Source organism: Uloborus diversus, chromosome 10 (assembly GCF_026930045.1).
Source record: "Uloborus diversus isolate 005 chromosome 10, Udiv.v.3.1, whole genome shotgun sequence".
In the NCBI taxonomy this organism is placed as follows: Eukaryota; Metazoa; Arthropoda; class Arachnida; order Araneae; family Uloboridae; genus Uloborus; species Uloborus diversus.
In genome coordinates, this window is record NC_072740.1 from 17,184,889 (window position 1) to 17,256,977 (window position 72,089).

The 72,089-nt window shown below is 33.8% G+C and overlaps 1 protein-coding gene across 1 annotated transcript; it reads right to left on the minus strand.

Moving 5' to 3' along the window:
* Nucleotides 1-2,738: 2,738 nt before the first annotated feature.
* Nucleotides 2,739-33,998, minus strand: LOC129231551 (protein tyrosine phosphatase domain-containing protein 1-like). Its single transcript, XM_054865905.1, has 13 exons — nt 33,913-33,998; nt 31,182-31,325; nt 30,243-30,323; nt 29,443-29,558; nt 27,489-27,510; nt 23,365-23,443; nt 20,427-20,542; nt 20,247-20,336; nt 18,331-18,430; nt 12,027-12,752; nt 10,435-10,536; nt 5,901-5,984; nt 2,739-3,895 (listed from the first exon to the last, which is right to left on the minus strand). The coding sequence occupies exons 1-13, from the start codon at nt 33,996-33,998 to the stop codon at nt 3,500-3,502; spliced, it is 2,142 nt and encodes a 713-aa protein (XP_054721880.1). The 3' UTR covers nt 2,739-3,499.
* Nucleotides 33,999-72,089: the final 38,091 nt, after the last annotated feature.

The window sequence follows — 72,089 nt, forward strand, 5'->3', positions numbered from 1 at the left end:
GCAGCGTGAAGTTTTTTTACCGGGTATTTGAGGTTAGTAGGGGCGAGGCCGAAACTCTGGTTTTACCCAAAAAGTAAGTGTAAAGATTACGAAATAAACCTTAGTAAAAAACAGTTTTTTTTATGTTTCAAAATGTTTTTGGGGGAGGGAATAGCCCTCTAAGTCTCCCTACTTGTTACAAATGTTGCACTTTTGGAGTTACAATCTCCAAAAGTAACGGATGAAGGGGGGAAAACGGTGGTCGAATTTGGATTTACCGGCGATTTTGCGTAAGAATCACCAAAAATGGTGACAAGTATTTTATAAGGTTTCTTTTTCTTTTTCTTTTTTTGCCCCGCAGTGTGTAGTTGTTGTAATACCTTAAAATATTTCGATCAAATAATGTATCCATAATTTTGTTTCTCTTCTCAAAAGTTAACAAATGACTGATTTTCAAATTCAAGGGTGACCCAAAAGGTTATAGAAACTTTAAAAAATCATATAAAAAAAAGAAATTATGATTTTTAAAAAAAAAGGCAGTTCACAGCAAAGAATTCATTCGGGGTACATTCGAAAACAGGACCGGTGCGTGGTGCCTGTTTTAGAACCCAAGGAAGTCGAGTTTTTGAAAAACAAAGGAAAAAAAAAGTTCTAACTGAAAGTTTAAACTGTCTCCGGTAGATGACGCTGACATGGAGAGCTCCAGCAGAATTATAAAAAATTCGTCTTGCTATTAAAGATCGTAATGCCGGATGATTTCTATCGCTTTCAGAATCATATTAATACTTGATCAAGTGTTGTTGATGAAGTTGTTCTAATTGAACGAAGAGTGACATCACTAACATTGCGAAATTTTCTAACGAGAAAAGGCTGGAAGATAAAAAAAAAAGGTCCCATAAGAAGAATGGCTGCATCAAATCAAGAAGCTGGGTTATCTGCAATAAGTTTTATGTCGCATGCTATACCGCCACATTCTGCTGACCCAGTGAAATTATTCCTTCATTTGATGAAGGCAAAGTGATCACTCGAGCTTGTAAGATTGCTTGGTCACCCGACTTTACTCCGATCGACTTCTGGTTGTGGTGCTACTCAAAAATACTTTTATACTGTTCATTTCCTTCAATATGAGCCGAACTTGAAGATGGTTTGTCGCGAGGTTTTTGCAATGAATTCCGACATGGTACATGCAGCTGTAACGGGCGTTATGTTGCCTTAGCTACGTCATGCAACGTTCTGGAGGTTATGTTGAACAATTGCTGTAGTAGGAACGAATAAAATAGGCTTACTAGTGTCTTGTTTCTTTGGTTTTGGACGGTGAACGACCTCTAACCTCTACCCGTGAAACTGATAATGATGATGTGTATTTAACTGATGTATATATATATATATATATACATATATATATATATATATTTGCTCCTAAAAAAAATCCGGCTTTCTTTTGAGCCCATTTCGGCACGACCCCCTCCAACACCCCTCTTTGGGGTAATTTCTCCGTTTTTTATAAATTTTTAAAGTTTAAACGATTTGTGGCTCATCCTGTCTATTGAAGCAAAATTCAGTTGCAAGAAATATTTTGAAATCTCACGGAACGAGAAATGCTCCGTTTGATATTTTAATCACTTTTTTTGAAAGCTGTCTCAAAAGTTTAGTAATAATGATAATCAAGTAAATAAGCGTTTCGATAGTATTCTCTTAAAGAACTCACACTACATTTACACAAGAAAAGAAACTATTTCTTCTGCCAATCTTTTGAAATGCAACATTTTACCTTCGACTTAAACCATAAATACATAGTCTGTATTTTAAGTAATGATAATGAATTCAAAAATCAAAATGTTTTACAGATATCGCTACAAATCAATAGTAGTCTTCAAAGTATGCTCCTTGAGTGTCAACACACTTCTGCAGGCGAGTTTTGCACGCTTCTTACCCGTACCCTCGCTGAAAGTCAGCAAATGAAACATACTTCAGAGCATGCGTACAAGCCACTTTGACAACATCTTGTGCTCCGTAGTTGCGTTTTTTCAGAGAGGTTTTCTTAGAGAAAAATGGAAAAGTCCGTAGGGGCAACGTCGGGGTTGTAAGGAGGTTGAGGAATTGTTGTTATCACTTTTCGTCTGGTGTTCTGCAACTCCACGAAGCAGGTGTGACACGGCGCGTTTTCATGATAAAGCTTCCCATCAGCGGCAATTTCTGGTCGCACTCGTTTGACCCGTCTGCTCAATTTTTCGCACAAAATTTGATAGTTTATCTCTGTTCAATGCTTTGCTGCACTTTGAGCTTGCACTCGTGCACTGAAGGATATTTCATTAGCTGATTTTCAGGGAGCACGTACGAAGTTTGGAAGGAGTATACTTTGAAGACGATTAAAGTTTTGTAGCGATATCTCTGAAACATTTTAATTTGTGGATTCATTATCATTACTTAAAATACAGACGTGTATCTATAACATATTATACGGATGTTCTCAATGAAAAATTCATGTTTTTGCTTATAATTTCAATGAAGTAGTTAAATATTCTTAATTTCTGAGCTTTGAGTATCCATTGAATATTCTTTAATTACTGAAATCAATTTTAAGCCTTATTAGGACCAGTGACTTTTCAATGCGGCTAACGTCTTCAGTACAAAGAAACGAATTAGACTAATGAAAGAAGGAAACTGAAAATTTAATAAACTTTATTGAAGCGAAAAAGGCACTTTTCTTTATTCACATCACAAGTGCACATTTTACACTGTTAAGTGCGTTTATTATTGTTTAGAAGGATTAATACTAGAAAAAACATAGTTATGTACAAGACCAAATTTTTTTTACTTTGATTCGAGTTGCTTAAGAAACTTTCTTAAAATACATAAAATCAATCTGTAATAAAAAAATTTAAGTTCTGCAGGAATGCTGATACTGTACGGGCTTACCATGATTTGAGAAGTCCATAAAAAGAACGGAATCCTACTTTACTTTAATGGCTAATAGTGTATTAATTAGGAGTATAAATAGTGCTATTTTTTAAAAATATTTTAAAATGTTATTTATTTGAAGAAATATTTTTTATTCATGTTTCATAAATTCTATTGTTAACATATGGAAGCATTAATTTTTTTTATATATATACATCAAGTAATACTTTAAAAAATGTAACATACTTTTTTCATTAGTGAGTTGTACAAACAGGAAAAAATTCTGAGCACTTTAAAACATGAGTTATATAAGTAAAAGTTTGCATAAAACTGTACAAAATAAAATACAAATAATCATTACGTAAATATAAATCGAAAGTTTTCGATCTACATTTAATGACAACATAGAATGTTTTGTCGGAAGATTCAGTTATAAATATCAACGTAATGAAGCTTAACTCTTGATAAAAGTATTTGACACTCATGTCGAAATGGAGAAAGAGTAATAAAATCAAATCTTTCCACGACATGAGAACAAAAAGATCTATAGGAAGTTTTGAAGGAAATATTGCAAATCTGCAAATTCCAAGGTAAAAACAACTTTGTCTTCCTACCATGGTCAATAGGATGTTGGTTTACCTATAGCTTTCACCATGAGATTCAAGCCTAAATATGCTCTTCCAGCAACTCTGCTAAATTTGTTGCTGTTCATATTGCTGCTTGATCTTGCACCAGCTGAATGGTTGTCAATTTTAGGGACAGAGGTGCCTGATTTGCTTTGCACTCCCGTTACGACATCGTAAAGTCCTTGAATGAACATAATTAAGTGCCTCGTTGTCCCTTCACGCATCTTGGGCCATTTTGCTCCAACAGGACTCAGAGTCCCTTTGATTCCGAGACATTGATGAGTGAGGGAAGCAATGAGTCGCCGCAAAAGATCATCAACAATGTTGCTTGAATTTGGCACCAGGCGGGCAATGAAACGAATTAAATACTCAGTAGTATATCGTGTTCCCTTTAAAAATGAAAGTAAAACGTATGAATATCAATATAAATAATACATTTGAAGTTCCCAATTAGTGATTTGGTCATAAGAATAATAAGTAAAGAGCATTTTCATCTATTGGTGTAGAACTTTTTTAACATTCGTTTTGTTCTTTAATATGTTTTATTCGAAAAATTTACGGTTAAAAATGAATTTATAAAATTAGAATCTACACATCATCACCTCCGTTCGCAATGTTACTCAAAAAGCCTTCATTTCAACCATAGCTTATTTCCGGAATAAAATGTGGTGTGTGTGTATGAGAATATAAAATCAAGTTTGCTCTGGCAGTTTTTCTTTTTGCTACCTCCGTAAACGTAAGCACTCAATTTTAGCGCACTTTACCGAAATAATGAATTCAAGAAAGAAAGCATGAAAGAAGGCATAGATTCAAATTTCGTGGGAGGAAAAAACTACGAAAAAAACTTAACACTTGTACAAACATTTCATTGTACAAATCAAAACTGAAGGAAAATTTCAGTGAATCAAAAAGGCCCATCTGATGATCCTACTTTCCAATTTGTTTTCGAGTATTTAGTTACATGATTTATTCTGACTTCAGTTTTTGCGTTATTTATACTGCACAAGTCAAAAAAAAAAAAAAAAAAAAAATCATGCAATTAAATACTCGAAAACAAATTGGGTCAAGTAGGATCATGAGATGGGCCTTTTTGATTTACTGAAATTTTCCTTCAGTTTTGATTTGCAAAAGAGACTTAATGTTAAGTTTTTTTTTGTACATTTTTTTTCTCCCAAGAAATTTGACTCCTGTACAACTTTTGTTTCGAAAAAAGACGTATCAAAACAAGCATGTGCAGAATAGTTTTTTTTTTTTTTGAATTTTAACGGTTTTTTTTTCTTTTTGAAGAAGGATGGATGCATTCCAGTTCAGCAATAGCCCCTGGGAGAGAATTTCAAACCTTTAATCTAAGAATCCCACACGCTAAAAATATTTCTTAGCTCTCCCCCCTCCCCTCCCCCCAAAAAAGAGAGAGATAGAGAGAGAAAACTGCAGTGATTCTAAATATTGTTTTAGCTTTTCATTTAACGAAATCGAAAATATATATAAATAAGAGCTGCTGCGAATTGTTCTGTTGACAACACTGACAAACATAAGATATTGATTGATCGATTCATTATGGTTTCAGAAATGTATCCCCCCCCCAAAAAAAAAGCTGCAAATCTATAGTATTTTTAACATACAAATAGTACTTCGAAAGATGTCATTTTAAAGTTTTTATATTTATTTATCAAAATGTATAATATTTTCTAATGAAATAGCTTACAGTTAAGCACATTTGTAAAGTTTTACACAAATCGTTCTTACTCTGTTTGTTCATTTATTATGTATACATATTTTACCCATTCGGATTCGAAATTTTATATCGGAGGAAATTCTTGTTGTAATTTAATTCCATATTTTGTTTCTGCAACATTTGTGTACTTAAATATTGGCAAATATTCTTGAATTTAAAATAATTCAAATGAAAGATACATCATAGTCGGAATTTACTGAAATATAACTCCTAACAGTTTGACAAAATGAATTAAACATCAATTTTCTATTAACTAATGGTTTTCCTATAACAAAAGTAAAAATAAGAGAGATGTTTTGCTTTCAAAAAATGTTTTTTATGTTGAAAAGGTCCATTCTCTCGAAGTAATTCGATGCTTAAGTCAACTAAGGGACAGAGTAAGCTTATGTTAGAAAAATCGATGTTAGTATGTAGCAAAGAAGATTTGTTTAGTTCTAGGCAAACTTCCTCTTAGTACTGGTTTTTCCCCATGACATGAGTTGCACGATGTAACTTAATCTTTTCAGCAGTCATAAATTAAATTCCATTTTAAATTTTAAGGACTACTAAAAGAGTTAATTTAAACCTCACAGAATGAGTCTTTGATTTCGGAAACAGCTATTTGAAACAACAATTCATTACTATGCAAGAGCAAAAACACAATAATGTACAATTTATACCTTGTCTAGCCTCACGAGAGCATCAACTGGCTTTTCTGCTCTTATGACTATATATGTCAAATCATGCTTGGATAAAATTGGCTCCTGGAAATAAAAACCAATTACGTTATAATATTAAAAGTATTAAACTAATTGAACAAAAGCATATGGTGCAACGACTTCGAGGCTATGATTTTGTTTTCAAATCTATACAAACCTAATCCGGGTTTTAACGGGTTTAAAACTTAAATATACGGGGTGAGTGCAAAAGCTGAACCCGATTTCAAAAAGTCATATATTCGTAACTACTGCAAATATTGCCATAAATGATACATGAATTTAAAGTTAAATATACCAATCCCCCCCCCCACACACACACGCAGTAAAGTTCAACTGCACGAACGTGAAATAACACATTGTGCAAAATACTCAATTATAAATGCACTATGTTAGAGCCTTTCGTTACTCTACATCATCTAACTTGTAATCCAGTTCGTTCCACATATTTCGGAATATGGCACTGTCGATGGTTCGCAAAGCTGCACAAATGCGTTCTTGTTTGTTTTTCTAATGTTTTTGGCATAGGGAGTGGATAAATAGTCTTTGACGTAACCCCGTAAAAAGAAATCGCATGGTACAGTAGAACCTCGATTATCTGATCTAATTGGAACTGCTAGTGCCTCGGATGTCGGAAATCTCGGTTAATAGAAACTTTGTAGAAAATCTGGTCAAAATAGCAAACTTTTAAAATGTATTAATTAAAAATACAATAGAATATTTTTAAAAGATGAAAATGAACATATAAAAAGTAATATTTTAGTTAAAAAACTAAAATAGGAAAATAACTTGTAGTAAGATTTAAAAAATCAATTTAATTTTTGTACAATGCCAAGTTAGATATTAAAACATGAATTAAAAAAAAATCAAATTTCCAGAATTTTTTTTATATTCAAATAGAAAATTCATCATTTCATAAAATATACATTATTTTCTTTGAAAAATAGACTTCATTATCGGCTCGGTTAACAAAAACCTCGGTTAATCGAAGCTCGATTAATCGAGGTTCTACTGTATTTGGAATAAGCTGATGGACTGCAGATTTGACGTTTGTCGCTTATAGAAAACCGAGGCGCACGAACTTAAATATTTGGGAAGGTGGACATTCTCAATTTGCGAATAGAACTCCAAATTTTGCCCAATGATGACAATTATACCAAATGATACTACTAATTTCGCCGAATGGTGATAACTTTGCCGAATTGTCAGATAAAATTTGCCGAATAAAGACAATTTTGGAAGGTCACAGTCACCTCCCATCGGGAGTGGTGCCCCTGGTAGCAAAAGACTCATACACCAAATATTTGTAACTGAAAAAAAAAAAAAAAAAAAAACTTGGTATATTTCTCTTTTTATTGATGTGTCACTTATTTTAATACGTACAGTAGTTTCGAAAATATGATTTTTGACAATCGGATCCAGCATTTGTATTCACCCTGTATTTAACATCATGTTAGAGTTGTGAAAAGGAAAAAGTAGGGAAAAAAAAAGACTTAAAAGAAAGTATACCGCTAATTCATTGGAAGTACACATATTTTCACACCGAAGACATATGTTAGAGACATCAAAGAAATTAGGAAATTTTTGATTAAATATAATTGAGGGCAAAAGGAAATTAAATAGTTCATTTGAACTCCTTCTTTATATAATAAGGAGACCTTCTTTATATGATAAGTAGCAAAAAAAGAATGAAGAAAAAACCCATAAATAAATGCATTTTCATACATCATTTATAGCTATATACAAAACCATTATTTCGAGCACTGTTAGAACTATTGCGAACAGTTTCATACTAAGAAAAAAACTTGATCCTCGTAATTTTGACACGTGAAGCTTTCGCGTTCTGTATTTTTAAAACGTAGCAGAGACCGGGGCTAGTTGGCACAGTTTTCACATTTTGATTTTTCTATTTTTTCTGTAGTATTTATGGTAAAAGTGATTTATGCCTGTGATAGGCTAACATCTTGGCTAAAAAAAAAGAAAAAAAAGAAAACACTGGGATCATCATCTAAAATTCACTGAGAAACTCGTGAAAAATATTTTCTGAAGACGCCTCAACAGAGCCAAACAACCCCGGAGTCGGGGTTAGTTAGCATAAGTAGTGGGGCAAGTTGGCATATAATGTGAGGCAAGCGTTTCTACTTATCTTTATGTAAGGTGCAGTTAGAAATAATGTTAATGCGCTTGAAATTGAACATTGTATGTGTCAAAAAAGAAAAAAAAAACCCACATTTTTAAGTACACAAAAAGTATATTGACAAAAATGTACATATCATAAGTCAAAATCAAGTCATCCAGTTAAGTCACACGGCAACTGAATAAAATGCGGGGCACTGCTTATCATAATGGGTGGTTAAATTTTTTTGATGATTTTATTAGATTTGTACCAGATTATGTCCATGTTTTCAGGCCAACACCAGTTTCCCTAATATTTCTCCATATTTCCGTAATTTTTCCAAGGTATACCCTGTAAATGTATTTCACAACTACATAGTCCTTCACTAAGAGGCCCCCAACATCAATCTTATGCTTATGAGTCCCTACGACCTTTTTCTCGTTTGAGTTTTTCACACCACCTCACTTTGCAAAGGTTAAAAAATTCCATCTTCTTCATCATTATCACTGCTCAAACTCAATCCAAGTCCACCTAAACTATTCTTACCCTCTACGTATTCAATCTCAAAATCCTCCTTTTCATCAGTGGAGCTAAGTACACATTTCATTTTCTTTGCCTTTTTTGCCGGTTTCGTATTTTTTAACCCTGGTCTAGATTTTTTGAGCAATCACGATTGCTTATTGCTTTCATTTGACTGTCCTTGACGTTACGGTTCCTTTTTCAGCGTGGACCAGGGCTGCAGCACCACCGTCCACCGGCGGCGGCGCGGCTGCTCTTGACCACTCTCCCCCGGAATCCACTTTTGCTTGGCGGTGGCGTCCATGTCATATACACTCCCCTACGTGCGCACGCCTTTACACACATACACACGCCTACGTGCACATACGTAAGCCTACACACACAACTATACACACGTAACCACCCAGGAGGAGGGACATGCTTGTGGGGGGGGGGAGCTGTTTCTAGAAACAATAACTCTAATCAGTAGGGTCTTGTCGCAACTCGTGATTGCGAAAAACATAATTTGAATTCAAAGTTTCGGAATTCAAATTAGAATTAATTGGGGGAAGTAGGTCACAGATTTTTTTTTTTTTTTTTTTTTTTTTTTTTTACGACCACGGTTGGATATTACTACCCGTGGCCCTGCTTTGGGGAACGGCCCAATATCTTCAGGAGATAAGCTCTGAAAGGTATCCCTTGAAGTGCCTGGCTTATAAAAAGAAGGTCCTGGTGTAGTAAGAAGTCCAGTTTCGGTTTCATTGCATGTCCCAGGCTGATCAGGATCAACTGGGTCGGGATGTAGGGATATCTCTTGGTCAGATACTGAAGTCACTTCCATGACTGGTTCAGGGCGATCAGTTGCATAACCTGGCATGCAATCTGCCTCTGTGAATATATCTGGATTAAGTGGAGAAATGCCGGCTCTTCTAAACCCGCTCTTGATGTTTGTTGGGGTTATAACACCCCGAAGAGCTGCAGCCACAGTTCCAGGGATATCATAAATGTCCATTTTTTTCCCTGTATTGTTTGTCATCCATGCATCACATGCAGTGTTGACATACTTTTTTAATGGACCATATACACTCAGATCCAGGAGCTGTTTTTTATGGCTACAGTGTGGAGGGAACGAGAGGATTGTTACCCCATTATCCTTGAAGTAGTCAAGTGCAGTCACAGAAAGGTGTGAATCGTGGTTGTTCCAGCAACAAGAGTTGGTCTTTCTTTTGTGCTCCTGCTGTGTGGTGTCGTTATTGAGTCACGACTGTGAAAAGAAAACGCCTTCCGTATTTATATACAGATAATAATTTATTATTATGAAGTACCCTATACTTAATTAAAATTATGTCGGTATGAATTTTAACATACCTTAACTTATCCGTTGTTGCGGGCTTAGTTGGCATACCCAGTCAACTTATGTCAACTAGCCCTCGAGTACGTATGCCAACTAACCCCAACACGGCAAGTAAAATAAACATGGCGACCAAAACAAATGTTCATCAACTACAGCAGAAATAGACTTATAACCTCTTAGCTAAATGTCCAAAGATACTAAAAACTTTTGAATGTTACCTCTGTGTGAATACGCTACTATACAAAACGACAAATACTGAATAATCAAAGTTTTACTTAGTGATACGAAAATCAAGTTTTCAATCCTTTCATTCAAAGCAATGGCTGTATCCAGCTGGCGTTCTCATGCAAGATAGACGTATCTATGATGATCACGTGACAGGCTAAGTGGCGCTCTGAATCAACCGTGGAGTTTTTTAAAATCACAATGCCAACTAACCCTTTATGCCAACTAACCCCGGTCTCCCCTACTAATTTCATAAGGTGGGGAAATTTAATTCACCTCAAATAATCAAAGTATTTTCATCTCACCTTTAAATGTTCTATCCAGCTCCACATAAGTCCAGTTAGAAACATGATGTCTTTTTCTCTTTTCAGGCGTTCCCAAGCAGATGAACGATTATTGAGTTCTTTCTAGATGAAGAAAAGTTAAACAGTTATGAGTACCCGCAAAAAAATTAATTTTAACACTTTCTTATTCGGTTCGGAGTCAAAAAAAAAAAAAAAAAAAAAAAAAAAAAAAAAAAAAAAAAACGCTCACTTTTAAAGGTTTCGTTGTAAATAACGTCTGCTTATATTTTAAGTGATGAGTTTCGTAGACTTTTTTTTATTTTTAAGTTAGACTTAAAACCTTATCCTGTTTCGTAATTCCTATTCCTACTACTATTATTATTATTACTCTTATTATTGATAAACTTAAGGGGTTCAAATATATTGTTCACTCAATCTCTATCAAATAATTCGGTTTTTACAAACGTTTTGGTATGAAGAAAATATACTGATTTAAGAACTCTTCTGTCAGTGAGTGAGTAATATAATTAGTGCTGCATCTCGAAATTAGACAAGACAATAAGGCGTGTTTGTAGTCAAAATGCACTTTAAATGTTCCATGATTTCATGTGTACAGCAGCAGAAAGCCCCCCCCCCCCTTTTTTTGGCAGACGTTTTTTTGCCCTCAAACGTGTGCGACTCAGTTTTTTTTTTTTTTTTCGCCTTCAAACCCGTGCCACTCCGTTTTTATTTATTTTTTTATTTTTTTGGCACCCTCGAACCTGTGCGACTTTGAAAACAGAGCTTCTCGTGCATTACGCGATCCATATAAACACTACCACAGGCACTTGCTCAACCCTTAGAACATTTTAAAAATATTTCTAGAAATTAAATATCAGTTAATATTTGTTTTCAAGATTAAAGATAAAAAATTGGACGCGACACAATGAGAAGCTCTATTTTAATGCTACTTGTTCGATATTTATAAAATCTGGTTAAAATCTTCATGCAGCCGTACATTTTGACATTTTGTGCAATATTTCAGTTGCATGTTTAAGTTACACTCTCATCATATATGAAAATTCAACCCAGTTAAAAACCATAAAAAGCTTTGAACTTAAGTAATGTAAGTTTTAACGCGCGTCCATGAGTTACATCCACTCACTTTTGGGAGTTACATTCACTCACTTTTGTCCTCAGCAGTGACTTTAATAATCATGATAAGAAAATCACAATTAATTGATTAAACCCCAAATGCACGACAAAATGCGCACAACGGTTCAACTAAAGAGTATCTAGCCATACTACAAGAATAGATAAGTAACAAAAGTGAAAACAACAGCACCTTATAAATTGTAAACAGGGCCCGATTAAGATATCGAGGCCCTAGACCAAACACTTTCTCGAAGCCCCCCTTTAGTCGAACCTTACAGTTTTAGCCATTTGGGGTCCCTAAAAATCGGGGGCCTTAGGCCACGGCCTAGTTGGCCTATTCAGTAATCAGACCCTGGTTGAAAAATCCTTTATGACAAAAGATAAAATACAGTATTGCTAACGAAACAAGTTAAAATTATATGGGCACTTTTTTATGCTTTTTATTTCATAATAATGTAAATATTTTCTCCAGTACTTACTTGAAATTGTTTTAACTTATTTTGAAAATCGTTTCCTTGTAGAAGGTGATCTCCTAATAATGCTTTCACTACATCTGTTGGTGTTAATCGATCCTCCATCAATATCGTATCACCATCATTAGTACTTGATCCGTCATTGGAGCTCAGCTCCATGTGATTATTTAGCTCTTGATAGCACGTGTTATTTGCTAGGTACATGCCAGGATGTCCTTCCATCAGCATCGAATCAATACTTTCATCACTCGTTTCAAAGTCATCTTCCCCGTATTCATTGTAGTCATCATCTAGATAGTCATCCTGATACATCCGTCTTTCTGCTGAGAGACTTCCTGTGCTGCGGCCATCAGGAGGAAGCCGGTTTTGCAAATCTGGTGTAGAAGCATAGTCTCCTGAACTTTGATCGCATCTTGAATCACAAGTGTCCAGATAGTACGCTGCTCCTCGACTTGGGGGACCTGCAGGCCTTTTGGATGAATCTCCTAAATTTTTCAGCTCTTGACTGCCATCAGGAGAAGCAATGGAAGCTTCTCCTGATGAGCAGTCCATGTCCATCACTGTAAGACTGGAAGATGGACGCCAGTGACTATCATCACTTGACGTCGCGGAGAGAAAATAATTACTGAAACTCACAGGGCTGTCTATATCGTAGCATATTTGTTGGAGCATGGGTGAAAGCATATTACAGTTCGATAGATGCAATAAACGTTCACATATCACGTACAATATCTGTAAAAAATAAAATAGAAATTAGCATATTAGCGTTAAAACATATAGGGTAACGTCTCCATATTTCACCCCCGTACCCGATTTCGTGCCCCTAAGTTTCTCTGGTCTTACATTAGGTGTTGTCACCGGTGATATTTTTTAAAATTGTGGTCAAGAATTATTTTTATTTGTAGAAGTTTCATGAGTCTTGTCCTCTGCGTTGCCGTTTGGAAGCGCTTAATCTGACTTTTTAAAACGTGAGTTATCGTAATACTATTTGCTACTTTTCGATGCTCCTTTTGATTTTTTATAATGTGCTTATTTTGTTGCATTTGACATACTTGTTTAGGGTAAGCTATAAACTGAAAGATCTGAGCGTTTTGCCATGTTAGGTTCACTTCATGTAGAGCGGGAAGCTACCATATTGGCAAACAAGATATTCCTAGTTTCGTCTCTTACAAAAATTCGAATAAAAGACGACGATGTAGAGTATTTTGTGTACCAGAAAAGCTTTTATGAAGACAAACATAGAGATGGATCCTTTGCCCTCAAAGCGGCTTGTAGTAAGACGACGTGTCCTCTGAGACGAAAAAAGAATAGTTGCTTAAATATCTTGTTCTAAAAGGGAACAATTTGTTATATTTTTCTTTAATATAATTCTTAATCTGAATTTAATATTATTACCTAGTTTTTAAAGCATTATTACCTCTTTTATATGTGTATTAGAGGGTTGATGGAAATGGAGTGGATATTTTCAATTTTGGTAAAAGTGCATTTTTCAAAACTTTTTTCAAACCTTAAAACACCTTGCTTTTCATTTATTTAAGTTTAAATACCATATGCATTCGCACTTGGAGGTGCTATATATATATATATATATATATATATATATATATATATATATATATATATATATATATATATATATATATATATATATATATATATATATATATATATATATATATATATATATATATATATATATATATATATATATATATATATATATACTGCCGTGTGCAGGTAAACGGCAGTAACTGCAGATTTTTCGATTTTCATTTTTTTGCATTTTTGAAACCTTTATTACTATAGTTTTATGGTACAAACATTTTTATTTGACTGCCGCAGAAAAAAAAGCATTTTTTTATCAGTGGTAATTAGCAGTAACTGCTTTTTTAGCAACGTTTTGCGGGAAGTCGGCAGTATGTACATACTGCTCTTTACCTGGACACGGAAGAACGAAAACTTTCTTCCATGGTCTGGTAAACGGCAGTAACTGCTTTTGTCGCTACATTTTGCAGGTAATTGGCAGAACGCACTTACTGCTCTTTACCTGCACACGGAAGAACGAAAACATTCTCCCGTGGGCAGGCAAACGGCAGTAACTGCAAATTTTTTGATTTTCATGAAATTTTTTGCCCATGATCGTTCTGCCGTGGGAGTGTAAATGGCAGTAACTGCAATTTTTTTTCCATTTTCTTTTTTTTTTTTTTTTTTTGGAATTTTTCAAATCTATGCTTCTTTAGTTTTATGGTGCAAACATGTTTATTTGGTTAGCGCTAAATAAAAGCATTTTTTTTTATCAGTGGTGATTAGCAGTAACTGATATTATCGCTACATTATGCATGTAATCAGCAGTATGTACTTACCCATAACCATTGTCTGGAGAATGGAACATAAATGAATCGCCGCCAAAACTTGAACCAAGACGCATAAACTGTTTTCGCGATTTCTTTTTAGCTCAACTAACGGCAAGCAGTAACGCCCCGATGGGAGGTCATTGTGTGACCTCTCACAAATTTCCTTGATTTGGCAAATTTAGAGAACATATTGCAGTTTTTAAAATGATTCCTAGTCGCTTCTCATTAGATGTAGGTATGCGTGCCAGGTCATATTTTATGTTTCGGCAAAATTTCGGAATTACCATCTCTCGTCCTTGAGCGAAAGAGATACTTAAAAGGGGGAAATACTTGGGGAAAAGTAATCATACTTTATTTCAAATAAAGTCGAAGAAAACGTTTTGTAATTTCACAGCCCTCAAACATTTAAAAAAAAACCTCTTTGATTCTTCATATCCGTGTTCTAAAAACAATAAAACAAAATTATTTTTTGCTAATGTACAGTTATAGAAGATAACATACGAGTAAACACAAGTAGTGCTTGGCAGACGATAAATAAACGTGTACCAACAGAACGATTCTGTTCCATTTGTTTTGTTCTGTCGCAGACGATATTTTTCACAATTTTTTATATATACGAAGCTGCTGCACTTTTAGTAGTTCGATGAAAGCCAGAGTTAACACACGAAGCATTTCTTTCGCCTAAATTTTCATGGATATTTATTGCTTTATTGCAAAGTGCGGAACATTAAGCGATTTGTTGTAGTTTTAAAAATGTCTAAAGAATCTTCCAGTTGCCAAGTGACAACGTATGAACATTAAAGAGTTTTCGACAATGCCGTAAGCAATCAAAACATATGCCTTTTTTATTTTATTTTTAAATTACATTTCATTTATTTACATTAAATTTATGTCAAGTGTATACACGGTATTATTTATTTTTTAAAGTAAAATATATTATTCACATTGCAATAAATATACTTCGTAATGTACATATCTACTCCGTATTATGTTGAATTTGTAATTATTGGTCATTCAATAGTACATTGTGCAGTTACTGCTGATTACCAGTAAAAGTGCATGAAAATTACTACTGCGAAGAGCAGGTAAACGGCAGTATCTGCTTTAAGTAAAATTTTGATTGCAAAATCAAAATTAAACAAACTGGCCAAAAAATATTTCGATATAAACATATAGAATAGCCTAAAATCAAATTTCAATATTTAATTGATATTTGTTGGAAATCAAAAACGCGTTTCTTCAAATATCTCAGAAACTCATTTTTGTAGATACTGCCGTTTACCTGCACACGGCAATATATATATATATATATATATATATATATATATATATATATATATAATTTTTTTTTTTTTTTTTGATAAACTGATCCCAACATATGATACTCAGAGGCCATAAGAGTCACCGAACTTATCGTACAAACAAAAAGTGTTAGTTCATCAAACAATGCAAAGAAAATTATTTTGAAATTATACTTCCTTTGGTATAAATGATAGTGTAACAAGCTGTGGACGTATCGGTTAAACTGCCCATGGCTAACACTTGAGCAGATAACCACACCGTCACCAAAAGGTTGGGCACTGCCTCCCTCTAATGCCCCCCCCCCCAGAAGCTACGGCCCTGAAGAGACGCAGCTGTGTGATGATGAAAATGATTACCGAGATAATTTGCTTCTATTCACACAAGATATTGACATAGAAATCTGCTTCTTTTGCAGAGAACTTGAGAGCGATAACTAAACATGGTTTTGCTACCATAGTGTGTTTAAAGTGATCACATAACGGCCTCAAGTAATGACCACAGATAGACACTATATGACCAAAAGTATTGGGACACTTTCAAAAATTCATTTTTAAGGATTTCTCGAGAAATAAAAGACCAATTGCTTTGTAACTTTTGTTACATAAAAGGTATGTTCTAATTGTCATTTTCCACTGAAAGTTATATCACCCATGCATTTAGGGGACCAGCAAGAAATTTTGGAAAACAAAAATGTTTTTTGATCATTGTTCATCGTTAATAGCTGAGATTAAGCTGTAAATTTCAGAAATTAGTTACCCTACTATGTACAATCATTTTACGTACTTTCGAGAAAATATCACTGATATTCATGAAGATATAAGCATTTCTTTCAGGACTACGAATTTTATTTGAAGTTTTTTGGCTCAAAACAAATACAAAGTTTTGTATCAAAACTTACCAAACTTTCAAAAAACTTGACAGCATACAAGAGAAGTTAAAACTAAAATTTGAAATTTAAATGTTGAAAATTTGATAAAACATGAACGTTTAAAGCAATTATTTTTTCTCTGCGCATGAGCGAAAGAAAACAATTTATAACTTTCATAATTTTAACCCCCAACTAGATTTTCCAACCCATATTAAAATTTCAGTTGAATAAAGTTTTCAGCGTTCTAATAAGCTGAATTTGAATAGTTCTTAAGCTGCCTACGAATCGTGAGGGATCGTTCGCAAATAATCTGCTTTATCATGAATCACACTGAGCGATTGCAAGCAAATGTGGCAAACGACCCCTTAACGAGTCGTCGCCTATACAAGATCTATTCAAATTCGACTCATAATATCGCTGATAACTTTCAGAATTTTTGAGTTAATATCTCACTGGACTTTTTTAATGAGTTGGAGAATGTAGTTGGAGATTGGATTATAAAAGTTATAAATTGCTATCTTTCGAGCATTCGCAGAGAAAAACTAATTGCTTTAAATATCAATATTTTATCAAATTTTCAGCATTTTAATTAGAAATTTTAATACCATATTTCTCTTGTGTGCTGTCCATTTTTCTGAAAGTTTAGTAAGCTTTGATGGAAAACTTTACGCGTTATGAGCCAAAAACCTTCAAATAAAATCCGTAGTTCTGAAAGAAATGCTTATACCTTCATGAATATCAGCGATATTTTCTCGAAAGTACGTAAAATAATTGTACATAGTAAGCTAACTAATTTCTGAAATTTGCAGCTTATTCTCAGCTATTTACGATGAACAGTGATCAAAAAACATTTTTGTTTTGCTGGTCCCCTAAATGCATGGGGATTTAACTTTTAATGGAAAATGACAGCTAAAACATACTTTTTATGCGACATAAGTTACAAAGCAATTGGTCTTTTATTTCTCGAAAAATCCTTAAGAATGTGAACTTTTGAAAGTGTCTCAATACTTTTGGTCATATAGTGTATGTAGTGGTGTGAACAGACCATACAACCACGTATATGGTTCCTATCGCACTTAAATGTGCTATCCAAATTTTGAGCACAATTACCCAACCATTTCGGGCATCAGCGCTCAATTAATGGTATAAATAAATAAAAAATTTAAAAAATCCTCAATCTTTTATGAAAATTAATTGATTACAAACTATTCTTTCAGCTTTGTAGCTGTACTTCGTTAAAAATATTTATGTGTTGCACAAATTTGATCAGCTATTCTGTCGTGGGCAGGTAAACTGCAGTATCTGCAGAAATTAGTTTTCGAGATATTTGAAGAAACGCGTTTTGGATTCGATACTAACAGTAGGGAAAGATTGGTATTAGCCTGGTTTTTTTCCACTTTTTTTTCAGCGGAAACCAAATCAGCAAGCTTGTACGATAAAGCTAACGTACCGTAGATGACAAAAATGCAAAAAAATGAAATATGAAAATGTGCAGTGACTACCCTTTACCCGCCCAGGGCAGTATTCACGTTTACATGTCTCTACTTCGGCCAATTTTGATATCGAAATATCTTATCGAACATAATTTACTTAAAGTTCCTGCTTTTGTTTAAACAAATATATTTCTAAAAAATTCTTGCTTTTTAATCTCCAACTTAACTACATTACCTGTCTGTGTCTCTAAAAACAAAGACATCAATAATTTTTTCTTCAATAAAATGTATTGGCTGAATCTGGGAAGTCAAAAAATAAATCTGCCTTTTTATGAAATTTTCATATTCCTTACTTTGGGTATGAATTTCAACTGGCGGGCTTCTAGTCCATGTAAAATTCGTTTCTGCCTCGACAAATGGTGATTCAGAGTAAATGGCGTACCTTTGGTAATTCTAAAAACAAAAAAAAACATGTCAAAATGTTAAAGAAGTCACCATAATGAGTCATACATTTTTATCATAGTACGACTACAAAATATTCTTTATAACCTTTTTTTTTTTCATTACTAATAAACGCAATTGTAGTACGAAGCATCCTTAATATGAATCAAGGTTTGATTATCTGCTTAAATTTGCAAGATAAGTACAAAATGCAGTTTGAAGCTGGTTGACTGAGTTTCAAACATGATTTATAAACGTTCAAAACTTTAGAATATTGCACCGTCAAAAGTTTCAATTTTAATTTTGTTTGAAGATGCTCGAACTGTTTGTTGAAAAATATTTTAATACTATACGAGTACAAGGTTCGATGACCACTTGTGGCGAAGGGCCGCTATGAGTTTTGGAAGATCCGCAGCAATTTGGACGATCTTAGTGGTTTTACAGACTGTAAAATTTACGTCGTATATTAGTGAGTGACGTTTTTAAGATATATTCGCCATGCAGGTTCCAAGGTTTAGCAAAGAAAAGAATTGTGTTTCGTACTTACTATGGGGGGGGGGGGGGGAACCATATGAATAGTGTAATGATGAAAAATGTTTAAATAGGTAGCAATCGAAAGAGCATCTTGAGCCATTTTTGACGTAAAAATTATTTGCCCTCGTCTCCCCGTTATCGATCTATAATGTCAAAGTGTGCCGAAATTTTAAGAAAAGCACCAAATTCATAGACTTGGCGATAAATTGAAGACTGCAGTCGATATTTTGTTGCCTAATTCACGAGTTTTCATCTCCACAACAATATAGATATTTTAAAATTTCGTCCCTCCATGTGCTGTCCTGCACGAAAAGTCAGGAAATTAAGATTTGGATTTGACAGGGAATGGTCCTGAGCTAAAAAGTTGTTGGCATATAACTTTAGCAGTACAAAATTGCTGCTAAGAAATCTGCTGCTAAAACTCCAGGAAAACATTTTTTACATCTCTCTCTATATACATAGAAACATACGTATACTTCTATATTTATCTACCGCTCTATGTCATCAATGTCGGCCATTTTATTACGGGAAGATCCGCCCGTGTGAGTTTCACACTTTTAGTTCAAATACTGCTGAGCCGCGTATTTGTGCGCGAGCAAATATCTCACTAAAGTGAAAAAACTGCCACGGTACGAATCAAGTGCTCATTCAACTTGCTTTTGTTCGATTCGATAGCATTCTGTCTACCAGCAGCGTAGCGAGAAATTTCTTTCTGGGTGGGGCAAAAGAAACTTCTGACTACGCTATTGGTAGGTACAATTGATCGTATTTGATTTGATCGAATTCTATTACAGTTGTATGAGCCCCTGAATCTGCTCATTTAACTACTATATGAGGCTTTCATAGGATCAAGTCCATTTTGATTTGATTCACTTTAGCCTTGAAATGTTATTTTAAAAGTGAGACACTCAGAGCTAAAGTGGATTAAAGAGCATATTCAACTCTATCAGAATTCGATCGAATAGAATTCAATCATTTTTATCAACCAATAGCGCAGCCAGAAATTTCTTTCACCCCACCCAGAAGGAGATTACTCGTCACGCTATTGGCGGACAGAACTCGATCGAATCGAATAAAATCGAGTTGAATGTGCCCCTAAGTCGAAATGGACTTGATTCACTTTAGCTCTGAATGTCTCAGATGTATACACCGGACCTCGTCTGAGAAATCGCAGCGATTCCGCGCACTCATGTGCACTGAGCATAAACCAAACTATTTCGTATGAAAAAGATCTGATTTCAAGTACCGTTTATTACTTATTTTAGAACAGAAAAGACTCGAGTTTTCAACTTACACATTTGTAAACACTACGAAAAGGGGCAAAATAAATTGAGCAAACTGCTGAACACAAGCGATTTGGCTTCTCGTTTGAATAGCACAGGGCCTAAAAAGAAAATAAATTCCACATTAGAACTGAAACTATATAAAAATTACATCCAATAATAAATAACTGTAAAAATGTTGTTTACATTACCTTTTGATTCTTATATATCTAATGGCATCATTTGGCTTGCACCTTAATGAGTAAACTAAATAACAAGCTATTAGAACACCAGTCCTTCCAAGTCCCGCATGACAATGTACAGCTACCTGGAAAACAATTTTATATTTCACACGATATGTTTAAATATATGTATTACATATTTTATGCGCTAATTATCAAGATCAAGTAAAAATGGATTTCTATTTAGGGTAACGGCACCAGTAACAGACATGCTTAAGACATCGATCTCGGATTAACTCAACTTTCTGAGTCTTTTAACGTCTTTTGAGGGCCGTGGTAGCCCGATCGGTAGAGTGTCGGATTCGGGGCCGGAGGGTCCTGAGTTCGAACCTCGATGGTCGAAGACCACCGTCGTCATTAAAGGGGACTGGGCGACGTTAAATATGCTCGTGGTCTCAATGTCCTCCAAGTGAAACGATACCTCTGGGGGTGCTAGCACCAGGTAGCTATTAGCTCCTGGTCTAGTTCTAAATTCTCATTAACTGTTCGATCCGGTGATGGTGCTGCCATCTATCGGTATAAAAAATAATGGAGGCAAGGCACTTAGTATGCAGTCCTCGACATAAATACAGTTGTAGTCAGTTGTGACTCGAAATCGAACGTCTTTTGACTTTTAAAACTATTTTTCTCTCATGCAACTACATCTCATGTAACGTTCGGCTCCGGATTTAGGGGAGGGCAGACGGGGCTACTGCCCCGTGGCCTCCACAAAAAAGGGGCCCCCACAATAAAATTTTTACAAAATATCCTAACTTTCACGGGCCGAAAATATCGGATATATACATATATATCAAAATATTTGGATATTTATCAAAGTATCGGATATTTTCGAAAATATGATGATCTTTTCGAACCCTGATTATGGGCCTCCACTCCTTCGTTGCCCCAAGGCCTCCACACTTCCAAATCCGGCTCTGGTTCGGCTGCTTCTGTATCCTCTGAATGAGTTAATTCTATTTGTATTTGCTCCATTTCGAACAGAGGTCCAACCCCCAGTAACAGACGCCGACAATTCTGGTGATATTCAGTAACAGATAGGATGAGGAACGGTTGAGTCATGGACAGAATTCCCCTCTTCACTTCAAAATGTGCAAAAGTACTTTATTATTAGATCTATTAAATTCAAATGAACATGAAACACCGGCAGACCTCGTGGTGGTTGTTCATAACCTTCCACCACTGCCTTGTAAATACTAACTGGCTCATAAAATTTATTCTGATAAACACTAGATGGTTGCACCATATTCATGGGTCACAGCAACATCAGTATTACCCGCCTAAAATTCTTATTATTTCAATCCAAACTTTCGACTGTCTGTTACTGGACCCTTGTTCGTTACTGGTGCCGTTGCCCTAGTGTTTTTCATTCAATTCCTGCTATAAGTTCACATTTTCATTGTTCAAATTTTCAATGAAAAGAAATTTTTTTTATTCACTCAAGCTTAAATATATTTTTTAAAATTTGTAGTGGATGACACTTGATGTTAATAGTTTTTTCAAATACTAATTTAATAATTAAATTAAATTAATCAATTTCAGTTTTTTTCCTAAGTTAAGTGTGATTGAAATTAGCCAACGTAGCTAGCATCAGTCAAACCTGGCATCCCTGAGCAAGTCGATGATGTATATATTTCCATCATTGATGCCATTTAACAATTCACCTTCGGAACGGTAAGGCATATGGTAATTCTTTGGATCATTGGCCGCTATGATATATGTCACACCTTCTTTGTTGACCTAAGTAGGAATTGACTTTATGTTTTTATTATTTCTTGTTTTTACATGAATGTGTAAGTTGCAGTCGTAATCTGAGATGAGACTGCGTTTTCGAGCCTTATACCAACAGATAACACGGCTGCAGCAAGTTGTAATCAACTTTCACCTTCCCAGATCAGAATATACTCCATTCTGTCCCTATGATAACTTGAAATTTGGCTTCATGTGTATATTTGGAAGGTTCTGAACTTAGTTTTTGAATTTCATGCAAAGATATACCTGAATTGATTAATGTAAATAGTTAATAATTACTATCCCTTTCAACATCGTTGGGTATTCGTCATCTTTCAGGTGTTCATCAACGATATCGTATTATTATTGTTGTACTGCTTGAGGACCTGCCCCAAACCGCTAGCAGCAATTGTATCAATACGTCTCCCTATAACGTCACTTTGAGTTACTGCTACCAGAAAATATGCACAAAATTCAATCATGGCTTCTTATGACGGCGAGTAGAAAGAAAGGATTATTACGTCAGTACAATAAGTAAGGTATCTTGAAACGCATAAATTTTGTTCTGTTTTTCAGTGCTTGCAGCTGTAATTTGCAGCTACAGTTGAATTAAAATGAGCTCATTTTAAAGATAATGACTATCTCAGTCTTACCTGGGAACCACACGAATCAGGAAAAAAATATATATATATAAGTAGAAATCGAAAATCATTTTGACTTTTTTTTGACGCAAAAATTATTTGCCTTTGGGCCCCCGCCGTCGAGATATCGACACTATTAGAACTTGTGCACGTCTGTCTGTGTGTACATAGCCCTATCTCCTCCGGACTCTGAATGTCTACCAGATCATTACTGTTATCCCCATTGTGAGTATAGACTATGGAGTCCAAAGCGCTCTTCTTCAAATGTCTCAAAAACTCGTACAGATGCTGCCCTGCACCTTCTTACGGCAGCACAGACATTAATGTTCCTTTTAATCTTGTGAAACTTATTTTTATTTACCATTACACATACAAGTTTTTGTCGTGTTAATTCAAGAATGTTTTGGATACTTGGCGTCACAAAACTATCTTCCGTAAATATTTCAGTATGTTCGGAGATTCTGATGCGCAGCAAGAAACATTTGTAACTTAGTAACCATATGCTTAAGAAAATAAAACAATATATGAATGCAACATACCTTTCCTTCGCTAAGTGCGAAAGCCATAACTTTAACCATATCAAGCACCATTGTTTCTGAAACAGTACCGTAATCCTTCCTAAAATTACAGAAAATACTTGTGAATGAGTCTTTAGAAGAAGGGCATATGTTACACATTTGTCGTTATTGGTTTTTTGTGGAAATAGGGAAAAATATAATACATTTTTCACAAAATCGAAGTGTTATTGTTACTATTCGAAATGATTGTGGAAGAAGGGCATATGTTACAGTTGATATTCATTAATATTTTTCAGTTGCGAGCTTTCTTTGTTTAGTCCTTATTATAAAATTTTTAATTTTTAACATATGCCCTCTTTCTAGGGACCCACTCAAGTAATGACAGTACACTGCGTTGTACAAACTTACCCCGTTTGATGCAAGTCCCAAAAGATTGAGAAGAGTTAAAATGGAGGGAGTGAAGACTTTCATTCATGAAGCCCAAACCCCAAGTCAAGTGGCATATTTTAAAGCAAAGCATTGGAAGAAATCAGGTTTCTTTCACTTGTTTCACGCAGAACGTGCCAAGCATTCGTCGTTGATGAGTCATGTGTCTTGGGGTCAGCTTTTGCTAAACCAAGGCTTGGATTTGCTCCCTCCACTTATTCCTGCCCTAAGCCCAAAACGGTTAAGTTCGGATGATCAGATGAATGGCATAAGGCCAGACTGGTTATCTTGAATGCTTACCTGTTGCGCGCATTCCCGATAACCCCGCCTTTCACAAACTTAGACACTTTTCGGTCCATATTTGGCCGAGTTTTCGGGACTCTACTGTATATCATATTCATCAATAGTTTGACCCATCAAATGCAATACTTCAGGATCGATAACATACATACGTTTGTAGGATACAAAGGAAAAATCGGGTAAGTTTTTTTTTCCCCCTTCAAGGAAACTTAATAATGATGCCAACCATGCTGATAATGATGCTGAAGTTTAATTTTCGAATTCTCTATCGTATTTTGCACAACCCCGCAAGTCAGCTAAAATATTTGTTCGAAAATAGGCAGTAATGGGGACTTTAATGAAATGGAAAACTCAAATCCGGGTTTTTCTCTAAATTATTTCTTTTTCTAACAGGTCTTTTCCCCTGCACCCTTCATATAATTACATATTGCATTTTCTGCAAGGTTTTCTTTTTTTTTTTTTTTTGAGTCAGGAAATTTTTTTAACTTGTTGAATTAAGCTTGAATTGATCACATGATGAAATGGTAAGAAAGTTTTGACAAAAGAATTTGAAAAAAGTATGAAGAAAAACTTTTTTTTTATAGTTAATTGTCTTTCCTGTTGATGGAGCTGAAACATTTCCAAAATTTTCCTTTTTCATTACTTCTTTTGTATAAATTTCTTATGAAAACAACTTATATGTTATATTTATGTCATAAACTTTTAAAATAATCAACATCATTGCAAAATGAAAAGAAAAGCTATTACTCATTTATTCGATGTAAAATTTGTAAACATTATAAAATAAAATTTAAACAACATATTATATCGAATAATCAGTTCATTTCATCAGATCATCATCGGATAATCATAATAGTTAAGAAATTTAAAAAATAACATCACTACCAATGATTATTTTTCAAGGTAAAATTTAAATGATTTATTGACGAAAAAACGTAAAATATGAAACACTTAAGAAATAAATTTCCCAATTTTCGAAAAGTGTGTCCCAGTAAGAAAAGCATTTATGATTTTTTCTAAAACTCTATGCAATTGCAAAATTGCAAATATTTTTTAGCACGGGAATGAGTACATTTTCTGATTTAAGTATAAAATACAGCTATCTGCTTTTGCTTTACCACGAATTGGTCTGCAGTAAATTCAAAATCGCAATTTTTTTTACCGCGAAATATATATATAAGTATAAATATATATATATATATATATATATATATTTCACTCTTGATAAAACTTACAAACTTATTTTCACACACATGTACGTGAGTGTTTTTTATAACTTATTCATTAATGGCTGGAGAAGAAATATTTGTACATTTTTGGACTAATAGCAATGAAGTTTTAATTTCTAGGGGCGGGCTTTAGATCCCACTTGCCCCCCCCCCCTCCTAAGGGCACCCATGCTGCGAGAGAGGGCTCGGAAAGATTATAGGGCTCGGATAAGAACAGTTGCTGATCACGACACAAAACATGTTACGAAGATCAAAGGTAGGGGAACATGGGGCAAAGTGAAATGGTGAAATATTTCCTCTGATTTTAGATCCAACTATCTGATATTATTTTAACTATGTAGTACCATATGTAGTCTATTCCAGTCAGGAAAAAAATACCGCCGAAGATTAAAGCATTTGGTAATATGGGCAATTTTTAAAAAATGGTACTCATATTATAATATTGTGTTGGAAGTCAAAAAAATTTTTTTTGTTACTATAAAATGATAATGTTCCTGTTATTAACGTTTTAAGTATTAATTGAGACCTCCTAATATTCAAAGCAGTATTGGTTTAGTTCATATAAAGCATATTTGTATTTAAAAAAATTGTACAATTAGTCAAGTACAGGCGGGGCAAAGTGGATGGGGCAAAGTGAAATAGTTTGTTTCATTTACTCACTCAATCATTTATAATATAAATCAATTACGTTTACAATTATTAACTCATTTGCATTCCTTCATTTAGTAATTCACTTATATTTATTCATTCATTCACTTATTTTCTTATTTCTTCATTCTTTTACTGGTTCTTTTATTTTTCTTCATATATTAATTGATTTATTCATTTAATTATTCGTTTATTGTTTCATTATATTTTCATTTATTCATTAAACCTTTTATTTACTGATTCTTTTAATCAAAAATATGTTTTATAAACAGTTAGAAAATATTTCATTGGAGAAATATTTTATTTTTCACTTTGCGCCATAAAAACAAAAAGTGAAAAATTTTCACTTTTTTTTTTTTTTTTGAAGACTCAAATTTACTGCCAAAAATAAAAAAAATAATGTTTCAATGCAAGTTTTATTATAAAATACAATGTTCTTTCTTTGTATATTGTAATTTTCAAAACAAAGTTCTGTTTTTTTTTTTTTTTTCATTTTGAAAAAACTCAGTCATCTTAACCATTTCACTTTGTCCCACACTCCCCTACTATTCCTGAATTGGAGACATTACATATTTTAATACTGCAAAATACTTGCCTTTTTCATTTCGTAATTGTATAAAAAGTGGTGGTAATATGGAACATTGTTGGCATTATAGACCCCCTTAATATATTGGCAATATGTAATGATATGTTACCAAAAGCTGTCCCAATTCGTAGAACAATAGAGTACAGGACGTGTAGTTGGTTAAACTATTAGTGGGTGTTCAAACTGATAAGTTCTATTTGTTTTTAATTTGTGTTCAAGGCTTTGAAAAAGCAAGTACAGACTTTTATTTTTTGTTTTCTGTTATAAAACAATCGGTAAGGGTCAGCTGTATAAATTGTTTCAATAGGACTTTTTGTCGCGATTTTCTTTCATTATTCTGTACTAATGTCTCTCATTATTTAAAAGGGGACACATCAAACCTAAGGAGATGATGCTTGAAATATGGAGCTCAATGATTACAACCTGTTTATTATGCGATGCAAAATTTTCAGAAGATAGCAGTGGTGAGTAGTGGGTACTATGCATGATTTGTTCATGTTAGGCTCACACTGAATGTGCTGGGGCGAACAACGACACTTATGTTTGCGATTATTGCCAATGAACTTCCTGTGTTGCAGTTTAACTCCTTTTCTCTGAATAAAATTTATTTTTATTTATAAAAATTGTTATGTGTCGATTTCCGATGCAAAAATAAAATGTGATAAGTACTATGTTATGAAATTCCTATCACTGTTAACACAAAAACAAAATGAATTTCCACATTACCATCACTTCCTCCATTATTTTACAAATCTTTAAGATGTCGTATTTATTTCAACACCATATTCACTTTTTTTTTATTTTAAAAGACGTAAAATCTAATCATTAAAATTCTGGTGTGGCAAAAGATACAAAATATGCACTTAGAGCTTGAAGTTTAGTTTTTAAAAGTATAAAACAAAAAGATTTTTCAGTAGAATATAAATAATATCATACTTGAGACAGAACTTACTTACCATCTGAAGTTATAGAAGAAAACTGAAAGAAAAAATTAAATAAATAATTATGTGAAATAAAACTGCTCGGACAACTCACAAAATACGCATCACATGAAATATTTTCGTACAAAAACAATAACATCATTCAATACTTAAATTTCAAAAATAAGTAAATTCACATGCAATATCATTAAGCAAAAAATAGGTCAAATCATTCTGCTAATAACTAAAAATGATAGCGTACAGGGTGTCCGAGAAACTTTTGACACATTTTGAAAACTCATAGAACAGCAATACTTTGACATATGAATATGCGGTTTGCGTCATAATTCTTCACAGGTTCAAGAATATTTTATGACAACGAAAGAAAAATCAAAAAGAAAAAATTGTAAATACAGGTAATTGCTGTATCGTCACAGTTCGAAAAACAAACGTCATGTAAGCTGTTTAATCATTTTATTAAACAGAAAGCAATACTGCCGTGCTAAGCACAAAAGTCGTATCTGCAGATCAGCTCAAAATGAGAAACTGCTCTTAAAAGTTTTACGCCTCCATACATTTGATTCAGGTTCCACTTTTTCAGATATTTTTAAAAAATTATTTCCCGTTCACAAATGACTCCAAAAAAATGTATGTAGGTAGAAAAATGTTATAAAGAACCACCTCGTGACAATAACTCAATTTTGATGAAAAGTGCAGATACGACATTTGTACTTAGCACTGTAGAATACCTTTCATTACTAGAGTTCAATGTGTATACCTTTTGTTTGGGATGAACTTGAGTACCGTTTAGATGTGGTTTGAGCAACATACGGCACACGCATTGAACTCTGGTATTGAAAGGTATTGCTTTCTATTTGATAAAATGATTAAACACGTCAAATGATGTTCGTGTTTCTTTTTGTAATGATGCAGCGATAGCCTAGACAGTCGAACTCGCTTATAACGAGAGCAAAGGGCCCACGATATTTACTGGTTATAAAACTCGTTATAAAAATGTGCTCGTAAAAAGCGAGTTCGTGAAAAAAAATCATAAAAATTCATCCTCGTCACTTTTTTTTATTTTGTTTTAATCTCTGTGTTGCAGTAAAGAAGTTGGTTAATTTGCTTTGAAATGTCTGAATGTATGTTTCTTGTGTCACTGTTTTTAAGGAATACACATACACACACATAGATAATTTTTAAATGCTAGTTTACTCCACAAATTAAAAACGTGCTGTCATCGCTTGTTCTCAGGATTTATGATTTAGAACTAACTTTCGGTTGACTTCGAAATGTTAAAGAAAAATTTCCCCAAAAAGAATAAACTTAGTTGGAAGTCAACAGAAATTTTATGAATCACAGAAATATTGCTCGCTTTAAGCGGGGTTTGCTCGTTAAAAGCGAGTTGTGCTTCCGTAGATTTAACGTTGTACCAACCAAGTACACTGAAACCTGTGTAAGTTGACCACTTGCGGTGCACTACTTTAGTGGTCAACTTAAACAGATGGTCAACTTATAGAGGTTGATTTATATGATATTAATTCTGTTCTTGAAAATAGCGGTCAACTTAGACAGGTGGTCAACTTACAAGGGTGGTCAATTTTACAGGTTTTACTGCATCTGTAATTTCCTCGGTAAATCCGGGTTGTCGTTAAATCAGGGCTCATTATAAGCGAGTTCGACTGTATAATTACACATTTCTCTTACCTCCTTTTTCATTTTTTCTACGATGTCATAAAAAAGTCTTTAACCTGTGAAGTATTACGGAGTCAACTGCATATTCATTCGGCCATTTTTTTCTATGATTTTTAACGTGTGTGTAGGACTTTTTGGACATTCTGTATATTAAAAGTTTCAATATTACTTATTTCTTGTCTTAAAAAATTTCAGCACAGAATATTTCCCTTTGTATTTTACTATAATTTGTTTCGTTCCTGCTCACATCTTACAATGATGTAGTAACTTTAAAATATTTGCTAAAAAAACTTACTGTCATTGTCCATGAACAATTGTGGATTATAGGAAAAACCCGATGGATCAAGAGCAGTTCCGCAGGAAGAATGTTCACCAGGCATCTGAAGGTTAATAATTGAAGAAATTCCTTTGCTGTTTGTAAAAAAAAAATAAAAATAATAATGTGATTCAAATGCGGATATTGTAAAAATTTGTTGTAAAAGTGCTTTAGTGGTAGAACTAGAGCAAAAGCATAAAAGTTCAGTCGCTCAAGTACTGCGACTACGCATTGCTTTTGGGGCTGTCCATAAGAATGTCACGCTTTGAGGGGGAAGAAGGTCCGTGAAATTGTGACAATTTGTGACAGGAGGAAGGAGGGTGAAACAAGTGTGACATCACGCCTTTTTTTAGAATATGCTATGAAAAATAGGATGACATGTAACTAGGGAGGGAGTGGAGGTAAGGTGATGTGTGACACTCGGTGACAAAAGGGGGAGGGGTCAAAATTGTAATATAAGTGTGACATCATTATGGACAGCCTCTCATTTTATTTTTGCATTCAGTGCGCAAACGCAAACTCTAAGGGTCAGGAGTTTTGTTGCAGTTACTTCTGGTCAGCACTCATTATAGCTTGATCACGAAGAGAAGGCGGATGACCTTGAAGCAAAAACATCATTTGTATCATTTGCAATAGGTTTTTTGTTATTATTTTGGAGTAGATAGGATTAGCGAGACCATATCTCTTACTATTCGGTGCTTTCTGGCAGATTCCACGTATTACAAATGATGTTTCGCTTTAAGGTCATCCGCCTTCTTTTCGTGTCAAGTTTTACTTACTCTTTGAATTGTTGAATTATGTTGTACTTTTCAATAGCTTCAGTATTCGGTCTCGCCATGGCCAAAATGTCGTTTGTAATCCTATCCAAAGGTGAGGAAAAAAAACGTAATGTTACAAAAAATGTCAGAAACAATGCATTTTTATAAACGAGATAACAATAATAAAAAGTTAGTTAGAATTTTGAGATCTTGAATTCAAATTATGTTTTTCGCAATCACGAATTGCGATCGGACCCTACTCGTTTGACTTCTTGTTTCTACTAATGGCTTTTATAGCAACCGTAGTTTGAATTCAAGACGTCAAAATTCAAATGAATGCCAAGGGCTGCATGCTGGATGTTATGGGCTGGAAACTGTATACTGTTTTCGCGTAAAAAGAATTATTTAAAGTCTAGAAGATCGTTTATAAATATTCGGTTCCGAGGCATATGGAGCTTTGCATTATAAGCATAGAGAAATAAAATCAAAGGACGCGGACGTCATTTAACGGTCAAGTGAAAACAAGACGCAGTTCGTGATTGCTCAATACAAATATGGACATTGGGAAATGATTCTTTATTTAAGTTTTAAATGATTCCGACTTTCTTATAGTTCTAAACTACTTATGAAAGCAATTTCTAGTTTTTCTTCTAATTGTCGCATTTATTGCCCGCTCAAACAAAATATTGCTTTTATATCTATACCTGGAATAAGGCAGAAATTAAGTCCAGATAAGTAGTATTTTACGAAAACTGACGAAATGTTCTGGTAGGATATTATACACATATGCATATACATTATAGTGTTGAAATGAAATTAAATTTTCGTAAGAAATATTTTTTTCAAGAACTTAACGCACGTTTGGAAGAATAACTTTATATTTTTGTTTAGTTCCGAATGCATGAACAAATATACAAAGCAAATATTAAAAGCATTTACAATATTAAAAGCAAAGCATACCAATGTGAATAAATCCCGTTGATAGCCATGTCTTCCTTATGCCAGCTGGCAGTGTCATATTTGCATTTCTTACCTCCACAAAACACAGAGCACTGAAACTCTCCTGGTGCAGTTCGACGAATTTTTTCAGACAGTTTTCCATATCTGTAAGAATTGAAATAAAATGATTTGTTTGGTTAAGTGTATTAATTTTCATATATGAGGTTAGATGTATTTATTTTCATCAACTATTTTATCGCACAGAAAGTTGCAGTATAATTAAAATAATGCCTTTTTCATGTCTCTTGTTTTTTTATTCCTCTGGTGACAGCAGTTACCAGAAAACCATACGCTAGAATTATAATCAAAAAAGTTAGGTAAGTAAAAATTGAAAAAGCATAATGAAACATGTTTTCTTCCCATAAACCATTTGCCCTCGTCTTCCTGCTATCGAAATATAAGGTCTTATAGTCGGGCGACATTGAAGAAAAATCGCCAAGTTTAGGTAAAAATGCACACATAAACTGTCGCTGTGTAGCTTCGTTATCATTCAGAGATATCGATATTCTGATCAATTTCCAGAACCTTCAAGCCCACTACAGCTGAAGAATTTTCTTAAAATGTCACCCTACTTTAAGACCGTATTTTTCAATAACGAAGGAACGTGGACAAATAATGTTTTGTCAAAAATCATGTCTTACTATGCACTTTCAATTGCTATTTATTTAACTTAATATTTAACTAATATCTGCCTCATAAGTGAAGATTGGATGATTTTAAATTAAGGATATATGTTAAGCCTAACCTATGACGACTTTATCACATCGTACTTAAGTTTTCAAAAATATTATATGAAAAGAATCCAGCTTAGTTGTTTATGCAGACCTGTTCTTGAGGCACCCGGGAAGCTGTTGTACAACCGATCTGCTAAAAATTTTAATAAAACAAAATTTTACAATTTTTTAGAAGAGGTGTTCAGATTTTAAAATGTCTTATAAGTAAACAAAAATATTTTTTACAGAAAATAAAGTATTGCCAGTATTAAGATTTGCAGTTCAAAACTTAATCCCTATTGTTAAAATCTAAAATTTAAAAAAATATCCTCATCCTTTCTTTTATTTCGGATATATAGTTTTTTATTTGATTTATAACCGCTTAAGCCCATGGAACACTTTCTCCCATCAGACCCAAGTAGTTGTCTTCAGTCTCTAACGACAATCTCTAAAGACAAAAATAGACAGTTTGTAAAGTCATTATGCGAAACCTCTAAACATTTTAACTAACAATACAGATATTCTATGATATTCTATGCTGAAACAATAGTCATTTTGTTTAGACTTATACTCAATTTCATGAAAATCCTGCAGTAGAGTTCTTTAAACTTTATTACGCGAAATGTCAGAGTTCAGCGGTGCACATTTAGGGATTTCTCGAGTCAGACAAAATCTTCGTAAAATAAGTTATAAATCACTCTTATCGGTTGACTAGCATTTATTAACTAAAAGAGACAAGCAATAATAAATACAAAATACAACTACAGATCATCAAATAAGGTTAGATTTCAGAACTTTCAGTTGATGCTATTTTCCCATTATTATATGCTAAAACATTTAATGAAAAATCCAACTATTTTTTTTAATGTCGTCGCAAAACTTTACTTATGACACATTGATCAACGGTGGATATTACTTTAAGAATTTTTTTTCTAAGGGTTTGATTGAGTTACGTAAAAAAATTCTTATAGTAACAAGTTTTCCAGGAGATTAACAAATTTGAAGGCCATTAGTTTACACACATTGTCGACAAGTTTACGACTTAAGTTTCAATGATTGTAGTAACAGTTCTGAAGACTTCTTAGATTGTTTTCATGTATCATGACCCCACTTAATTCTTATAGGCCGTGGCAATCGCTGAAACCTATGGCAACAAAGAGGGCGCTACAGGGCACTCCTGTTTCCATTACTTCGCCATTGATTGTTGGATGCAAGGGTTCCCTGTGGCACCTCTTCCGGTCAAAATGGGCGACGTCCAATCAAAAATAAACAAATTTTTAAACGTTGGCATTGATTGGTGGATGCATGAGCTGCATCAGTTTAACACAGAAAAGTCAAAAATTGTCAAGGCCCGTAAGCGTAAGCGGAAATTTAGTGGGGCCATGCATGTACTCATTTCATTTTCAAGCAGAAATCTTCCGCACCCTATTAAAATGAAAACTGCAGAGCATCTGAGTTTCATTTCTTTTTAGAAGTATGATCATTCCATGTGCACATAAAGTATAAATAATACAAAAATCTGCTTCCACAGATTTTCGCAGATCCTTAATACGTGCATGAAATTCTCATTCTTTCAATTTTTGCATTTATGTTCCTCTTTTTCAAACATTTCCGCCAACAATCGTATCCATATTGGGTAGTACATATTAGTACAATCCGATAATCGTACCCACATTAGGTACTCATGTTAGTTTAGCACTTAAACTTATTCTTCCATATGAAAAAATATGTATAGTGTGCGCCCATGTATTTCACCAATAATATTAAATTGTATGACAATACTTTTAACGCCAACTTCAGATAGAAATCAGCAACAACAGCAAAAAATCCTGTCACGCGTTACACTGCAGGTGAAGAGGAAATGTTGAAAGAGCAATAAGTAACCGCAAAACATTTTTATTTGCAGATTGAAGTTAACATGAAAGTTAAGTATAAATATGTTCTTGAAATTTAGTATAAATACATTGATTAGAGTATACCTTGCTGATGGTGGATGTCCATAATTGACTGGTTGCCGACCCACTGCAGTAATAGGAGGCAAGGCTGCTTCTAACTCAGATGCCATGATACATCCTTCTGAAAAGAAATTCAACGGTTATTACTTTTTCATAGAGATTACACATGATTAAGGTGAAAAAAACCAACGTAAATAAAGCAAATTTTGAAGAAAATGCAGCATATAGCTATTTCAAGGCTACAATGGAGCCTCTTCATCAGTGCAAAAAGCTCATCAACACAACCAGAAGTTGCGAGAGAACTGACAACAACCAAATGGACAAATTTATACCAAAGAGGGCCAACCAATAAGAATACAGGAACAAGACATCAAACAACCAATCAGCGAACAGCATGTACACTCCGGGCTCAAAGCATGAGGAGACAGAGACAACCAATCAGAAGCCAGGAGACAAAAAGAGTGCGAAACACCGAAGAAATCTGTTTCTTCGGTGGCCCTCTTATTGGTTGGCCCTCTTTGGTATAAATACCGGTGTCCACTTGGTTGTTGTTAGTTCTCTCGCACTTCTGGTTGTGTTGGTGAGCTTTTTGCACTGATGAAGAGGCTCCATTGTAGCCTTGAAATAGCTTATATGCTGTATTTTCTTCAAAATTTGTGCTTTATTTACGTTAGTTTTTTCACCTTAATCATATTGTAGCACAAAGCTTATATGATAATTTTTCTTTTAGAGAGTACACAGTTGCATAAAAATATTATAATAATTCAATATGTTTGGACTTTAAACTACTCGAATATTATTAGTGATTTGGTAATTCGTAAACCAATTACGATTCAATGGTATGAACGTGTAACTTATTTCCCCAATGCCCATTTTTCAGAATGAAGGCATAGGATTTTAGCTTGTATATAACTTCATACAATATTGCGATCTAACCAAATTTATAAAGGATTTTATGAGTGGGTTATCTTCGTTATAAATGCGTATCCAAGAGTTTCCTACATATCTGAATTTCAGTCATTCAAAATAACTTTGATCCATAATTTCTCTAATTTTAACTCTTCCACTCATATATTGAAAGTGTTATTGCATCTCTTATCACAAAATTGAAGAAATGTTCATAAAATATTGTATAATTATACAGCATTGAGAGAAATTAATTGCAAAAATCTTTTAAAATGAATTATTAGCAAAATTCAAACTGATCGTGCCACTTCGAGTCATTTCGAACCATAAGTATTACGTAGAAAAATTTTAATAAAAATAGGGCAACTTTGAACCAGAAAATTTAAACTCACGAGTGCTTAAAAACTCTTTATTTTTATTTCATCGCATCACAAGATTTATATAATGCATTCGCTGCATTGTATTACAATGTAAGACGGGAGATTCCAACAACTTCAAATCAGCATTCAAGAATAACTTCCAAGCAGTAACTTCAGAATTGTTGGATTATACAATTAGCTGCGGACAGTTACGCCAACATGTTGGGTAAAATAAAAAGAAGAGAACAGATATCATAAATTTGCCAACAGCGATGCGCGTTTTTCATAGCCAAACATATGCACTAAAAATACGAAGTGGTCCAAAGTTGTACACTACACTAAGGGTGTTGCAAAGTGTTTTACCGCCCAGTTTCAGGAAAGCGTTACACGTTTATGATCGCCTCTTGATCAGGGTTGCCAGAGCTTGGTCCCCCTCCCCCCTCCAAGATATTGGGTTTTCAAAAGGTATCTCGAGTTCTTTTAGAGTTTATATGAATTTTCTTCGGTTTTGAGTTTTGTTAATGAAAACGATACATTTATTAGATATTTTGACGATAAAACATAATATCTTCGCTAAAATGTAATTTTTGTCTAAGAAATAAAGAATGGAAATTTCTTTCATGCACATGTTGGTACTATGTAAAAAGATAGAAGAAGAAAGGGGGGGGGGAGGATCTACCCTCTCTATCAATGGATGTCATTTGCTTGTGCTATCTGTCGAATTGTATCAAAACACTATAAAAACCGTTTTTTTTAGCAGACGATTTTTGCACTATTTTTTAAAGTAATTCTTCCAAAGAAATAATTATTTAGAAAAGAATTTTGATATTCATTGTCATATTTTTTCACTTAATGATTTTCTAGATTAACTAGTTGACCAGGGCAAAGCATTCGCGTTCGAAATTTGTAGCTCTGCTGCAAAAATACCATGTAAAGACACAATATAAAAAAAAATTGACGTATTCGCCATGTGAAAAACACAGGAATCAGCGACTGATGAACTAATGGTGATAATGTGTTAAAACTGCATAATATTTCATAGCTAAATCATCATAGATGTATTACGTTTACGCCTCAAGTGTACACAAAATACTTGATTTAAAAAAGCGTATTATTTAAAAACATTAGAGAGCATTTCAATTGCATTAATTTTAACGTCTAATATGTAGTATACGATAATTGACAGCTAAAATGATAGCTATTACAAAAAACAGTAAGTAATTTTAAGAATTATTATTAGTTACATAAGCTTGGATTTTTTGCCTAGATCTTGGAATTTTTACGAGCCCAATCTTGGGTTTTGCGAAAACACCAAAGTTTGCCTAACATATCTGATTTATTTCTTATTTCTTTTTATTATCATTATTATTTGCAAAAAAAGGACATAATATTCTCCTATCTTTCTAGTGACGCAATTGCAGCTACCGTCAATTTTGTTATTGCGAACGGCAATAAAATGAATACCTACTGACCTCCTGAATTGAGGCGTATTTTTAGTCTAGCGTTAAATATTTAAGCCTGATAGTATTAACCTTCTGTTCAATCTAGGGAAATGATGCTATCCACGGTTGATGCGATTACTCCTTTCGACATGTTTAGTGATCGATAACTGTTAAATCTTTTTCTGACGAGAGACTTTACTAATATGAATCGGAAAAATAGTGCTTTCGAAATTTAGAAGAAAACCATCTCCGAAAATGTGGACATCTTTCAATTTCTCTTAATTATATGAGAAAAATGTTTTTCTTTTGTTTTGTTTACTCTATTCCACCCCTCCCCTAAGGTTTATAAAATATCAGCATCTGGAACATAACTTTCTAACTGGAATCCCGCGAAGCTTTTTGGGAGAATAATTTGCTCCATTAAATTTCATGTTAATGAGAAAGAAAAATAACTTTTGAGAAAATCCATATCGGTTCCAAATTCTGTTCATTAGTGAATACCATATTTTACGGGCACTTCTTTTTTACATGCACTTCTGAAATTCAGCTACTTTTTATAAGCGTCTTAACGACTCTCCTCGCAAGAGCTTGAAGTAGACATCGTTTTTGGTTTTTGCAAGCCGAAAACCTCAGTTTTTCATTAAACATTTCCTATTAAAGTTACTTTTCTTTTCATTTTTTAATATATGTTCATTGGGATAATCCCGAATTCCCAGTCCCAAAAGAAACTTTGGTAACAGCACTAGTGATTTTGAGCTCCACCACTAAGCCTTTGGTTTCATCTGCGGCCCTTAAATATGCAGTAATTGAAAACCCCCTGATCTAGTAAAAAACGATCATACTGTATGCGAAACGTTTTGTGAAAAAATAGGGTTTGCATTTTATTTCAGTGCAAAGAGTACATCGAGGCTCTCAAAAATTTGAAATTCGATTATCGAACGGCTGTTTAGTAAAACTTTGTGCTTATGCAGTTTGAGAAAACGGCACTAGTGCAAAGCTAACCTCAACAGCAAGGTAAGCAGATTTCGCATATTCTGGAGGAGTAGGTTCCGAAAATACTGGCAATAAGAACACTTCAAGAAATATTTATTGAACGATTTTCAAAATTTCAGGAATGCATATAGTTTTTAAAATATTATTTAGCGGTAGACATTGAATCAGCTCTTTTTATCTTCAAAAGATACACAGCTACAACAAAAATATTGAAAGTATGACACTTCACCAATTTAATTTGATGAACTTTTGATTACTGAGAATATTTTTTAAAATACCCTGATTTTTAATACAATGAGGAATGATTGTATCATCACTAAACCCGTATGTTATAAATCACTTTCTTGCTTCATAAATTGTGGCAGTGAGAAGCAAAAGGATGTAAGTGGCAAAATTACAAATTTGGAGATAACCAGTACAAATGGTAGGTGAACCTCTCCTTTGTCTTGGAGCAAACAATAGTACTAGTAGCCCTGGTAAGTTCTATTATATAGTATGATTTAGAAAAACTTTTCAATGAAAGTCTACAAAGGAAATTATCTTTAAACGCGTTTTACTCAAAACTTGACTGTCCAAGTTACATCCCTTTTGCTTCTCACTGCATCAATTCATCTCCTGCCGATTTCCCATTAGTCAACTCAGAAGAACTTTTGAAAGTTAACAAGTGTTTTTAGGTTATAATAAATTTGATTAAAATGTTATTTTTCTTTAGTCCCTATTGAAAATTCTAGGAATCAAAAAAGACACTTTTGAAGCACAGTCATAAATTAATTTTTGCAGCTTTAAAGTGGGATATAGTAAATATATATCAAAGAGTAAAAAAAACTGCCTTTCCATTTCTCCTCAATTCAATTTCATTCGGTTATTGCTTTTATCACTTTTTTTCCAAAATCATGCCAAAGCAGTTACTTTAAAGTGAACAAATCAATTGCTTTTAGTTGAGTAGTAAAAATATAGAAATTTGAAAGGATCCTACCAATAAGTTTTACACTATTAAGCCTTTTAATCTAGTAACATTGGTGTCAAATGTGACAGATTTTCAGTAGTTTCTATGGGCTGTTGAAGCAAATTATGAAGTTATGAAACGATGTCTACTCGTGATATAAGGTATTTTGCAATGATTCACTTAATGTTTATTTTATATTTTTGGGATTGTTGTTACTATCGATCGTGATTTTAAGACCTTTTTTTTTAATTTATAATGTTGAATTTTAGACTAATTCTCCTTGTAGCGGGTATTCTTAAACTGTTGTGGATTTCTAGAGACTGCAGTCAGCAAATGCTATCGGAATACCTTTTACGTATATTTTAATTTAGTTAACAAACCCGGTGATTCTATCCCCCCCCCCCCCCCACCTTTGATTTTAATTTTCTGAGTAAGTTCAACTTTCTAGACTGTTTAAAAGCTTTTAGCAAGAAGGTCGCCGTGCGGGTATAGCTAGTTTATAAATTGCGCTTTTCACAGAATTAATCACAACTTTTAACTGTTTAACTACTGCTGAAATATTAATGAAATGAAATATCAAAAAACTTTCATTCATTTGAATGTTATTATCTGGATATTCACTTCAACGAACCGAAACGGGAAGATTTCGCTGCAAGGAAACAGTTCTGGGTTTTTAAAAGTTTTTCAGGAATAACCAAAAAAAAAAGGTTTTACAATTAATTTTTTAAAGATTTGTATGTATATTTTACATTATGTTTGACTTTATCTCTACGGTACCAATTTCAATAATATTTCAATAAAATATAACGTTACCTATGTAATTATTTCTTACGCATTGGAGTTGTTCCGTCCTTACTCGAAATACGTATCTTGTCAAAACAAAGTTCATTTTCAGTCGTAATTCCGGTTTTATTTGGTTCTATTAAGAGTCTTGCGACAAAAAAAAAAAAAAAAAAAAAAAAAAAAAAAAAAATTAAATTCAAAATAATACAAAAAAAAAATTAAATTCAAAATAATACAAAAAAAAAAAAATAGCAATTTTTTTCTTCACTTTCTCCTGATACGTTGCATGTTACAGCTCCTTTGTTTTAATATCTTATGGAATATTAAATAGAGTTGTCTCGTTCTTTTACTAAACAAAATATAATGTTTTTCTTCATATATTACACCAAACCTGTTTTTTTCCTGTCTTTTTTTGTGTGGTATGTGGAAATTTCAATTAAGTTGGGACGCAATTGACGAAATTATCTATTTTTATAAACGAGTGCGAGGAAGATACTTCAACTGACGAAAGTGAATTTGAACCAGTTTTCCACGAGTAAGTTCGAGTGTTGTCAGACTACGAAGGATAAAGGTTGTACGTTTTGAAAAGTTTTGTATGTGGAAAATAAGAACATATGTAAATAAATTTTTTTTAAATGTTCTCATGAGTATTTGAAAATCAAACTATAAAAGGTTTGGCGAGATTTAAAATAGCTGCCGTGTCTTGAATTTTGAATTTGTTTAAAGAAAGAATTCCTAGTTACATCGTAAGGTTTTGAGTTATGTTCTACGTAAGACTTTTTTTATGCAATCCGTTTCCACCGCATAAAAAAATATTTTTTGATTGTGTTGCCAAACTATTTTTTCCTTGACACTTGTGAAGTTTTAGGCGACACATACAATTTCACCTAAACTATTCAATTCAATGCATCTATAAATATTTAAGAAACTAAATTAAGAAAAAAAATGCATAAAAATTGAGGGAATTCATAGATTATTTGAAACTTGTGGATGGCATAGTATTGCTTGCTTCCTTATTTGATAAAGTGTCAAAATGCTTCAGGAACTAATTAAAGAAAGCAAGCTTGCTGTTGGATTAAAAATGAACCGTAGCAGAATAAAACTGTGTCAAATTCCATCATTTCTGTACCGAAGGTCCCTTTTGATTTGGATAAATTCGAAACAGTTGGTAGATATATGTATCTGAGACAAGACAGTATGACAAACGGAAGTATCAAGGCAGAAATTAACAGCCGAGTTCAACTTTCCCGAAGAACATTCGAAAGGCATAGTCCTTAATTTAGAAGCGACTTCTCAATTTGTTTGAAAAGAAAAGATTTTAATCAGTGCGTATTTTGCCTCTAGTTACTCCTTCTTCAGAAACATGGACGTTAACGAACCAAACTGAATGAAAGCTTCAAACAAGTCAAAGAAGTACAAAAAGATACGTGTTATAAAGGGTTCACCCGAACAGATAAAAAACACGATTTGGGAGCAAATTAAAAGTTACTGATGACAATTGAGGCAGTGAGAAGCACAGGGTTGTAAGTGGCAAATTTTAAAATTTTGAGATAACCAGTACACATATGGTAGGTGAACCTCTCCTCTGTCTTGGAGTAAGGGATGGTACTAGTAGCCCTCGTAATTGCTGCTATACAGCATGATTTAGAAAAAAATTCAATGAAAGCCTACCTAAGATGATGTCTTTAAATGCGTTTTTACTCAAAACTTGAAAATGTCCACCTACATCCCTTTGCTTCTCACTGCCTCAATTGTACTGCAAAAAAGTTGTGGTCTGGGTTCCTCGCCAGAAGAAACGGTGGTAGATGGAGTACCAACGTACTATATTGGATAAAGAGAGATAAGAAAAGACCCGTGGAAGGAGATCAACAGTGTCGTTAGAGGGAGTAAATAGTCAATATGAGAAAAATGGAATAGAGTTGCAGAAATCTGGCTGGTGGAAGTCATCTAGGAGATGCCTTCATGCTTTTGGGGAATGATATACAGTCAACACTCGTTTATCGCGGCTAATTCGTTCCAGACTTTACCGCGATAACTGAATTTCCGCGAAGTAGGATTCTGTATATATTTTTCTAATTAGAGCGCATAAAACTTACTTACGGCAATTTAAATAGGTTTTTATCATAGTTAGAGTCCCCTAGATATAAAACAGCACCCTTAGCCACCATTACATTTGTATTACCTAATATATTGCACAAAATATAAGAAATTAGATATATTAGACGTAATAGATATCACATTGTTAATTATTGGGAAATGAACTCAACACACACGCAGTTCTTACACGCTACTACTAGTCTATGAAAAAACCTCAACTTGTTCGATGATGAATCAATTGCCCGTTAGTGACCGTAGGAGCCCCCGTTCTTCCTCTACATTTACGTATACAGCTTAAAAAGCTAGTACATTGTTAAACACATTTACAGATGTATTTATCCCCTAGTAATAATACAGTGATTTATACTTTCCAGTTAGTGCTTAACGGTTAAAATGAGATAGCGATTCCCTACATTTTCTTCGGCGATTTTATACCTCCACTCCCTCAACTAGTACAACTAGCCCCTCAGACCTTACTTAAAAGTTTACCTTACTTAAAAGACATATACTTTGTTATTCTTTTGTAGAAAAAAGTTTACACGAGCGCATAAAAAAGGCTAATTACTATATTTGAAAAAAAAAAAAAGAAAGAAAAAACCGCGATGTAGTGAAGCCACGAAAGTCGAAGCGCGAAGTAGCGAGGGACGACTGTATATATATATATATATACTAGGGTGGTCCTTATTAATATGGGAATTTTTTTTTTTTTTTTTGGAATTCAACAAGTGACGCCCACTAGTTTTGTGACACTATAATAAAAAGTAACGTGTGCAAAATTTGAACTCGATCGGTCAATAATAACACGTGCCCCTAGGCCGTTGAACTTTAACACTTTTGATAATTTTCCCACAAATCAACCGAGTTTTTACTACAGACCCAGTACATCATTTCTCCTAGGTTTGCAAAATATTTTTACAGCGAGGTAGCACTAAAATTAACCCTTTTAATTACTTTATATCATCTAAAGATTTTACTTTGAATAAGAATGAAATAATGCTTTAGAAACTTTCCTTAACCGAACGCTTTTCTTAATGTATCTCGATAGTATGTATTTTTCCGATAGTCTTGGGCGTCTGTAAAATAAATTAGTTGTGAAATTGGTAAATTAGTTGTGAAATTCTTCGATTAACTGTGCTCCTCTTTCAGTTGTATCATTCACACAATTTTCAGTATTTTAACAATCTCTCTTCCCTTTAAACAGCTTAAACATTTTGCCGTGAATCAGGATCAAATAGGAAAAAATCTTTTAGTATTTGCAACTTATCATACAATTTTATTGACTCGTAATTGATTCTATAAAGAGGAAGATCTTTACTAAGAAAGTATTCTAAATCATCTACTGTTATCTGAAATTTGTTAAACAGTCATCAGACACGTCTTCCTTATCACAAGCATTTTTTGAACTAGTCTTTTCCTATCTTCAAAGTTAATTTCTTCATCCAATACGAACAAAGCTACTAGTTTATCCCCTAAATACCATAAGTGATTTATGAATGTTCCAATCACTGCTTCTGCTGCATGTTTGTCGTCATTTTGTACGCTGCTAGTTTTTCAGACAATTATTCAAAGGAGCCTCGATTGGGTTGCTGCGTAAAACCATATCTTCATGCAGCATTTAATTGTAAAAGAGCTTTGTAAAACAGCATTGAAGCTTTCTTTTCATGTAAGGTCAATTTAAATTGTTTCCTAAATATAAAAAGTTTCAAACAAAAATTCCTTTTGTCACCCATGTGGCTCAGGGATAAGCTCCAGGTTGCCGAAAACGTATCCCTGTAGGAGGAAATTCACCAGGAAATATTATTATAAGTTATGAGAATTTTCTGTAATCTTTCTCAATTCCGCTTTTTACGAACAATAATATGTCATCCACTTCGTCTTTTAGAATTTAAGTGGTATGTGTACTTGATTGAAATGTTATAAGTTCTGAATGATGGAGATCTTTCCACAAAATTTTGAAGCGCTTAAATAATTGAATATCTGATCTAGAACTAAGAAAGGCAAGAACTTCTTTAAGGACACACTCTGCAGTACGATTTGTACGTGCATGATGATGGCAATCCAAATGTAATATATCACCATTCAGTTTTTGCTCTAAAAAATTGCATGCACAATTTATACGGTTGGTATTGCAAGTCGTTGTATCAAACACAACAGCTAGGACAGTTAGCAATAAAGAGCTATCATCTAAGATATCATATACATCTGTAACATGTTATCTCTGAAACATGTTAAATTTTACAGAAAGAAAGTGAGAGAATGGTCGATCTGGAAGTAGCAACACCTATTGAGGTTCAAAATTACTTTAAATATTAAACGTTAGAATATTTTTACATAAAAATGAGAAAATCCGCATTTTTTTCTTCGAAACTCGAAAAGGGGACCTAGGGGCACGTGTTAATATTCATGGATTGACTTTAAATTTTGCAAGGATCATTTATTTCTACAATGGAACAAATTGAGGGGGCGTCGCGTAAAATATCTGCGACTTCAAAAATAAGAACCACCTTAATATATACACACACACACACGAAGGCAAATCAAAAACTTTTTGCGCCTATTTTTTATTTGCCAAAAACAGGTACACACAGGTATTTACAAATATACATATTGTACTACATACCTTACATTATTTCTCCGTATAGGCCCCACACCGGTTCAGACATTTGTCCCATCGCAGCGCTAAATTAGAGATCCCCCTGGGGAAGAATTCTTCCGGCTGCCCGTGGAACCACTGTCGGACCGCGTTCTTGGCTTCTTCGTCACAAGTGAATGTCTGTCCTGCCAGAAACTTCTTCAGTGAACCGAAAACATGAAAATCACCAGGGACAAGGTCTGGACTGTAAGGTGGGTGTTTCAGATTCTTCCAGTAAAATGACTAAAGCTTAGCGGTTAGTGGATGGTCTGAACTGCCACATGTGGCCTTGCATTGTCGTGGAAGATAACCACGTTTCAGTACTTCTCAAAGAGAGACACTTCCTCCCGTAGGTGGAATGCATTTCCCTGTGAATTGCAATGGACGTTTGTCCCTTCCTCCATAGAAAATGAATAACACATCGCTGGTCATAAGCTGTGGACGTCTGAAGAACAACCGCCATCATAAATGACTAATAGCAGCGCCACTCATAGGAGCAAAATACGGTTTAAGGAATGTTCACTGCTGCGAATTTATATGTTCACTTTGTAATCACAGATGTATTTTGGCTAAAAAAAATAGGCGCAAAGACTGTTGGATTTTCCCTCATATATTCATATATATATATATATATATATATATATATATATATATATATATATATATATATATTCATAAGAGAGAGATGCTATGTTGTAATCTTTTTTCAACATTGCCTGTTTTAATAACCAATTTATATCTTTTGCACGGTACGTAGTTTCGGGTCAAGCCAACAGATACACTACGAAATTATTTCAGTTTTGCGCTGCTTGGAAAACTTAAAAATTCGTTTGTTCTAAAGAAGTTTTTTGGAGAAATAACTTGAGTTATAAAGTATAGGAAAGATGTAAGTTCACTGTCCCAAAAGTAGTACCTGAAAACATTGAAGGGCATTTGAAAAAAATTCTTCGAGTTGGAGATTTTCCAATAAAATGAGCTAAACATGAAAAATTGCGTTATCACTTAATTAATTAAGGAAATTTCTCTGCAAAGGTATTGCTCTTGGAAAGTCATTAATGCATAGGTGCTCAAATACTCATTTTGCTATATTGATTTTTTTTGTTAGTTTTTTCTCTCTATTACCGATTTAGCACTTGGTTGACTACTGGGCAAATATTACCATATAAATGTCACATTTTTACCTACGCGACAACATAGCTTGATGTGCTTAATCTTGTTCATAGTAAAATGTTCGCTTTTGTTTTATTTCCTATCATATAGTGATTGATTTCAAGTAAACAAAGCGTTTCGCGTTGCTAGGCAACAAATGGGCAAAGAGCCATGCGAGTTTAGTCACTTGTATTACCTTATTCTCTGCACGTAAAGTGACGAGTTTTATGTTCAGTATAGAGCAAGTGGCTACTGTGTTCTCTACAACACACCAGGGTACTAGGAAATTTATATTCTGACAGTGAATAATACTTTAACTTTGTTGTAGGGGATAAAATCTGGTCAAATTGTGTTACTCAAATGATCGGATTGAAAAATTAGACATTTCTTTCTCATTTGTTACTAAATCAATGCGTATAAATTTTATTAGTTAACGTTTCATTTAATGGTCAGGAGTTGATAATGACTTTTAATCGTTGAAAATCCTATTTAGAAACATTGCTTAATCTGCTAAAATGTATCATATCTTATACATTGTGATTGTCTAATGTCTTATTTGTCCATACAATTTTAACCTCATTAAACTTTAGACCTTTATTTTGTCTTACTAGTCGACCCGTGCGGAACTCCGCACTGTGCTTCGAATCGTTTCATAAGGTATTTCGCTCTTTAAGAATTTCAAAGGAAGAACATTATGAAGAAGAACCGAAAAAAAAAGTAAGCGCAGAAGAGAAGGCAATTTAAAGACATCAGTAACAAAACCTCGTTAAATACAACGTTGTGATATTTTGATCATCGCTCACCTTTTGGTCGTACATATTTTCAATTCAAACATAAATATCATTAAAAGTGTGGCTGAGTAGTGACTCGTGAAAAAGCAAAAATTGTGCATGTAAAAAAACAGGTTGTGGCAAACAGAGTCCTGCCCATGTGAGCATCTGACGGGAAAAAAGAAATATTAAAGAGATATTTATTGGCACGGATTCGAATTGGCGCCATTCTGAGTAACAGCCCGACACCCCAACGAACCTAGCAATTGCGCCTTCCTTTTCGAAAGCTATTCATTGAAGGAATGCGTAGTAAAAAACAGCAAAAAAGCTTTTTGCCAAAAATAATAATAATAATAATAATAATAATAAGATCATGCTTCTATGTTTTGTCATTAACCAGCATGATACGATTTAAAATTATTCGAAAAGCATGGAATTTGATTAAAGAATGACGAAGATCTCACGTAGCGATTGAAACGAACATTCTAGAGAAGTAATAAATTAGATTGAAAATAAGTGTTTTTTTCTTTGAATATTGAACTATTTCACATAGAAGATTGCTTTAACAGTTACGGCTTAAATGCCCGCACATGTTTCTCTTTTAATCAAACACTTAAAATTCAAAACCAAAACCAGTTGAACTGAGTCCGTTTTTTAAGTGTAATTTTTCGAACGTAGACAAAATGTATTTTTTTTTTTTCAGCAGAAAGCAGAGGAGTAGAAAATGATTTCTTGCTAATGAAGTTGGTAATAATTTTAATGCTTTCTATCGTATTCGCGCGAATGAAAAATTAAAGGTTTACTGGGTGAAACTCGTAGTTTTAATTTGGCGTAGTATTTTTTCATTTGTATAAAAGGTCGAACACTGCTATTAGAAACATCTACATTTCAGCATACAACGAAAATGTTTTTTTGCACAAAAAGGATTTCCTTTTGGTAAATGTAATACTTTTTTATGCTTACATTATGCTGAGTGGTGTGGATGTAGTCAAAGCTTAAAAAAAGGAAAAACACTCTTCGATTAACAGTCAACTTATCCGAATGATAACTGTAGCCTGCATAAAGGAGTCGAAACACCAAGTAGCAATCTCACTGCATTTATTTTATTACGTTTGTATGTTATGAGTACATGTAATGCGTAATACTAATATAAATTTGATATTCTTTCGGACAGCCCAAACTTGCCCGAAGTTCGAATAGTTTATAGCCGAACGCTCTACCGAAAAAAACTTATAAATTTAACAGAACAACTAAGTCCAGTGCTTTTAAGCTTTATTGAAATATGAACACACACACAGGCTTTTTTTTTTTTTTTTTTGCTGAAAGCGACGTAAAAAATGGAAAACTGCATTAGAACTTTGCTTTTAAAAATAAATAAGAACTACAGGCAGCATCAAGGTTTTGAAACAGCGAGGGGCGTTTTCGAAAACTTGATTTTTCGACCGTAAGTCTATTTTTCTTCATTAGCCAGCCTGATAAGTTTTAAAATGAGAAGGGAATAATATATAAGATAAGATATTGAAGAAACATTTTTTTATTCTTGAAAATTTTTACAATTTGTTACCGCAGGCTGCTTGAACCGTTATGACTTAGATGGCAGCACGTGTTCATCATTTAACAAAACGGTTAAAATACAAAATAAATTGAACTATGCTCTTTTTTTAAGCGTAGCTTTTCGAATGTAGTAAAAATGTGATAAGCTATTTGTTCTTTTGCAAAAAGAAGAAAAAATATATATTTTACCCTTTAAATTGAGGTAGTAATTTTTTTATTTGTACAAAGAGTCAAAAACTCATTAGAAGAATATATATTTTAATATACGATTTATTATTTTTTTTCTCAACAAAAAACAATTCTATTGTAGTCTGAAATCTTAAACCTGTTACTTATATTTTCGCTTACATTATGCTTTAATTTTCTTACCAGAGCCAAAGCTTAAAAAGAAAAAAAATTCGTACAATTCCGAAGTAATTTAGCCAAAGTCACTTCAAGTTTCCATATCAGCAAGGAGCGTTTCCTTCACATTTATTCTATTATTTCATAGTCGTTATTCACTTAAGTAAGTGTTCATGTAATGCGCGATATTGCTCTAATTTTTCGTTGCAGATTGTCCGGACGTGGGCCCGAACGCGCATTCTCCTGGTTACGAAGAGAACGCTCTGCCGATCAAGCTATTCTGCTCTGTCGGTCATAGCGCAAATTAAAGTTATAAGTTTAACCGAAAACCTCATTCTGGTTCTTTAAAACAGGTTTTTCGGCTGAAAAAAACAATTTTTAGACCGTGGGTCTATTTTTCGTCAGTAGCCAGCACCATAAGCTTTAAAATAAGGCGTAAATCAAAGAAATCGATCAAGAATTGAGGAAAATCTGGCGTAGAAACGAAAATCAGGCTACAGAAATAATATATAAGGATGACAAGTGATGAAGGAAGCTGACAAGGCAACGAGGCACTTGGTAATACCGTTGTTTGCTTTGCGCTGGGAAGACTGAAAAATGCCCCCCCCCCCCCCACAACGACAGTTTTAAATAAAATAATAATACAGTCATTTATTTCACCATGGTCCACGGTGAATATAACATGACACAGGTGGCACAAATCATAACGGAATTTACTGTACAAAGAGAAGAAAATAACACCCAAGGTACTTATGGGAATCGAACCTACGACATGATTAATTGCACTCAGGGTGCTGTCAGAACTTCGTCACTTTCTCCGAAGAGGATCCAATGACATTCTTTAGAAACATATAACTTTTTAGACTAGTGAGCTTTCCGTTTGCGTACATTTCAAACGTATGAAAAGTAAACTTTAGCTGAAGTGCAACAGAAAGAAACCACTCGTGCCACTTACACTTCGTTCAAACCGAAAGAATTGTCCGTTCGGCGAGGAATCCATAAATGTGGCCAATGTTGGTATTCGAAGTGAACTTTTAGGTTTGCCTCCACCATCACTTCTCATTGAATAGTGTATACATACTTTTACTCCAAAGACAGAAAGCAGTATAAAACGTCTCAGAGAGTGCAATTTTCTTGCTTCTTACTTAGATCTGAAAGCTTTCTACCACAAACGTAAACATAAAACCTCCCCAAATATTATTATTCAAAATTCAGACAACTGTATGACCTGTGTGTGATCCTGCGTGAAGCACTTTAGTCAGAATGTATGTATCACAAAAAGGTTTCCAGTGGCATAGGCGAAAGGCAGAGCAGCCACTATTCAGTATTGCATTGGTAAATGTCTCAGTAGGTCAACACAAAAAATCTCAATGTTATTCATGTATTTTTTTAATTGAAGAACATAGGGATTGCTTTTTAAAAAAACTCAATAGTTTACTTTTCAGCCGAGGGAAAAAAATGCATGTAATTGAAAGAGAAAACCGTTCGTTCTCAAAAGAAAAGGATTGTGAATGAAGTTATAAATTTTTTCAAACTCATTTTGCTTTGGCTTTGAGTTCTCCTGACAGAATTAAATTCCAAGTGCAGTTTCGCATCAAAGAGAGCCCATGTGCCTACATCTGGTGGCGAAACTGGGCGTCGAAATTCTCGTGGTAATTTGCATCTGCCGATATTGGTGCTACATGAAGGAATGCATGAAATTTTAGGGGATCCCACAAGGCCTGCAAAAGGTAAAGATCCTAACACAGCCAGCCCATTAAAAGGAAGATATAGGTTTTTGAAAAAGTATTAGATCCCAGAAGTTGTTATCTCTAGATTAATGGGTTTACAATAATTTTTTTAAAAATTTCAAAATCGACAAACATATTAAAAAGGATTTTAGAGGTTTAAGTCGTTCTCCTGCGTACACCCTTCTGTGTACCCCTTTCACTATCTAAGCTTTATGGAAACAACAGGTTGCTCGAGGGCTTTGTGCGGTACCGTACATGTGAATTCCAGATATACTGCATTCACAGGAAAGCCGACAGACTAGATGTAAATAAAGAATGGCGCCATTTGGCGATCTCAGTCACGCGTTTGACTTGAGCAAGAACAAATTGGTGTCAAGCAGACGGCGAATGCGAATGCCATTGAATAACATTTTTTTTTTTAAACAGAAACTCCCCAATAGTGGCAAACCTTCTGGAAGCCTGTTTATTTACTTTCTGTCATTCTTTTCTGTGAACAAAGTGAACGATGTATGTTCAATCCGTATCATACTTCCTGCGATCATGTCCTGATAGTCCGGAGATCACTACGGCCTTATTCACCAACCAATTTGGAACCTCCGTTAGGCACTCGAACCAGTCCGAACTGCGGATCAAAGCGGAAACTATTATTTATAGTGAAGAACCCAAGTTCTTTGTGAGCTTTCTTCCGCTAGGGCTGCGTTCGGAAATAATCCACCGGCTACACCGCGTGGTTAGTCCGGTATCGTTATGACATATCTGGAATTTCTCTAGGAAGCTTGGTAGAAAAGCTGTGTTTCTGAACGCTCGTGGTTACACCGCGATAGTTCTAGTTCAGCAGCAAACGACGCTCCAATCAAAGCGTAACTTTCGTGAGGGGAAAAATATTTGCGTTACGATCCAAACATAAAACACGGCCGAATTGGCCAACACAGACTTTGTGACGTTGGTGATCTCGCTAACCTCTTCAGGCAGCGGCGCGACAGGTTGCTACCAAGTCGACCGCTAGAAAACGACCGCAGCGTTTCGGAACGCGGTTAAGTCACATCACCGGTTCCACCGCAGGCGTTTCCAAGCGCTTGCGGTGGCACCGAAGCGACCGATCCTTGTTTACGAATGCACCCTAGGTGGAACTGCCTAAATCGCAGAATCAGCGGTAACGACGCATGCGCAACGATACGATCTCGTGTAAGCGAAGGAAAAAAAAACAAGAAATAAACAGCATCAACTTTTTACGAATGAAGTTTCCACTTCTTCGAAAATATGAATGATTTTAGGGAATTAGAATAGCACTTATTTCTTCAGAAGCTAAGCTACAGAATAGTAGAAATATAATAAATTCTTGCAGAGTGAATGAATTTGTTACATTAAATGATACAGCCTTTTATGTAAGGCATCGGTTACGTAAAAGCGCATTTCGGATAGTGCTTAACGAATTCAAAGTCGAAATGTTTAGCAGTGTTATTTACCAAAGAGCAATTGCCTATTGCTCTGAGTTTTTATGCCAGAAGAACTTTTCAGTTGTAAATTTATAACACACAATTTCAGTCCAAGCAGACTTGGTATCGAGCAATAAACGGACTGCATTATTTTTCAGCGGGCAAAGTTCATTATTTGCATTCCTCATCAAACACAAGAACTTCCAGAGGTATGTTCGTCTATGTAATATTTCATTATAAATGTAGTTTGACGTTTCTGTTAGGCTAACTGTATTTATTGTGCTTTTATTACTGAGTTAAAACTGACTGATATCAGCTTTTTATAAATGCCTCAAATTATAAGAGTACATGCAGATTTTCATCGTTGCCTAAAGATTCCTCTGGACTTTAAGTCTCTTACTAATGGTAACTCCAACTACCCAAAATCTTGGTCCTTCCTTCTTTCCCCAGTAGTTGGAATCCTACACGTTATAATGTTCTTATCCTTATATTACAGTGGATTCTCATTAAATTCTTCTGTTAAAGTGTCTTCGCTTTCTTCTTAAGATCATTCTTAAGTGTCTTCACTTTAGAATGATCTTCACTTTCAGTGACTCTAACCATTTAAAATATTTATACTTTTGACTTCTGAGGAGAGTGCCTGCTATGATTTAATTCCTTAATTTCAGTAACGTTAGTAAGATTCTCTAATCGGTTCAGTGATGAAATGCGTAAGTTTTTCACTTTCTTATTTAAATTTCATTTGAAAAGGAGCATGAATTCTTTGAGTTTCCATTTAATAACACAAGCACAGAATGTGTCGATACAAGTTGTGATATATTGTTTATTGAGTTATTATTATAGTTTCAAAAATAGCTTCATTTTTACAGAAACGCTTTTAAGTTCTCAAAATAGATAGAATGCATAATGGATTGACAATACAGTAAAAATTGGAAATTACAACCACGGGCAAGGGATAAACATAAGCACTGTGCTGCATTGTAATGGCAATTTAAAATCCCCCCACCCATTGCTAATAACTAGTTTTTTTTTTTTTTAATCAGCTAATGTAAGTGAAAAAAAAAATGAGGAAGGCGCTGTCATTTCAGTCAAAAGGTTTTTATTACTATTATTATTATTATTATTTCTTATTATTTTTTTTTCGATTGAAATGAAAAATAAAGGTTTTGCTTAAATTCTTTAATAGCTATGGGTTCAGTTGTACATCAAGTGGAAACCATTGGTGGGGCCTGTGGGCGCCAATGTGGTCCAGTAGTAATGGTTTATAATCGCATAACGGCATCCGGTGAAAACCATTGGTGGTGGCCTATGAGCTCGCATGTGCGTCCGACGCAAGTCTACAGAAGTACCCACCTGGGGGGGGGGGGTCATGGCGCAGGCTGCGCCATTGAAATTTTTAGGAGGGGTTGTTTTGACGGGTATTTTTCTTATTTTTAGGGGGGCTCTTGTTTTGGGGGGGTTACGATTTTTAGGGGGATGTGCCCTTGCTCTTAAGGGGGGCACCCGTGCAAGCCTATGCAGACAGTGCAAGCAAATACACGTTCGAATAAGGTTTTGGCTGTTTGAGGTTGCATCGTGTGTATGTTCACGCTCAGAGACCGTTTCTCTTGTATTTGTTTAACACTTGCAGAAATATCACATTTCGTTTCTTAGCAGACAGGAAAAATTAACTCTCGCTCATTTTATTATGACCTAATATGACCTAATTTATAATGACCATAAAACCTAATAGTGATGTTTTAAAAATTCACCAAAAGGTCAACAACAATATATGTTAAAAACGAAAAATATTTGGATCCGCTTTGGAGTAAACAATGTTTAGTTAGATTATGTACTAGCATAACGTGATAATACGTAACCTACAAAACCCATAATGCGCGAAAAAGAATTCACACCCTAGCGATCCGTTGCATGGAAACAAGGAACGTATTCTAGCTTTGCAAGCAAAGTCATTCATAAAGAGTTGAACTTAAGACTCTCTGCCAACGTGTTTAACACAAAATTCCTCTACTTTTGAAAAAACATATTACAGAAAGTAAAGGAATTGTAGAAAATTGAAAGAAAAACCCCCTAGCTGCGGAAAAATAGGAATATATGGTAAATCTCGCTTTTCTAGTAAGAGACGGTAATTTAGAAAATACGATTTTCTATTTCTCAAATGGGAAAATTTGCCGTGCGAAATGGCTTTGTCAGTACAGAGAAGAATCTTTTAAGGAATTCGTGATATTTACAGGAATTTGTTGCAGCAGCAAATTAAAATCATCACTAAAGTCAGCAGTCACTAAATAAATAAATAAATAAATAAAAAACTCAGAAGTAAAGAAGCAGCTTCTAAATAACGTCGCGAGTTCCTTTAAAAATCTCCATCAAGATACGGAAAAGTGCGACTAAAAAATAGTAAGAAAAACACCAAAATCACGAAAACAGATTAAAAGTTGAAAAAAAAAACTAGAATCAGGCCCGTCATTTCAAAGTTTTCCAGGAGGGGGAGTTATATCCTCATTGCATTTTACAAGAAAAAAGCAACAAAATACATGCAAAAATTCCTAATTACAATAAGTTTTCAAAATGCAATGGAAATCCATTGACCCTCCCCCGACCGCTCAAATGACGGGTCTGAGTACAGAAGGGACAGTGGCTTCAAAAAATCTCCATTCGAATGAGCATAATGTTTCTCAAAAAATCCCCATTTTATTGAACAAAATGTTTCCCTTAAAATCGTCATTATAACGTTAACAGTCTCTAATAATCCAAAGAGCCTTCGTTAAATCGAAACGTAAAATGCGTCTGTGATAAGAAATTCCAGCTTATCTGCGTAACAAGTTTAAATTAGTTAAAATCATTCATAACTCTAGAATTCGCGAAAAATGAAAAAAAAAAAAGGATGAAAAGGATTTTTATTTTTGGAATTAAAAGAATTTCCGAAATAAAGTCAACAGAGATATTAAAAATTGCATCAAGTTAAGGACATAAAAACGAAATATTTTTTCCTAAAATTGAAGTTTTGAATGTGTGTATACGTCACTAAAAATCCCGGTCGAAAAAGAGTAATGGTTTTCAAACGAAATAAACTGGAATTTTAAGAGTTGCCAAAATATCGTCAACAGGGCCTTTGAAAATCTCATCAGAGTATGGACATAAACCTCAAAAGAATTTCCTTTTGAATATGTTAACTAACAGCTATTTTATCCTCAACATTCATTTTAGAAGAAGAGTAGCTGCCCCCCCCCCCCAAAAAAAAGATAGAATATGTGTTACAGTTTTTAAGAAATGTCAACAGTTCCAACTTTGAATTTCCGATTAGGATGCGGAAAAAAAAGTCCCGAAAAACGATTTTTGCAAAATAAAAGGAATAACATTAATTCGAATAACATTAGCAGAGCCTCTAAAATTCGCATCTGAATAGAGATATTTTCCCCAAAAAATCCCCATTAGAATGAGAAGATTCTTTCGCAAAATCTTTAATACTACCTAAATAACATAAAGTCTCTAAAATCTCAATGACAGTAAAATTTATGATAAGTTCTAAATAAAATTGTTCTTTTATCGATCGTCTGCTTGCTGTGTGGAAAGAAACAAGATGAATCAAAAATTAAATTTTAAAATCGTGTAAGCCTCTGAATGTGAACAAAAACAATTATGATAATTCTATTTGCTGGAAATGAAAAATAGTAGGCATGCATCGATTAATCGGGTAATTAGTCATAATTGGTAACTTTGCCAATTAATTGACCGACAATTTTTTTAAATTTTTTTTAATTTAAATTACTTGAAGTATACCCAGTAGAAACTGCTAAATGAGTTCATAAATAGCAAAGAAAATGTAATTTTCTACAACAAAAGATATCATGTCATTTTAAATTAATAATATTAATAATTTCGAATTAAAAGAGGTTAAATCATTCATTAAAAAAAAATTTAGTGAACTAGTGCATATATATATATATATATATTTAATGTAAGAGGTTGTGAGATGGTTATTTATACGTGTGTCTGTCAATTCCATCTCTCCTCCAAAACGTGTGAGGGATTACTCAGATTCAAACTTTTACTTTTTTATTTATTTTTTGTTATTTAGTTCCTTTATTTAGGGACTGACTACTGAAAAAGCTTGGGAAGCTTGACAAGTCCGTCATTTAGGAGGGTTAAGGGGGATAAATTGCTCCCCGGTTTGGGAAATCAATGTATTTACATGTAGGCGAGCGTGCTTTTTGCTGCTTATTTTATGTAATTTGTATTGAGTTTACTCCCACTCCCTCCCATTCCAAATGACGGGCCAAAAGCTTGAGCTTCACCTCAAAATTTTCAAGGTGCCCAAAAAAGCCTGAAAAGCTGGAACTAAAAATCCCCCCCCCCCCACCTTGTTTGTGAATGCCTTTTTAAAGATAATACAACTAACTTTAAAGCTGGTTCCACAAAAAATTGGAAAGAATTTTGAAAAGTGAGGAATTTTAAATCTGGGATTTGGCTCAAACCCTCTTACAACATACTTCAATAACATTTAATTAGTTCTGTCAATACCATTGTGAGACCGTCATAAATCTGATTCAAAAATAACCGTGCAATTACAATGGATCCTATAATGCACAAAATGTCTAAATGTCAGTGTGGGGAGGGGCGGAGAAATAAACTCTAATTTGAATTCTGCTGAGTCACTTAAAGTGGCCCACTTGAGAAAAATATTTGATATAGTTTTGTTTCATTATGTGTAGAATTTAGAAAAAATTTCGCACAAAAAGCCTGGGGGGGGGGGGGGAGGACTGAAATTAGACTGAACTTCCTTTAACGTCGGAGGTTAATCGGGCTTTGACTGTATTCAATGTATATGCATACAATTGCAGCATACATTTTAGTTTTCTTATAAAAGTCCTATCTTTTTTACTCAATAAAAACATTAGTAGGGGAACGAGGGGAAAAGTGAAATGGTTAAGATGACGGGGTTTTTTCACAATGAACAAATCGGAAATTTGTTTTGAAAATTACAGCACAAAAAGAAAGAACATTGTATTTTATAATCAAAACTCCATTGAAACATTATTTTTTATTTTCGGCTGTAAATTTGAGCCTTTAAAAAAAAAAGTGTAAAATTTTAATTTTTTTTTTCGTGGGACAAAGTGTAAAATAAAATATGTTTCTAATGAAATATTTTCTACTCGATTATAAAACATATTTTTGATCAAAAGAATCAGTAAATAAAAGGTTGAATGAATAAATGAAAAGATAATGAAGCAATAAACGAATAATTAAATGAATAAATCAGTTAATATATGAAGAAAAATTAATGAGCGAGTAAAAGAACGAATAAATAAGGAAAAAAAGTAAATGAATGAATAAGTGCGTGTGTGTGAATTACTAAATGAAGGAATGTAAATGAATTCATTAATAAATGAAAATGTAAGTGATTTTAATTAAATGATTGAGTGAGTGAATGAAACAAACTATTTCACTTTGCCCCGTATGTACTTGACTAATTGTACAATTTATTGTAAATACAAATAAACTTAATATTAACTAAATTAATACTGCATTGAATATTAGATCTCAATTACTGTCTAAAATGTTAATTACAAGAACCTAATCATTTTATTGTAACAAAAGTAATTTTTGACTTACAACAAAACATTACAATATGAGTATCAATTTTTAAAAATTACTTGCTTTACCAAATGCTTTAATCGTCGCTGGTATTTTTTTCCTGACTGAAATAGACTACATATGGTACTATATAGTTAAAATAATACCAGATAGGTGGCGCTAAAAGCTGAGTAAATATTTCACTTTTTCACTTTGTCCCGCTATTTCACTTTGTCCCATGTTCCCCTATTATTAAATATATTTTAATTTTACGAACACTTGAAACTAAGTTATTTTTTAACTTAATTTTAATATATTTTATATTTATCAGCTCATCTGTTCGTACATACAAACTTGCACTCATCTCATGCGCCAATTAATTTCTTCTCACCATTTCTTTTGCATCGTGCTTTAAGATTGCCTTATAATTTTCGTAAAGATAAAAGGCCGTCATAGTTATTTACAGTAAAAAAGTCTGAAGGTATCGATAGCCAAAGGTCCACTAACTTAATATTTTCATGTCTAGTAAATAACAGAACATAATTTTAATAACAATAAGAAGAAATTGGGCTACCGAACTTTTATTTTAAGGGAAATTATGATTAAGGGAATTATTATCTGCATCGGCTTACTATCTTTGGCAGATTAATCAGTAATTGGCCAATTTGCTTATTGGCACATCCCCAGAAAAGAGTCCCGAAAGCAATTTTTAGAATTAAAGCAAATTTTGAAATAACGATAACAAAACCTTTAAAACTGCATCAGAATAGAGATATTAGAACCCAGAACGTCTCCTTTGCAAAACGAAAATATTCCCCCAAAATCTTGATTCTTCCTAAAGAATAAACCCTCTAAAAATTGTCATTCAAGGTAAAAATTACAGTAAAATTCTAAACGAAAAGGTTGTTTCAAAATTTAGATAGCAGCCAAAAATTCCCCAATAATTTCAGTGTTTTATTTGTTAACACATCTTCAAAAGGGCAACAGGAAGAAATAAAAATCATTGGTTAGAAGAAGAAAAGAGAAATGACACCCAATAAATGCAAAGAATTAGAATTTTCTGCAATATTTATTCATATAAACATTAATAACTCCAGTTCTATTCGACATACAAGCGTGAAACAAATTGCATCTTACGCAGAAAATTCAGTGTTCGATTTTTATCAAAAGTGTAAATGTTTAAGGATGTTGTCGCCTCTTAAATAGCGACAGAATGTTGTTTGATGTTTCATTAGATCATATCTTTGGTGATTAGAGTCGTACAAAGATGATCCTGGATGGGATTAATTACTAGTGAAATTTCAAATTGATTGGTACCTAGTTTGGCAGTTATATAACTCTATGTGGTTCTCGAGGAGATGAGGCTTCAGACGGACGCACATAATTTTTACACGATAGCTCATTATTTAAGCTGCTGATTGAAAATACCAAAATTACCATACATCAATAGATAACAGGTAGATTGTGATAAGCGCCTGAAAACCTAGTTAAATGGTAGCTCTTTCTAAAAGTTACATAAAAGATTTGACCTTCATATTGTTGGGGGGGGGGGGGAATGGGGGGACAATATTCGTTATTAAACTTTCATGAAAGGGTAAGAGTTTATTAAAAATATCATAATACGAATCAATTTTTCTGGGATCGCTAAGTAAAAAATTAAGCATTGATAATATGTACTGCTGTTACATTTACTAAGTTTTTCATTATTTTTAAATCACATCGTAAAATCTCGAAATTCCTTAGTTAATAATCAGAATGAACTATCGTTTTGAGGGCGATATTTCAAATTCTTCGTTTTCAAGTCTTTCATATGTTTTGTTTCTCTGTAAATGAATTAACTACTCATGTTTATTGATATGAAGAATATAATGTGTTTGATACATTGCAAGAGTACTGGTTAAAAGGAAAACAAGAATTCAACAGAATTAAACGGGCAAGCAATTATATCGCTCGATTGAATTGCCTCACTGTAATTGATCGTGTTGTTCGCGATACTTAATGATTCAATCTCAAAGCATTAATAAATTAATGAAAATATTTTTGACTCTGTGACTATGATTTCCATACAATTAGAGGAAAAGTCGTAAAATTATTTTTGATCCCACTTGGAAAAACTTTCCATAAAATAGGTCATAATAACACTGAAGACAGAAAACTAAATTTATCGAGAAGAGCTTTCATCGTTAAACTGCAAAGTAATTATTTTTTTAGGAACAATAATTCAGCTTTACATTGCCCATTTATTAAGCATTAAAAAGGAACTACAGATAGCTTTAAAAAATGCCAAAATCAAGTCAATATCTTTTTCTTTCTCTGCCATTTTCCATTATCATTTTTAGAAAGTTATTTTTATGAATTTATGATTTTTGTGGTCTCGTCATTGTCTTTGTATGTTTCATTTCTGTATACAATGTCTAAGAGTATTTTCACAATTTGGAAAAAAAACTAGCTATATCTCTGGTGCTTTGGTATTAAAATATGATGGTTGCATATAGCTTTTTAACGGTGTACAGCTCTGGCCAAAGTATTATACTAAGACTTTTAAAAGCAAATTCTTTATTGATTACATAACTATAGATACATTAATGAACAGTGAAATAATTATCTAATATTTAGTATTCATTCCCTTTTTCTTGATAAGCATTTTAATTCTTTTTAACATACTTTTCACAAGGTTTACACCATTTCTTAACTTTTTAAAAAAGGAGGTAAAAAATTGTTTATACTCACTATTATATATACTCACATACACATACTCACTAATTACCTAAAACTAACTTTAAATATAACAGAACACACTAATAAAAAGAACTAATGAACTGTTTAAGTTGATTGAGGTTATGTTCCTAGTAGGTAGATAAACAAAGAACATAAACAAAACAGACAGTGCTGCCACCTGCAAACATTAAATTATGCTAAAATAACGTAATAATCAGTGTACAGTATGTACTGTACTTTAACAGTAAAATAAATAGTATTTTAGCACAAATAGTGCACAAAAAACAAAACAAAAAAACTCTTTAGTCTAATAATTTGGCCAGCACTGTAAACACCCGTTGAAGAAACTTGCATCAATAAAGGAGAGCTTTATTGACAAATATTTCTATAAATATTAAGAAACATTGTTTAAAATGTATTTTTCACCTCAGTAATCAGTAATTAAGTCGCTTTTTTGAACTTTCATCTCATCATGCGAGCAGAATCTCATTACGTTTTTCACGAGGGTGAAAACGCCCTGTTTGCTGTAATGCGTGTGTGTAGCTATAAATTATTAAATTACATTATCTACGCTTACCACACTGCACGAAATGAGACGCTTTTATGCTATAATGAAAATAGCTTGGGCATTGTTTGCTAAAACAATTACTCTTCACTCTATCGTTAATGACCTTCATCGTGGCTTTTCGCAGGTTCTGAAATCAGCCGTAGCGCTGAAATAGTTATGACCATCCAAACAAGGTGTCATCTCATTTGCTGATATCATTACTAAGAAGAAAATTAGTTTTTTTTTTTTTTTTTTTTGCTTGAGGAACAGGAAGAGAATGTTTACCAGAACTAACATGCATGAATTTCCTTGATGCAAAACTGAGAGAAATATATAGATTTGATTCTGAAATCGAGTTCTTTTTCGGATGGTCTGGCAATGTTGCTTTTTCAAAGCAAGAATTTTGCGTATAACGCCTAAGGCGTTAAAACAAATGCAGCGGAGATGTTTTAAATCATGCAATATGTCAATTTGTAGATATTATGTTTTTAATGGTACTTTCACAGCAGGAATATAAATTTCAAGTGCGAACGCTTCACACAGGTCAACTAGTATATAGGTATACATGAAATACACCGCCAGCTCAGTCATTCCAACCGGTCACTTGTCTGGTCAGTGCTAATTCTATATTAGCTACCAGTTTGCTTGGCGCTCTAGGCTTCCTTAAGAGGTTTTCCACCTCCAGCTCAGTCACTTCCTATGCCAGACTGATGAGTGCTAATAAGCACGAAACTGCAGTCCTCGGCTGGAATGACTGAGCTGGCGGTGTATTTCATGTATTTCTGCTTTAGCCCTAGTTGTAGGGCTGTAACTTACTGAAAATTGTATACAGGTAATTAATTTCTCAAAAGTTTTTTCTTGTGTGGGAACGCGGTAATTTCCTTAATACTTCATCAAACTTCTTAAATAATACGGCATCTGAAAGATATATTTTTTTTGTCACCACTTTGTGCGAAAAATAAACAGACAACTTACATTTTGATTACTTTGCACCAAAAACCAATTTATTTAGTTTTTTATTACTCATTGCTTAAATGCAACCCAAAATGGAGACACATCGGGTCAGTTGTTTAGAGAGTCGTGTTAACAATTCGAAGGTCATGAGTTCGAAACCCCAACTGCTTAGAAATATAATTTTTGAGACTTCTTTTCTTCTGCAGAATTCCGATACGAATTTCCATGAATATATAATCTAAACTCGTTCGCTGGATTCTGAGCTGCAATTCTGTTGTTATTAAAATCAGGAGATAGGACATTAATTTTAACAAGGTAAATCGCAGTATAACTTTTGAAAAATATTCTCGCAAAATAGAGGCTTCGGTTTCAATTTATTTTGTTGCTTTATTGCGAATAGAGGAATAATTTATCAAAAGGGAACATATCCATTTTCCGAAAATGTTCTGGGGGGTAGAAAAAAACGGATTAGGGTAATAGCAAAATAGTTTTATTATTTTTTTTTTTCTGGGTACAGAATTGAGCACAAAAGCATTACAAATTATAGCCTAGAGTAAGAAATTTTTGTATAAAAAGAAAAAAAACAATGAGATATCGCCATCTTAATTTTGAATATGTGCCCTTTTGTACGAAAACCTGAATGTTGAGAATTCCAATTTCACCAAAACCCTAATATTTCACCACCTCATATTCTCATATTGAAGTACTTGAACTTTAAACTAGTGGATTAGGTTTTTATCATGTGATTCTTTTAAATCAAAAAGTTTTCGTGATCCTGATACATTCAGGATCCTTTTTGTTCGAAATGACAACTGTCGAGGACGGATTTGTTATTGTCCGTTTTTCACAAGAAGGCACTTGACTCCTCCCTCGTCATGTGGTATCCGTAAATTCTATTTCGCTGTTTTTGGCAGAAGGTACATTCAGATCATAGCATTTTGTTGTAAAAGCAGCAGTTTTTAAAATGTAAGAATAACTAAAAGGACAACAGACAAGTGATGTAAAAGACACTAAGACTTTTTTGCACGTTAAAATGCACGCCCAAGTTACGGCTGTCTGGTTGTCTCTTTTAGAAGCGCGTGGATTGCGTACCGATCACCCGCGCGTAAAATAGAACTCTGCGTTTGAGGAGGCGTGGCGAAATGCCTTCTCATGAAAAATGGACAATACCTTTGATGAAAAAGCCAAACTTTACCCTTAAATAAACTAGGATTTGCTTCGTATGGACTTCTTAAGAGTAAGGGATTCGATTAAGGTTATCTGAAAGATAAAGAAAATGCCATAAAATGATTTTTTCTGAAAAGTGGATTCGTTCCCTTTTGATAAATTATTCCTCCATTACTTTAGTGCAGGGGTGGCTAACCTTTTTTGGAGGACAACACTTTAATATTTTTAACATATTGATGAAAAATATAAAAAAGGTAAAATATGTTATGGTTGAATAGGTGATTTTTACTCAAATAGCATTTTTCCTATCAAGTCAGCAGTGAAAAAGCTCGACTCAGGAAAAGTTCATTTTGGAGCTCTAACAAAATAAGCGTTAGAGCTTGTATTTTATGAACACTATAGGGGTCAGCAACAGAAGACAAGTCCAAGCCTTAGTCACAAAGAGTTTTTTGAGGGATAATACAATGTTTTACTTAGAAACTTTTCTTCCGTAATAATTTTCAAGCAATGTAACCTAACCCTCTATGAGCTAAATATGCAAGGCGATCCATCTGTGCAAACAGTATCTATAGTTTTGTCTATTGTGCTTTTTTAGCTTCAATTATAATCTTTAGTTCTTTAAAAATGCAAGTTTTTTGTAGTTGAAACTAGTTGGCGCAAAATAAGGAATTATTCTGCAATATCGAAATTATCATTCGTGTAACGCACAAAAATGATTAACTGCGCAGTCTGTAATGTCAGTTTTTGTTCAAAGCCAACCATGAATAATTGCAATATTGCCAACCTCCTTGCCCCTGTCATCTATACGAAGAATAACTATAATTCCAAATAAAATTATATTGATTATATTTTGACGACGATATAATTACAAGTAAGATTTTAAAGGTTGTCTTCGGTTATTAGTAGCATTTTTATAGTTTGACAAAGAACCTGAAAATGACATTTTCTCTATTTTTATAAAATTTTCAGTAACTCTTCGCGTACCAATTTAAATACTCTGTCCGCGGGTTTCGTCGTCCCTGCTTTAATGTATAGCATCCCGAGATGGAGTCCCATTATCTCTGGTGGTAAGAACGTTTTCTAATACAGTGGACGCCGGTTAATTGAATCAGTGTTTAATTGAATCAGCCGCTTAAATGAGTCAAGCTGTCAAAAACAGAAAAAAATCCAGCTTTATTGAATTAGCCGCTTTATTGAATTAGCCGCTTTATTGAATCAGCCGCTTTATGGAATCAAAGCTGTTTAGAACAAATGTGATTCATATAAGCGGCGGCCACAGTAACTCGGAAATCATGGACCGATCCTCGGGCCAGAAAATATAATTTTCGAATGACTAATTTTCCTCACCAGAAATTTGATACAAATTTCGATGAATATACTCATTGGGAGCAGTATTCTGAACCACTGTTGTGTTGTATTAAAATCGGAAGACAAAACGCTTATTTTGACATGGTAAATAGCAGTATCATATATAGGGTGTCTCAGTTAAACCTTTCAGAACTCCTAAGAGGGGTAGGATGCATCCTGACGACTCGAAATCATATAGCAATGCGCGGTTGGAAATGCTTTCCTGAAGCGGTGATGTATACAGAAGCACATAAAGAAAGGAGACTATAAGTGAAAAACTTTTTAATAATACATGTAAAAAAGCAAAAGGTACACTGGTCAAAGTAAGTGTTCGAAGTTTTTTCAACCGGCTACAATGCCCACGTCACATCTTCAGCGCATGGAGCTCCGAACAATCTGGAATACTCCTGGCATATCTCAAATTTCTCGGGTCGGAAAAGCGCTTCTGACACCTATATTATTTCAGTTCTCTTAGGAGTTCTGAAACATTTAATTGTATATTTCTCAAGGGTGATTTTTGTGGGTGCGTATTAGTGCCTTAATACTTCTTCAAACTTCCTAAATAAGATATTTTAAAAAAATTTTCACCACTCTCGGCAAAAAATTGAACAAGTTACGTTTTGGCTGCTATTAGGAAAGTTAGGCTTAGTTAGGGATTTTCGGATTCCTGCTGTCGAGCGTTAAACAATGTTTCGCATGGGTCAACTAGTTTTAACATAAATTACAAGCGACATTTATAGGATCCTATTTTAAGATCTGCTTAGCCTTTTAATCTCAAATAAACGCAGCATTATTTTAAAAAAATGTTATAATATTATAGGGAGAAATTTCAAATCGAATTGAGAAAGATGGTTTTCAATAAAATAAGTCGTTCAGAAAACTCTAAATATTTTCTTCATCGTACCTTACGCTTTTTAAAATTCAACAAACCCATCAACCTTCATAGATTTTTCTCTTCTCACATAATTTGAGCTTTTGTTAAAAAGTGATTTCACTGTTTTAAGAAAATTTTGCAAGCTCAAAAGTTATCTTGTGCAGTTCTTTTGTCCAAAGCTTATGAATTTTAAAAATTGCTGTCGTTTCTGAGAACGGCGGAATTTTAATAAGTTTGCACAACATTTAAAAACTTCGTTTGCAAGTTTTGTGCGTCTTATTGAATTTCCAGATTCTGATTGAAAAAAAGATTCTTACAGTGATAAAAATCGGTGAGAAACATTTTCTAAAATATTTTTTAATTTCCCCAACTTTTGTACAACGCTTAACAATCTGCACGTACAAAATTCATTCTCTTCATAACAGATCTCCTAATAACCAGGTTCTGCTGCAAAAAGAGGTCTTGAAGCTCCAAAAAAACCTTTGTACAGATGACTAGTTTATACATAATATAAAATTAGACGTCCATATTGGGAACTGCGTAGCTTTGCAAGAAAAAGATTTTGGCATAATGCAAAAACACTACTTCATATTTTCAGCTATTGCAATTAGTTTATTACCTTCCGCCGATGAAACAATTTGCAATCATGTATTTCGGTAGAAATTCACTTATGAGTGAAGTGCAAATGTAAAACAACTTCCGGTTTCTTACAAATAAAAATAGAAGAAAATAGAGTGCAGAGTCTCATGGGTTACATTATGTAGAATTTCATTTCATGTCATAAAGATAGATCATTCTAATTTACTAAAGTACTAGTATTCTCTTTGTATTAGTCGGTGCTTTTGGAGAGATTTTGCTACGCCTGATTTTTTTTCTGAAAATGAATTGCTTTAGCATTTTTACTGCTATTCTTAACTGTAATGTTTCTTGTAATGTTATAAGCGTAGCATAGCTACCCTGTTACTTTTACGAAAAACAATTTGTACAGAAATAGGGTGGTAGAAATACATAATGGAAACTAATTAAATGAATAAAGATTCAAGTTAATTGTCAATATGAAACGTAGCTCATCAATTAAGCACAGCGTCAATTCATCCCGATAAAAATTCGCAACGTATATGATTTATCGCTGTTTTACAGTTCATTAGGTTCTTTTCAGTAACACAAAATAAAGCTAACAAACTTTTTTCATCAACTTCAAGTATCATTCTTTAAGTATATTTTTTTCAGTAAAGGATTTTTCAGTAAGGGCTATTTTCAAATCCGTCACATACGGCACGTACACTTCCTGAAATTTTCAGCTATGTCCTTTGAATTACGTTTTTTAATTTGTTCAATTTGGAGATTTCACAGTTATGATATACAAGGCACTGAAAAGCGAAGGGCAAGTAAGTGCACTTTTTAAAGTTTGGAGAAAAGCTATGATAAAGTTCAGATTCTAGGTAGACTTTCATTGAAATTATTTTCTAAATCATGCTGTATACACTGTTAAAACTGCAGGTTGCATTTGGCACCTTTCAAGGGTGAAAAGCTTGTTCACCAGCTGTACCTTATAAGGTGCTGAAATTGCACCTTTAACTAGCTGGGTGAAAAACTGGCACCGTTAATCCAGCTTGCACCGCGGTAAAAAATGGAACCCTATGGCAGAACATTGGCACCCTTTTTATTTCCTGACCCCCCAGTGTTGTGTGCATTTTTGGATACAATTGTTTACATTACTATTGATTGTTTTCAGTTATAAAAAACTAAGTCATGGTGCATTTTCCACATTGAATAGTTCTGAAAATGATTAAAACTTGTATTTAAGGCATTTGATCCCACTTCAACTTCCGAAAATAATTTAGAAGTGTTCGTCACTTTAATTTGTCTGTGCGTGCACTAATTTTTGTACATCCACTTGGATTGCTCAGTAATTTTAATATGTTATTGACATTTACTGCAGCACGATCGTACCGAAAATGAAGAGCGTAGGTACTGTTTGTAAATCATTTACGCGAACAATAAATACTCAATTATATTGCAATCATGGAAAAATAAAATCGTTTCATAAACGTTCAAAATTTTAATCAAGAGCAACATATTAATACGTACGTATATATGATTCGACATTTGAATATCCGTATAGAATATAAATAAGCACTTTTTTTCAATGTGAAGTCTTTCAACAAATTGAAAGCCAAAAGAAATTCTAACGATCTATTCATTCTTACTACTACTAGAGTGACGAAAAAAGCTCAGTTATTCGCTTCAAGCAATAACGCTGACATGAGATAATAAATGAAAGAATCGAGACGAAGAAGGAATTTCTTTTTCGTGCTCTTCTGTTCTGTTTATACATATCACCGTTAGAATTTCCGTTCACTTACTGATTGCATCATATTGTTAACAATAAATCTCTTAGTTAAAAATCCACAAGATCCCTGACAATATACAAGCAAGTAAAACCACATATTCAAAATTAATAGTTGAATTAACTTTGCAAATATCATCTAGTTTAAGCGTTTTGATTATTAAATGTTCTTATCCAGTGCTGATAGCTGTTTTTAGGTAAAATTTATGCATGAGAGAAGTAGCAGATGTACTTAACGGACAACTGAAAAATCAAAGTACTTTGAAACATTTATAAATATGTTCGGAAGCCTTCAAAGCTACACTATGATTAAATGCCTGTACTTACGCAAAATTTTCCAGAGTAAATTGCAGAAATCTTTAGTTTTAATCCAATTCCGTACTTCATTCAATGTGGAAGTGCATCTACGTTATTTCCTTTCGTCCGCCATTGATTGTGGTTGAACGATATCGTCAGAGCGCATGCGCCAACGTTACAGCTGCTCAATACATTATAATGCTTTCTTAGAAGCTTCTTAAAAATGCATGTGATTATTGAATAAAAAAAGACATATCAACCAAATACCTTTTATGGGGCTCTATAATTATGCAATGGTGGAGTGACACAAGATAATCTTCAAGAGTTAAAACGATAAAAACATTTCTCTATAACTTCAAAGCAGTGATTGGACGACTGGAAGAACTGTTGCAAAACAATTCTTTCAATGATGAAAAAGCTCATGCCCTTTAGCATGTATGACTTCGTTTGAATTTTTATCCAATTTGTTTGTACCGGGAAAAGATTTTTGAAAAATGCTTTACTCTATAAAAATCTTATATCTTCAATCCATCATGGATTATGGTTATTTGGATTGGATTTTGAAAACGAAAAATAAAATGTTTCAACTGTGAGTAAAATTTTTAGCATAAGGCAAGAAAAAATACAAGCAATATACCGACAGAATGGTTTTCGCATCCAGAGACTGCAGTTTCGTCCTTGTTATGGACTTATATGTCTGGAATAGGGAATAACAGAGCTAGAGGCAGATGATAGCTCATTGAAGCTGAGAGCGCCGACATGACTAGATTATTCAATGATGAAAATTTTAAGTCCCTCACAGTTTTTGAAGTAGCTTTTGAAGTGATTTTGAAGAGCAAGATATAAAAAGTGTTTTAATACATAACTTTGCGTTACTTCAATTGTTTTTTAACTATTACAATCAGTTCAGCTAGTAGAGAAAGATTTTTTTTTATGTCTCAGGAGGTTAGAGAAATATTTTGGAAGTACAAAGGGAAACAAAATTACCTTTTCCATTTAGCTGAACTGGCAAAACAGCACGACATTGGGCACTCCCTGCTCTTCCGAATTCCAAAATTCATGCATTATAACTTTTCAAAAGGTATAAACCTTTAGTAGCGAGATGTTTTGTATGATAACTTTTTAGTCAATGAACCAAAATTTTAATTGTTTCTAAACACTAATTTTATTCATACTAAACCGATTTTATGACAACTTCTTGTTATTCAATGTGTGTTTGGTTTCGCTTTGGGGTTATACACATTTAAGAAACTCGACCCCCCAAATGAAATGGTGAAATGCCGCCCCTGCCTACATTGCACCCTGAGGCACCGTGTTTTCACCCCCAGGAGCCAAATAGCTTTCCAGAAGAACCCGTAGTTCTGACAGTGTAGCAACAGCTACCAGGGTTACTAGTTCAATCTCTTTTTCTTAAACAGAGGAAAGGTTCTCTTACCATTTGAACTGGTTATCTCCATTTTTTTTAATTTTTGCACTTACGCACTTACATCCCTTTGCTACTCACTGCCTCATATATGATCACATAAATTAATCAAGCGAGTTTAGATCGGGGGTGTTGGGAAGGGGAGCCATTCGTTCTTGGCCAAGAAGTTAGCTAAATTGTTGCCGCACCACTCCTGAAGCACACATGTGGTATGAGAAAGGGGCACCCCCTTGTTGGAAGCAGCAATATTCCACCCTCTACATACTCGGAACATTTGAGGGTGAAACTTTTCGCAAAACCAAACCTTAGTTTTTATAACTCGAAACACTTCCCCCCTCCCCTCAATTAAAATTAACGAGCGTTTTCTGTTTTCTGAAATAGCCCCCAAACCATCACAGACGAAGCATTTTGAGGAATTCTAATACTGGCTCTGATACATGTTTTATGAATAGATACTGAGCTTATTATATCATTTTGGGAGTTCAGTCATTGATGTAAAATGGATATTTATCAGAAAATCTCCAATTTTTTTTCATTCACTGCAAGTAAAGAAAAAAAATATAATGTAAGCAACATTTTAACATTTGCAATAGCTTATATAAACCTTATACTAAATTGTCTGAAAGAAGTTGTATCTACATTAACACACATCTTTTTAAAAGAAAAGTGCTTCATAATGTGGTATGAGAACTTATTGTTCACGATGTACAGCGAGGTGAAATGTATAATGTAATAAAATTTACTTAACAAAGCCTAAATGATTTTGAAAGTATCCCTTGGTAGAGGGTCCACGAAAAACAGAAAAAAAAAAAATGGACAAGAGGTCCACAGAACAGGCAAATTTGGAAACTTTTGGGTTAGGGGTATTCTGCATTGACGTATTGTCAACTCTGATATCGGGACTGCAATTCTTAAACATAACAACAACATTTTTGCAACTTGTAATTCTTAAAAAAATATTTTTTTATTATTTTCATACGTAAACAGAGCAGAATTTTGATGCAGACTTCGAACAGTCTTAAATTTTATACAATCGTAAGTTTCATAAACAATTCCTTTGAAAAATCAACTATTTTCGAAAAATTAAGGATTTAATCACACAAAAATTAGTAAATAATATTCAAAAATAATTGTTTCTTATACATGTTAAGTAATATTTGTTATGTGACCTATTGGAGTATGAGTGCTATGATATGTGATATTTCATTCATTTTATTGTGTATTTTATTAAAAAAATCCATTGCCAATAAAATATCAGAAATTTTATTTGTATCATAATTTAGTTTTATGATTAATTCGGATTTCAAATGAAGAATGGATAAGGAGAAAATATTTTCAAGATGTTGTTAAAGTCTCAAAGTTGGTAATTTTCGAAAATGATCTGAACTAAAAGTTATTAATCTGTAAATCACGAGTCAGTAATTTAGAGATGTAGCTGTAATTATGCTCCATATGATGTAGCTTTATATGGAGGTTGGAAACATATGTGACCTGACTAACCATTTTACTAAACTGTCTCAAAATTGATAATATCCCAAAATAAAAAAGAGTTAAAATTAAAGGTTCAAATACTCTATAAGCCATGAGTCGGTAACTTTGAGATCCAGCAGTAATTGTACTTCCTTGAGATGTAGTTTTAGATCCAGGTTACAATCTCATAGCACCTGATCAATTTTCTTTTAATTGCAGTCCACTTTATGTCATCGATTCATACCTAACAGTGTTAAACACTTAGAGCGTGGAAGACTTAAGTTGCAGTGAGCTACCTCCTGTTATATAATGTATTTCTGCGAGTTTGAAAACCTTCAAACCTCTTTACATAGATTGCAGAAGATTACTTTGTATCCGAGTCTTCAATGCTCTATATGTAGCACACATATAGGTATAAATCAGAAATATAAAATAGACTGAAAATGTACAAGTTGCTTAAGTCAGATGGATTAGTCTCCTGGATCTAGAACTACATTACCTGGAGTATAGCTAAAAGTGTCAAATTTGCTGACTCATGGCTTGCCGAGTAATTCACCTTTAATTTTCCTACGGGTTTCTAACTTGAACTTAAAGCTACACGACGTGGGGTATAATTACAGCTGTGTTTCAAAGTTACACTTATACCAGTTATAAAAAAATAGTTTTTAAAAAATACTGAAAGTTAATTCAAATTTGTTTACACTCTAACTTTATATTCCTTGACCCATTTCCTCAATTAAAGCTCAAAACAATATTTAATTGGATTTTTTTCTCAGTATTAATTGGAGCAGCGATATCTGCTGATGCAATCCCGTCCAAAATACACAGTATAGCTTTAGTAAATCGGATATGATGCGCAACTGATTTCCTTGCTTGCCCATTCAAATTCAAACAGCAACTGATTTGTTAAGCACGTTTTTTCCAAATTAAAAAATAACAAGCGCCTTACAAAGTGTACTGCTACAATGCTGGAATTTAAAGTAATTCTAACCTTGATATAGACATTCATGCAACACTGTCTGAAGCTCCAAAAGCCATGAAAAGCGTTTCTAAGCTCTTTCTAGACAGCGAAGCAAAAAGTACAACCTCTAGTCATTATTTGTACCGTTCATTCTTTCCCTCAGATGACAAAATTTGCAAACCAATTACTTACGAAACACATGCGTGAGAGATTCTCACGCAATTACGTGTGAAATATTTAATATCTCTGGTGGCACTTATGAGACTATTATCGCGTATGAGACCAAAATTGAATGAAATAGTAAAGAAAATGCATGCGCAGAATACAGAAATGGCTCAGATATATAAGTAATTGATATATATTCAAATAATTAAAATGTCTATCTGTAATTACTGATTTTTGGGATAAAATGGAGTTTTCCGTACACTGAATAAAATTTTCTCAAATAAAATAGTCTTTAATAGTAAAAGGATTGTCATAAAAAACTGAATAGAAGAGGGTGTTCCGAAGAAAATCTCCCGTATATGCACTAGTTACTGCCACATTAGTCAATGGCTTTCTAACAGAACCAGAAACTTGGAATGGAAAGCATGTTGAGCTTCTCCTATTAAATTTACAATAAACAAACCTCAATGAGGAAAGAAACAAATGAACTTCAGCAGTGAATATGATTGAAATTTCACATGTACATAATTCTGCTGTGGGCAAGTAAAGGGCAGTAACAGTAAATTTTTATTTTTTTTTTCATCTATTGTACGTTAGCTTTATTGTACTATTGTACAAGATAGCTTATTTAGTTTCACTGAGAAAACGTACGAAAAAACAATACTAATTCCAACGTTTCCCTATAGTATTGAATCCAAAAGGCGATTCTTCAAATACTCATTTCTGCAGATACAGCCGTTTACCTGCCCATAGCAGATTATTTTCAAAACTTCATCTGCTGTTTTTGGAAAAAAAAAAAATTCTTTCTAATGGGGCTGCGGTAGAGGCAATGCTTTTTGCAGATTTAGTGCGATCTCCCAGCATAGCATCCACTCTCCAACGGAACACCACTATCGGTGGGATGCCATTGCCACGATAATTTTGACGCCCAGTTTCCTCACTAGTTGGAGGCACCTGGGCTCTATTCGATGCAAAACTGCACTAGCTTTAAGTTTTTTAATTTTGCCAAGAGATACTCCAAGCCAAACGAGTACTCGAGGTATCTTTTACATGCCGCATAATCATACGACATGGACACTGTCTATTTTCTGCACCTGCGTCTTTGGGCGTGAGAGGCCAGCGTCTTAACCACTACATCTTTCTGTCGGAGTTTTTGAAATAAAATAATCAGTGTGATAAAAAGCCAGCTCTGGAGTGAAATTTTAAATGGCTATT

Coding starts and splice junctions, on each gene's coding strand:
- LOC129231551 (XM_054865905.1), bottom strand. CDS start 33,998: ATGGCATCTGAGTTAGAAGCAGCCTTGCCTCCTATTACTGCAGTGGGT. Junction 20,543..23,364: donor TCGCACTTAGCGAAGGAAAG/GTATGTTGCATT, acceptor ATTGTTTTCCAG/GTAGCTGTACATTGTCATGC. Junction 10,537..12,026: donor ATAAGTTAAAACAATTTCAA/GTAAGTACTGGA, acceptor TTCTTCATCTAG/AAAGAACTCAATAATCGTTC.